General features: G+C 39.6%; 1 protein-coding gene and 1 long non-coding RNA gene across 4 annotated transcripts; both read left to right on the top strand.

The window, feature by feature from the left end:
- The first annotated feature begins 15,097 nt into the window (after positions 1-15,097).
- LOC117293177 lies at positions 15,098-59,574 on the top strand. Of its 3 annotated transcripts, none has more exons than XM_033775393.1 (19): positions 15,098-15,344; positions 22,305-22,443; positions 26,960-27,030; positions 30,770-30,953; positions 33,236-33,310; positions 34,724-34,812; positions 35,632-35,705; positions 36,900-36,955; positions 39,115-39,198; positions 41,547-41,611; positions 42,308-42,388; positions 43,934-43,994; positions 44,975-45,185; positions 49,057-49,187; positions 50,151-50,162; positions 53,249-53,362; positions 54,111-54,158; positions 56,284-56,373; positions 59,220-59,574. In XM_033775393.1, the coding sequence occupies exons 1-19, from the start codon at positions 15,298-15,300 to the stop codon at positions 59,340-59,342; spliced, it is 1,755 nt and encodes a 584-aa protein (XP_033631284.1). In that variant the 5' UTR covers positions 15,098-15,297; the 3' UTR covers positions 59,343-59,574. The 3 variants fall into 3 exon arrangements, with proteins under 3 accessions (XP_033631284.1, XP_033631285.1, XP_033631287.1); XM_033775396.1 differs by lacking the exon at positions 15,098-15,344 and adding an exon at positions 21,591-21,779; XM_033775394.1 differs by lacking the exon at positions 50,151-50,162.
- A 2,680-nt stretch (positions 59,575-62,254) lies between these two features.
- On the top strand, positions 62,255-67,892 carry LOC117293207. The gene is made up of 3 exons (XR_004519380.1): positions 62,255-62,567; positions 66,156-66,421; positions 67,774-67,892. It is a non-coding gene; the product is annotated as an uncharacterized LOC117293207 (long non-coding RNA).
- Positions 67,893-72,089: the final 4,197 nt, after the last annotated feature.

The following is a 72,089-nucleotide window of genomic DNA, read 5'->3' as shown; positions in this document are numbered from 1 at the left end:
GTCATGGGGTTTTTTTCTGCCTCGAAATAAATGTATCTAAACCTATATTATTAAAGGGCTATTGCCTGGCCATTTTTTTTTTTTTAGTATTTGACACTTTCATTTTGCTGCGAGGGACCGTGTTCACATATAGGGACCGTAACAAACTTTTGTGGATATGTTTAAAGGTTGCCCGAACTTAGCATTGTACTGGTCTGGTCTGTTATATAATGTTACAATGGTGTGGTTGCCAGTTCCTTCTAGCTAGTCTTTGCTTCCCATAGATATGTAGATCACTGTCAGTGGTACGAAAAGGCACTTTGGCAGGATTGCATATAATAAAACAAAAAGAAAGAAACCAGTCTCCATTGATAATATCTTTGAAAATTAATTGATTACAAAAATATTGAATTGTACAGTTAAGTTTGCCCGTAAGTTTTAAATTTCATGAAAAGAATAATACATTTTAATTTATTGTTTTTTTTTTTTGTTTTTTTTTTTGAAAGCTTGAATTACGTTTTAATATATTTTGTTGTCATGTTTTTTCTGTTGTTAAATACATGTATCCAAACCTATATGAAAGGGATATTGCCGGGCCCTTTTTTGATCAGTATTTGACACTTTCATTTGCTGCGAGGGACCGTGTTCACATATAGGGACCGTACAACAATTTTTGTTGGATAGGTTGCCCGAACTTAGCATTGTACTGGTCTGGTCTGTTATATAATGTTACAATGGTGTGGTTGCCAGTTCCTTCTAGCTAGTATTTGCTTCCAATAAATATGTAGATCACTGCCAGTAGTACGAAAAAACACTTTAGCAAGCTTGGATGTAATAACAAAATAGGAAGAAACCAGTGTCCATTGATAAAATCTTTGAAAATTAATTGCATGAAAAAATTTTGAATTGTCAAGTTAAGCTTGCCTCTTATATTTAAATTTCCTAACAAAAATAATAAATTTTAATTTATAGTTTTTTTTTAACATTTTCAAAAGTTTGAACTACGTTTAATATTGTTGTTGTCATCTTTTTTTCTTTCTGTTGTTAAAAAATGTATCCAAACCTATATGAAAGGGATATTGCCTGGCCCTTTTCGATCAGTATTTGAAACTTTCATTTTCTGCCAGGGACCGTGTTCACATATAGGGACCGTACACCAAACTTTTTTGGATATGATTAAAGGTTGCCCGAACTTAGCATTTTACTGGTCTGGTCTGATATATAATGTTACAATGGTGTGGTTGCCAGTTCCTTCTAGCTAGTCTTTGCTTCCCATAGATATGTAGATCACTGCCAGTAGTACGAAAAGGCACTTTGGCAGGATTGCATATAATAAAACAAAAAGGAAGAAACCAGTGTCCATTGATAAAATCTTTGAAAATTAATTGCTTACAAAAATATTGAATTGTACAGTTAAGCTTGCCCGTACATTGTTAATTTCATAAACAAAAACATATTGTTTTGTTTTGTTTTATTCTTAAAAGATTGAACTACGTTTTAATATATTTTGTTGTCATGTTTTTTTTTCTGCTGTTAAATTAATGTATCCAAACCAATATGAAAGGGATATTGCCTGGCCTTTTTTTGATCAGTATTTGACACTTTCATTTGCTGCGTCCAGTGTCCATTGATAACATCTTTAAAAATTAACTGCATACAAAAATATTGAATTGTACAGATCGCTTGCCCGTAAATTTTAAATTTCATAAATAAAATCATAAATTTTTATTTTTATTTTTTATATTTTCAAAAGCTTGAACTACGTTTAATATTGTTGTTGTCATCTTTTTTTCTTTCTGTTGTTAAAAAAATGTATCCAAACCTATATGAAAGGGATATTGCCTGGCCCTTTTTTGATCAGTATTTGACACTTTCATTTGGTGTGAGGGACCGTGTTCACATATAGGGACCGTACAACAAACTTTTTTGGATATGATTAAAGGTTGCCCGAACTTAGCATTGTACTGGTCTGGTCTGTTATATAATGTTACAATGGTGTGGTTGCCAGTTCCTTCTAGCTAGTCTTTGCTTCCCATAGATATGTAGATCACTGCCACTGGTACGAAAAGGCACTTTGGCAGGCTTGGATATATTAACGCAAAAAAAGAAGAAACCCGTGTCCATTGATAACATCTTTGAAAGTTAATTGCATTAAAAAATATTGAATTGTCAAGTTAAGCTTGCCTTTTAATTTTAAAATTCATGAAAAAACAACAAACTTTTTTGGATATGATAAGGTTGCCCGTACTTAGCATTGTACTGGCCTGGTCTGTTATATAATTCTACAAAGCATGGTTTTAGTTGGCATGGTTATACAGTACTCAATCTATAGAATTCCGAAATCAACATGTAACCCTATGGGTTAGCCTTCATGATAAGCTATGCATTGGTTCATTGTGAACGCAATCTAGTGACGAAGTATTGTTTTTAAACAATGGTGTACAACAATGAGACTTATGTAATACTACAATGAATGCTTCTAGTTGTCATTCATGCAGTCTTAATTGACCTCTGACATCTCCGACAAGTACCTATGGGTTGCACTCTGAAAGATCCAGGCATACGTTATCTACCGCCCCCTCTCGGCGCAGTAAGACCACGGTTGGACAGGGGACCAGTCACCAGTCAGGTGTGGTACCCTGCCCACTGATCTCTATTATATCAGTGACCCCTCCCCTCTAGCTTGTTTACATTACACCACTCCTAATTGAACTGTACATGTGCGCAAACAGAAACACATGGATCAAAACTTCACCACTAATTCGCAACACCTTTTTTGATGAGTTTTGACGCTGAGTTGAGAGACTGACATTGATCAAAGTGACAGTGACACCGACTAGACACTACAAGAAAATGGTATTGTACATGTACGTTTATTTGTACGTAATTTTCTGTTCCTTAGTTGCATATCCTTCTTGTGTTTAGTTGGATTTTGGGTTAAACCTCTTCCCGTTTACTTTTTACAATACAACGCGAGTCCATGGAAACTTCCCTATGGGTGCGTTCGTTTAGCTTCCCTGGGTCATCCCCGGTCTCACCGGTTCGTTCGAATAGCTGTTGACGTCATTACAGGGGCTCACCCGGGTCAGCCCCCAGTGCCCTGCTTGTAGAGTGGGTCACTTGGGGTGACCTGGGGTGCATGCCGTCACCACGAGAGGGCGAGTGTGACCGTTCGATTAGCTCTTGTCAGGGGCTCACCCGAGTGAGCACTGCGGGCAGACCCAGGGAAGCTAAACGAACGCACCCTATATAACCCCGGCTGGAGTTGTGGTATCGTAGGCTAGTGTGGTAGTATAATAGGAGTGTGACGTCTCTGTCTGGTTATTATGAAGCGTGTCTACACAATTTCATGAACACAATTATGAACACAATTTTGACGCACTGTTTGTTTTAATTTGTAACTTATCCAAATACTTTGCCAGCAAATGAAAACCCTATTAGAACTTACGTATGTTTTTTAATTTACTCGTTTATATTCACAAAAGTCGGGTTTCAAATGGGGGGGGGGTCTACACGGGGGAACGAACGTCAAATTGAACGTTCAGGGCTTAAAGGCATGAACAGTTAATGCTAAGTGAACTGGATTTGTTTTATGTGCCTTCCACAACACACAGGACCTATAGCTGTATGTCCCAAGGACAAATGAATAATGGTTTAAAGGTTTTGCTTAGAGACACTGGACACCTTTGGTAATTGTCTAAGACCAGTCTTCTCACTTCTCACAATATGAACAAAATAACAAACCTGTGACAACTTCAATTCAGTTGGTCGTTGAAGTTGCGAGATAATGGAAGAAAAACACCCTTGTCACACAAAGTTGTGTGCTTTCAGATGCTTGAATTCGGGACCTCAAAATCAAATTATGAAGTTTCGAAATCAAACTCAAATATTTTAGTGAGAAATAACTTCTTCCTCGAAAACGACGGTACTTCAGAGAGAGCCGTTTCTCACATTGTTTTATACTAAAAACAACATATCTCCATTGTTTGCTAACAAGTAATTTTTTATGCTAACAATTATTTTGAGCAATTACCAAGATGGTGCAGTGCCTTTAAGTGCAGGGTCTGACAAGTATAATTAAAGTTGTATAATACCTTATGATACCTCTGGATACTCGCAGTAAAATTGTAAGCAGTCTGGCAGCTCGATGAAACCTCTTTAAAGGCTGAAGGAAAAAAAATAATTTATCTTTACATTTCTCTCCGTATACTTGTTGGTAATTGTTTTTAGTATAAAGCAACAGGGCATAATATGACCCCCCCCCCCCGTTTTCCTTTTCCATTTAAAGCTCTGGACACCTTTGGTAATTGTCGAAGACCAGAATTCTAACTTAAGTTGGTGTATACCAACAAATGTTTAAAGTAACTAATCTATGAAATGTTTTGCTCAATGTGTCATCGAAGTTGCAAGTGTATAATGAACGCAAAAACAGCCTTGTTTCACAAATGTATGTGCTTTTATAGATGAATACAAAAAACTTCATGTATGAAGTAATTTTTGTTTGAGTGAGATAATATAGCCTCTTTCTCAAAAACTATGTTACTTCAGAGGGAGCCGTTTCTCACAATGTTTCATACTGTCAACGGCCCTCAAGTTTGTTTGTTAACAAAAATGTGAGTAAATACAGTGTCCACAGTGCCTTTTAAATATGAAAACATGGTGCTGTGTGTCAACGTCAAACATACTCGAGGGGAACTTAATTGTCACCGTGGTAACACTACATTGTACGCAAAGTTTGAATACGGTCTATCCAACTGTGTGGCAGGAATTATAGTTGTGAGTCAAACTAGATTCACAGCACGATACCTTCACAATTCAATTTATTTCTGGAACTTTGCCCGTATGTAGAAATACTACTCTCTGTTTGTCTTTCTTTGGTTTTAGGTGTTATGTACAAGATTGGCTGACAAAGTAGTCACAGACAGCGTTCATGTTTTATTGATTTTTTTTTGTCAATTATAAATGAAAGCATAATGAAAATAACAAACTCTGTGAAAATTTAGGCTTAATCTGTTCCGTGAGTCGGAGGAAAATGGTGAACCACACTGCACAGTTTCCAGCATGTTACTTAGCAGATCATATTGCTCTTCAAATTTCCTTTGTAAACTGTTATGGAATTTTGGATGGTTTTCGTCTGGCAAGATTTGAGTGTGCTTAGCAGGTTGTTATGCTTACAGGCTTTAGTGAGGCACCAGTAACAACAATGTAAACTTAATTTTGGCTGGTATTCTGTTTCTGTTAAGGAATACTTTTTTGTGCTAAGCAAGTTTGTGTGCTTAAAGGCTTTATGAATATGGGTCCGGAGTTTGTAACGATCCGATCCAGCCTGGATTTTTTTAGAGTGTATTTTTACACAGTCCTCAATTTCTCTTTTCGAAATTGCATATTGCGAAATGGCATATGAATTATTAGTTAGGTTTTGCTGTCAAACGTCTTTGTCATTGTTTTTACCGTGTCAATGATGTTGATGGTGCTTGGTTTACGGATGGGTGGTGTCCGCCTGTCGAGTGTGGTAGAGGCCCGGGGTAGCGTGAGGATGTTGGACGGCGATGAACCCCCTGTTGCGGTGGGTGGCGTCGCCGTCTGGGTGCAGTCTCGCTTCATCTTGCTCACTCTGTAAAGAAGAACGTTTTGGTTCCTCCTAAAATATTAATGATGTGTCGATCCCAGTCCGGATTATTTGAAAGAGAGGGCTCAGATCAAATTCAGTAACAATATCACTGTCATACTAAATGATGACATTAATACGACATAACGAACAAATTAAATTCATTTTTAAAAGAAGGTCATACTCCACCCGCCTTTGTATAGACTGATGGCGGGAAACTTGTACGTAAGAAGAAACTAATAACTAGTAAACTAGCGGGTACAAACGTGAATCTCCTCTGTGGGAGTGTTTGCTTTGAATGTGGTCTCGACGTTTCGAACAGTATAGTCTGCTCGTCTTCAGAAGAAACTTTGTTGCACGCCCCTCCGTAGCATTCCAAACGATTTTTCATAACTAAATGGAAAAACACCCCATTCAACCACAGTTTTTTTTTTCTCATCTTACTTGATGTTGAGTAGAGTCCGCATTCGATGCCATCTCTTGATGGCTCGGGCCCGCCGTGGACTCGGCTGAATACTCGGTTGACAATTCTCGACGATCGATGGTGCGTCTTCCGGCGTATGCGGCATATCCCCATCAAAGATAGAGCTACTTAAGAAACTATACCTGGTCGCCAAAGTTGGTCACTCCAGATGTCAATATGGTTTTACAAGCTCCAAGTTCACATCAGGAGTATGCATACACCCAAAGTTGGGGGTTTCTTTTATGTGTTTCGGTGAAAAACTCCAAATATCTAACCAACATACTTAGGCACATCGAGTTGATATCCATGGCAACCGTTTGTTGACATTGTTAACTGTGTAAGTTTGGGAGCTAGTTCTCTCTGCTCTACGTACCAGCCAGGCTTCTGACGGGATGATATCCAAACCTTCATCCGCGGTAAAGGGGGTAACCCGGTTTCAGCCCCGGATTAGGTGGCAACGGCCCCGGGAGTAGGTGGCAATGGCCCCGGGAGTAGGTGGCAACGGCCCCGGGAGTAGGTGGCAACGGCCCCGGGAGTAGGTGGCAACGGCCCCAGGAGTAGGTGGCAACGGCCCCGGGAGTAGGTGGCAACGGCCCCGGGAGTAGGTGGCAACGGCCCCGGGAGTAGGTGGCAACGGCCCCAGGAGTAGGTGGCAACGGCCCCGGGAGTAGGTGGCAACGGCCCCGGGAGTAGGTGGCAACGGCCCCGGGATTAGGTGGCAACGGCCCCAGGAGTAGGTGGCAATGGCCCCGGGAGTAGGTGGCAACGGCCCCGGGAGTAGGTGGCAATGACCCCAGGAAAAATAGCTGATTGTAGCCCACACCTTGAAGTGCCTTCAGGCCTTGTGTGTCTTGGCGACTTGCGTTAAGAAATGAAGGTGCAGGAGAACGGATGAAAAACCAAAGTCACCCCTCCTTTCAAAAACCAAAGCATTCCGGCACAACGAAATGGATGATGTACACCAACTGCAAAGCAAGTTCAAACTCACTGCAAAGGTCACCGACTTTGAACTTGAAAGCACTAATACACAAGATCTGTGACTTGAGAATCATCACAACCTAAGGGTTCTATTTTTGGTCTCACGCGTTGTTTTTTGAGGTCACAGGTTCACGTACACAGCTTAGCCATCCGACGGGTTTGAAAGAAAAAACCATGATCCAGTTGTCACTTTCTGATTTACTGCTAGGAATAACCGGTTCCCTGGCTCAGGAAGTTTTGAGCAACTTTTTCCTCATAACCTAACACTTGTTTAGATAATGTTGTGTGTCGGTACAACATTTGTATTTAAACTCTAAACACAGTTTTTACAGTGTGGTACTATCGAGAAGGACATGAGTAACAAGGACATGACTTGAGTTTGCAAAATAATTGCAAACAACTGTCAGGGTAATTTGGACTTATTGTGAATTCATACTGCTGGGCCAACTGTGGAAAAAGTAGCCTAAAACTAATAGCATTCTTAATGTTCCATCACTAGAATGTTTTCAGGAAAACTCTTTAATTTATTTTATACTAATTTATTTGACTCCTCACTTTGTTTCCCTTATTGTTGCTGTTATTTTATACAGCTTGTTAAAGACACTAGACACTATTGGTAATTGTCAAAGACCGGTCTTCTCACTTGGTGTATCTCAACATATGCGTAAAATAACAAACCTGTGAAAATTTGAGCTCAATTGGTCGTCCAAGTTGCGAGATACTAATGAAAAAATAAAAACTCTTGTCACACAAACTTGTGTGCTGTCAGATGCTTAATTTCGAGACCTCAAAATCTAATTCTTAGGTCTCGAAATAAAATTCGTGAAAAATTACTTCTTTCTCGAAAACGACGTTACTTCAGAGGGAGCTGTTTCTCACAATGTTTTAATTCATTAGCAGCTCTCAATTGCTTGTTGCCAAGTAAGGTTTCATGCAAATAAATATTTTGAGTAATTACCATTAGTGTCCACTGCCTTTAATGCAGCTTTGTTTTCTATGTCTCTGCACGAGGAAGGCCTCCTTCATCACCTTCATCACCATTCCACCTATTCCTTGATCTTTCTTACGCGCTTGTCCCATCATCCATGTAAACGCCGCTCCAGTTTCCCTGATGTCGTCAATCAAGCGCCTTCTTGCTCCGCCCTGTTCCCGCTCATTGTGTTCTTTGGGTCCATTCTGTTTAATCGATGTGTTCACATGTTGTCATGACACCTTGCAAGGTGGCCTGCCCATCTCTATTTCTTTGTTTTTATTTCATGTATGATGTCCCTGGCATTTGTTTTCTTTCGTAAGACCTCATTTCTCTGACCCCGCCTAACTTCTACCATGACCCTCTCCGTTACTTTTTCTGTGACTCAAGTTTCTTTTCCAAACAGTGCTATATTATATGCTTTCTGTATGATCACGGCTGGCGTATGGAATTGGTATACCTTCAAGTTGTGTTTTGTCATCGTTATCAACTTTGTGGATACTGAAAGGTGTAAATTTTGCTTTGGACTAAAATTAGGATATTACACCACCCATAGTTAGTTAGTTGTTGTTCTAAAATCACAAAACATGTAATTAGCTCAGACGACAGTTCAAGTTTTTAAAAATTCGTTATTGCATTAGAAGTGCGGTTTTCCCGACCAACCCTGTTGGTGAGACCAATCTAATGTTTTAATCATAATTTGTTCCTATTGTGTTGATTTTACAAGCGTTCCATTACTAAATGAAATATTCATTTATTGATTGTAGGCCGATCTAAGATTAGAGTGCGCGGGAAAAACATAGCCCAAGGGAATTGTAAATAGGGCCCATTGATCTGTTTTCTATTTTGTGTTTGGCAAGCTAACAATGTCAAGATAATAGATCATAATATTTGGAACATACAATCCCGGAAGGCCCGGTACGTGACAAACACAAAACCCTAGTGCCACAAGACCCCACAACCTCCCTTCCTCCGCTGCTATGCAAAGCTGAGTGCGTGACACAGGCGCAGCATGACCCCCCTCCTCCTCCGCTCTGTCTCTCTGTAAATTATAGATCTTGCGTGTTTTGCCGACATGCTAAATCCCTTTTCAAACAGGTATTTCAAACTGGGTGCTACTTTTGACTGTCTCTGCAGCATGCGTTATTATAGCGGGGGATGGGGGGGGGGGTCGAGGGTGAGACTTCAGATCGTATGCACGGTTGTCATTAATGATTCAAGTCCCGTCATTGTGTGAGAGGTCCCTAAGCATATCGTGCCAACTAGCAAACAAGCCGCATGGCAGTGCGCCCTCATCGTCGAAATGTAGTTATAATAGTCCCGCTACACTGACTTCAGGCGGAGCTCTTTCCAAAAATGGCCGCCATTTTAAAATCTTGTGATCAGTATCCCCATTCTGTTGAGATAAAGTTATAAAGTATATATAATATACAGTCATCCATTATCGTCTCGTAGGTTTTAGGGCCAGAGTCTTGGATGATCCCCAACCTCGGTTTGGTTACACATATTAATAAGAGCATGCCAAGATGGCTGCTGGACCATACAGTATAAAGATTTGCACCGACTGTTGTACTGTTTCGATGTTTGTTTGCAGATTTTAAAATGGATCTTTATTCTTGTTTTGTGATGGTGACTTAAGAGCCTTTTCTATCCTCCTATGAGGGGATTTTGCTCCCCTAATCCATGCTTAATCCAAGGCTTGATCTGTTACTTTAGAAGTAAGGGTAGATAAATATTAAATCCATTCGTTGTAAGCTTCTTTGGAGATAAAACTGTCTTCTTTATATATTTTTCATTATACATCTTCCATTGTTGTGTACGTCTTATATGGCGTCGTATTGTATGGTAAAACATGATTGAATTCTACCTCGATGCTTTCATCATCCGATAGAGGGGAAAACAAGACTTTGTTTGTCATCCCCTAGAAAGACACTGCTTTGAAACGTGAAGCTACGAACACTGGCTCGAAAGCTCTTAAGACTGTTATAAATAACTTTTAAGAATTATCGTTCATAGCCTTTGCATGGAGAAATGTTGCGAAAGATGAAACAAGAGTGTTATTTTAATGCGCGACAATACACAGAATGCGTAGTTAATTTTCGTCGAGCAAAACTAATATTTTTGCTTTTTCGCAGAACAAAAATAGAACTGCAAATTTATAGTTTAAAGGCAGTGGACACTATTGGTAATTGTCAAGGACTAGCCTTCATAGTTGGTGTATCTCAACATATGCATAAAATAACAAACCTGTGAAAATTTGAGCTCATTCGGTCATCGAACTGGCGATATAATAATGAAAGAAAAAATACCCTTGTCACACGAAGTTGTGTGCGTTTAGATGGTTGATTTCGAGACCTCAAGTTCTAAAATTGAGGTCTCGAAATCAAATTCGTGGAAAGTTACTTCTTTCTCGAAAACTATGCCACTTCAGAGGGAGCCGTTTCTCACAATGTTTTATACCATCAACCTCTCCCCATTACTCGTCACCAAGTAAGGTTTTATGCTTATAATTATTTTAAGTAATTACCAATAGTATCCACTGCCTTTAAAATATGAAAATTAGTAGCTGATTATTCAGAACAATACCGATTACATGCATGCATTGTTGGCTGTTTATGGCAAAGCAACAGTTGTATTTCGCCAAGTGAGTTTTGCTCTATAAGTATAGCTCTATGTATAATTATACATTATGCATAAACATTGACTTATAAAGTTTGCTAATTAGGATAAATATCACCGGTACTGAATGCCTTGTGTTCTTTTGCAAATTAATAAAGTCAAACTCTCAACCTGTGTCCAATTTCATAGAGCTGTTAGCGGAAACTACTGCAGCTTGACAGATTTCTTTGCTAAGCAAGAGTTGAGTGGGTCACAACAGTGTAAACTGAATGTAATGTTGGCATGTCACCTGTTTCTGTTAAGCAATACTTGTGTGATGTGCTTACAAGCTTTTATGTGCTTCTCATGGCTCTGCTTACCGTAACTGTTAGCAAAGAATTGGCGCTTGCGGAAGCAGTGAATTTGGTGCTAACGTTAAGCGTAATATTTCACGGGTTAGCGGGAAATTTTGGCTGGTACGCGTGGGTTCGCTTGCTGGGCTAGCGGAGAATGGTGATCGTAAGCGCAGAATTCGGAGGTAAGCAGAGCCATACAATTGGGCCGTTATCTGGTTGCATAACAACAGCTTCATGAATCCGGGGTCAGGTAGTACCCATTCATTTGGGGATGAGCACACCGGGGTTGACCCGGGGAAGCTAATCGAATGCACCCACAGTGTTCCAAAACGTCACTGGTCAAAACATGGACAATTGAAAGCGCCTCAGGAAACGGGAGGCGGGACTGTAATCCCATAACAATCAATATAAACACACCTTTTGGGTGACGATCTCAAAAGCTTAACTTGCTCCTCTATTCAGACTCCTTAATTGCCCGTTATTGAGTCTGACTGCTGACAGCACAATGCTGTACTATTTGCACACACATCTATAATTCAGCACGGCAGCAATGTAAATAGATACATATAAGCGGTGTTTTAGAGTTCGTGTGAAACTACCGTAAACAAGTTCTTGATATCAAGATAGTGTTTAATTATACATGTTGGATTGGTGGTCTGCACGAAGTGGACTCAAGATAGGATTTTGTTTCTGGAGGTGCTTCATGTGTGGAAACTTATGATATAACTCTGTAAGACACCGTGAATGATTCCACCAGGAGCATGCTTATCATCCAGTGGGAAAGAATGGTGTAATTCACGGCCACCCCGCAGTCCCGCACCCCGGCCCCTCGGCCCACCAGCCCGGGCAATTGAGCATGGACACAAGGAAATATTTCACGGAAAATTGATTGCTTTCTTCTTCGGTCTTTGGATGACACCACGCTGTGATCGAGTTACGATGCCTGAGGTGACTTTGTTCCGCTCAAGAAAAGGGATTTCGGATTAATGTGCTTTTTATAGCTCCTGCTCTATATTGGGAATAGCTTCACTGGAACTATTTGTCTCAGTTTTTCTTGCATTATACCCACTTCTTCCGTCAATCAACTTCATCTACAGACAAATTGCCATCGACATTTGTTGAAGGATCATAATAAAACATCTCCGCCCTTAAAACTTTCCAAGGAACTTGAGGAAAATATTTCTGGATGTTGATAATATTTGGAAATGGTCTACCGGGTAATTAAAATCAGGTTGTGCTAATCAGACTTCTGCGAACAGAATTGCGATCGACATTTCCGCCGTCCAACTTTCCGAAGAACTTGTGGACAGAAATATTTCTGAAAGTTACTGGTTTACCGGATAAACAAAATCAGGTTGAGTTCATCAGACTTAGGAAGTCAGGCACAGTCTTCAGTCAGCCTTCATCTACATATAAAATTGCATTCGACGTTTTTGAAGGATCGTACATCATCTCTGCCGAAAAACCTGTGGAAAAATATTTCTGAAAGTTGATCAAGCCGTCCAACCTTCCGAAAAAAAAATTGTGGAAAACATATTTGTGAAAGTTTATACTTGGAACTGGTTTACCGGAAACCAGGCTTTATTGTTTTGATGATGTCAGGCATTGTCTCCAGTCAACCTCCATCGACATCGTAAACACGGATGTAGCCAACTGGTAATTGTTGCTGATAAATGTATTTTATGAACAACTTCTGGAGAACTTTTTAAAATAATGGAGTCGCCAGTCAAGAACGCGCATCAGATGTTCACGAGGCAGCGATCACACTCTATTGCCTCGGTCTCTTTGAGGAGCCCAGCCAAGGGGCAGGACACCGAGGGAGAGACCGGCCAGCTCGCGGTGCAACCACCCCTGCACCGTACGCCGACAAGACCGCTGCTTCGACGGTCTGACACGCTGATGTCAATCAAGGAGAAATCGTTGGCTGGTGGGAGACGCCACAGTACTATACCGAGGTAAAGTTTGTTTTAATTTTCACTACTATTTTAGATTTCTGTGTTGTGTATAGTTTATGAATGTTTACTCTGACCAAGGTCTGGTAGGGCACATCTTTTTTGATGACAGTTTATATTTTTGCCTTTCCCTGGACCTGCCTCTGCTTGTTACAACACTCATAGCTCTGGCGGCTTTACACGTTCGTAATACTACAGTATGTACATAGGGAGAGTCATATAATAGAGCTACAATAATCATTGTTTCGTCCGAAGAATACAATTAATTACATTTCCTTGTAACAGGGAACCGTAAACCTGATTCAAACTCTGGTGTTTCTGATCAGCAGAGTGTGGGTTCGAATCCCCAGCCATGACTTTGTGTCCTTAAGCAAGACACTTAACCATTGCTTCGTCCTTCGGATGGGACTTAAAGCCGTTGGTCCCATGTGATGTGAAACGCATGTAAAAGAACCCAATACACTTATCAAAAAGAGAAGGGGTTCGCCCCGGTGTTCCTGGTTGTGGCTGCTGTATGCGCCGTAGCACTTTGTAAACCCTTAGAAGGTGCTAAATAATTGGGTCTCAAAATTCATCACTGCGCAATGACCTATCTTTCTGAAAGTTTGTATATGCTCAGCGCCTTGAGTACCTTGTTTGGTAGATACGTGCGCTATATAAGACTTCAATATTATATTAAACCTTCCTCTTGTCCATGCATACTGGTGCGTACAAATTTCAAAATTTTAAGTAGACGATCATAGCACACTGATCGAAACGTCGAGTTGAAACCAACGGTTCTTTTTAGAACCACCCCAACTCATTTAGAGATTATCATTACAAGTGTTACCGCAAACCTTACTATAATCGTATTTCCACCATGCGAAGTTTCAAATCCTACACTTAAAATAATAAAATCAGCTGTGGCAAACTGCTTACCAACCCAAAGGACCAATATTGTACAATTTGTTAAGTGGCTTGACCTTTCGACCCTAGCAGAGTACAAACAATTCAGTTTTAAATTCTGATAGTAAAAGTATAAGCGAAGAAAAATGGTGAAAACATACACAAACCAGAAAATTATTAAATTGAGAATCATAACACGCAAACGGTCTCGATATGGCGTTTTGATTGTGCCTTTTTTTGTTCGCCCTAGTTACACTGTCCAATACAATAACAAATTAAAATGTTGATAGTAAAATTATAAGCGAAGAAATAACAAAATAAATTGTGAAACATGCAAAACGTTAAAGTTATTCCCTCTAAGGAAACTATTTTAACCTTTCATTGATATTCATTTACACGCAAAAGGTCTTGATATGTCGTTTTGACTACACCTTTTTATCAGCCCAAATTGTGTTGTTCTTTCTTTACAAGTAGTTGACACTGTCGTTAAGAAAAACCTCAGTATGCAAACTGTTTCGGATCGCGGTCTGCTTATGGCGCCATCTTTAAGTTCCTTAACATCAACAGAGGGCGCTATTTTAGAAACTTGAGAACCTGACGCAAATTCAGAGACACGACGGTCGAATCTCTCGCAACGCTTTTGAAATGTTTCTGCTACAGTAAGCACGAAAATGTGGTTACCGCTAAGCACCGCTGTAAAATAAGGCTCTGATTGCGGTTGTAGCAACCGAAATTAAAACAATGTGTTTACATTATGAACATTATGTAATGGTTTCGTTCTCTCCTGACACACACATTTTTGGTTATTTCATGGTTGATCACACAAATGGAGAATTTCTGCGACTAATTGTCATTTTGTACAAATCCTGTTTACATCTATAACAGTTGTCTATAGTTTGATTACAATCAGTTTTTGTCTTTCTTCTGTTTTTTCCAGTTGAGAAAATCGTTGCAAGTTTAAACAATTAATATTGATAAAAAATACCCTTGGTAGATAAGTTACACATCAAGCAATAAATCATGAGTAAATATACTGTAAAAGCATAACCACTGGACTTTTATTGTTTGGGAATTAAGTCACCTCACAACAAGTGACCGTAAACCAAAGTCAAGTCCTTGAGATTTTGTTAGTGGTTGCGAAGCGGGTACAGGGGCAACGTCCTGCCGTCATTGTGTTAAATTTCACGGCACATGACCCACCAAACGAACCCAACAAAAGCCAATTATACATGAACATTGTGACGTATGTACGACGCTGGTGGGATTTCGTTTTCAACGATCACAACTTGGTTTTATTGAGATGTAATAGTCACTCGCGATAGTGTTAACTCAAGATGAAAATGTTACTAGCTGTTGCAAAAGGATGGTATACATTTATGAACTGACGTTTCGACCCTTGTAGAGCCTTTCTCGAAGGATAAAAGAAAGTATTTAAATCAGTAGCTCAGAAGCAGTGAAGTGGAAAGAAATATTTTAAGAGATATAAAAAGAATTCTCGTCGGTGTGTAATGTCTGCAACTAACCGTATAACGCTCCAGCTACCAGCTACTAACAGGTATTGTGCAAAGTTTCATTTAAATTATCTTGTTTTTCACTCTGACATGAAACCATAATGTTGAAACATACTCAAATGATGAAACCGATTACATTGTCCATTGCCCTTATTATACTGAGGGGAACGTTGTTAATTTTACAACTTTCGGGCATCAGTTCCTAAAATGTCAAATGGAAATATTTCACTTCGGTGAAGGGTATTTATTGAGTTTGAGTCTAGTAGTGCAAGGCAGCTAGTTTTCAAAGCTCAAACATCTCACACGAAAAGGCAATTTTGATAAACAACCCAATGTTAAAGAAATGATATTGTCTTCGCGGTTAACCCACCTTCTTTTAGTGTTCCTCCAAAGTTGACAGAATTTGCCTCGCGGTTTTTGCGAATTGTTTTCTTCATGAGTAGGCCAGCGATACTTGGATAAGAAATTTCCGAGGACCAACTCGTCCAGCCTCGGCGCGGCTGTGGCGGGCGGTCTATCCGCGCGATGTCCCCGCTCTCCGTGCCAAGATATGCACGGTGAAACCGTCGTGCTTCGGATCATGTTTGCTACCTTTTGTATCTTAAAGGTAGTTGACACTATTGGTAATTACTCAAAATAATTATAAGCATAAAACCTTACTTGGTAACGAGTAATGAGGAGAGGTTGATAGTATAAAACATTGTGAGAAACGGCTCCCTCTGAAGTAATGTAGTTTTCGCGAAAGAAGTTATTTTCCACGAATTTTGATTTTGAGTCCCCAGATTTAGGATTTGAGTTCACAAAATCAACCATAACAAACAACTTCGTGTGACAAGGGTGTTTTTTCTTTTATTATTATCTCGCAACTTCGACGACCAATTGAGCTCAAATTTTCACAGGTTTGTTATTTTATGCATGTTGAGATGCACCAAGTGAGAAGACTAGTCTTTGACAATTACCAATAGTGTCCAGGTCTTTAAATTCACCTTATTAAAACTTTTTGTCTGTCTGATTATACATGATAGTTAACATTTGACGTCCCTCCGGTTTGTTTTTAAGATAATGACACCACAAATCAGATTTTGTTGCATTTTCTTTTCTTATCGTGGAAAAAAAAAAATATTGCTCCATGTTAATAATAATAAACAATAATAAACCGTATTTATATAGCGCATATCATTAAAACAAAGTCCCTATGCGCTTTAAGGAAAACTGCCGTGCCCAATGACCATGTTTTTAAAACCAGTCAACCCGGTTCCAAGCAACACAGTTCTGTACAAAAAATGGCTTAAACTCTACCGATTCACTGAAATGTGACCGACTTTTAAATAAAAAACAGCACAAAGATCGAGTTCAAAACTTTGCTTTGGCAACGGGATGGCGTTGCGCTGCTCAGGGTTGCATGAAACAGATGCCCTTTGACATCCACTAACATAAATTGTGTGTTTCGCCCACATATATTAAAAAGAACATTGGGGTATGTTCGTGACCTTTACAATACATCTAACCAAAACCTTTAAACAAGAATTTGCAAATTATCAAACAAGAAGAAAAAAATGAAGGTGATATTGTATGTCTAGCTTTTAGACCATTGATCGTGTCAGTATGTTCAAACATATTTAAACAAAATTGTTTTCGAATGTCAAGCAATACGTTAGAACTGAGTTATGAAGCTTGTTTTCTAAATTCCCTTTTCAGGCGAAACGGAAAATTCAAGGGGTCGCATTTATATGTCAGTGTTTTGATGGAGTACCACAACAGTGCTGACATTATATCAGACAAGAGTTATAACTAAAGCAAGCTTTCGCATTGAAAGTTAATTTTTAAAAAAAGTGTACCAAATCAAGTTGGTGTATAGCCTTTTCAACGCTGAAATATTAGTTTAAAAGTGAAGTTGTTCAGCCATTTAGAAAAGTGACACTGTACTGAGAATGTTTGATAAATAGCTGGGAAATCTTGCCCTGTCAATGCGATCTGGGTATATGTTGATATGGTTGCTTCGTTAGTCCTTGCTAACTTATCTTCTTCTTTAAGCCAACATTGTATACCGTTACGGAACCGTTATGGAACCGTTATAAGTGGTCATTGAGAGAACCCCCCCTTCCATATTTAGAGAGGCCTATCCTATCTCACGTATCACTTTGACTCCATAAAGTTGTTTGCTCAACGAATTTGCGAACCATGTCAGTTCACGAAGTAAAAACAAAACAACTTTGAGGGTTGTTTGTGTGAACATGATTCGCAGATATTATAGTTAAAAAACAAACGTTTTTATTTTGTAGCCTATATAAAAGTGCCCACGAATCACGGTGACTTTAAAATGCTTGATTTATAATAAGTCATAAATGACAAATGACAATTAAATGAGATATTAAAGTGGCCCTATCATAGTTATGACTTGTGTTATTCAAGTAATTGGCTGTTATGAGATATGGAAGTCATATTAATTATGACTTTGTTTTTCTGTCACTATCCCTTCCATAGTAATCATGACTATCAAAAACACAATGTTTTTAAATGTCTATTGTTAAACGTTGTGCCGAACGGAATGCTGCTAAGGCAGGTGGACACTATTGGTAATTACTCAAAATAATTATTATTCTAAAACCTTACTTGATTAGGAGTAATGGGGAGAGGTTGATAGTATAAAACATTGTGAGAAACGGCTCCCTCTGAAGTAGTGTAGTTTTCGCGAAAGAAGTAATTTTCCGCGAAATTGATTTCGAGACCTCAAGTATAGAATTTGAGGTCTCGAAATCAAGCATCAGAAAGCACACAACTTCGTGTGACAAGGGTGTTTTTTCTTTCATTATTATCTCGCAACTTCGACGACCGATTGAGCTGAAATTTTCACAGGTTTGTTATTTTATGCATATGTTGAGATACACCAACTGTGAAGACTAATCTTTGACAATTACCAATAGTGTCCAATAGTGTCCAACCAATAAGTTTGACTTGATCATCGGCAAGGATGCCCCAAGGCTCTATTATTTGCCCTCAGCCCATAACCATAGCAACTATAGCAGTAATGCTGATCGGCATTTGAACGGAACAACATAAACAATATTAAAAAATAAACAACATAAATAAACAAATAAACATGTTTTAGAACACATTTAAAGAAGAATATATAAGTGAAACTAAAACAAACACATACAAATACCCAAAACCACAATATAAAACAAAATCGAATTGTTGCATATCCTTCCTGGTGTTTCCTGACAATTCTTACAAAACTCCCACATCGATTCTAACGAATTAAATAAAACATGAATGTTGACCCTTTATCCAAACATTAGCATATTGAGTAAAGAAGGGGCACGTGAAAAGAAAAGCAACATTGGGGGTAGATACAACAAAGTATGAAAATCAATATTGTTAGCAACAAACTCATCGCTTACGGCAAGCTTGTTAACAGTTAAATGCAATCAAGTCACCCACTTGTATACTGGAGACACGGCAGACGTAAAAAAAGTAGTGTGTATACTTAGCGTATGGGAGCTGTTGCGATTGAAAACTTAAATTTGAAGGAGATTTGTGCAGTTGGGATATGCAAGCTTAAGGAGTCATAGTTATGATGGATGAAAAGCCAGTCCCAGCCGACCGTCTTAAAAACAGGTAAAATGTGTGCATGCAAATAATATACGTTCATTTAGGGCTAACAATCCACGCCTTCTTTCGAAACCGTCGAACACGGTTAACATTGGTCCGTTTTATCGGCTCCGTAACTTAGAAACGTGCACCTTTTAAAGAGGTGAACAAAACCCAAGCCGTTATTTCGCAAAGGGTCACATCACTGACACAATCGAAAGGCACGCTGTAAACTATACAAGCATATCAGCATTAAAATTTACTTGGCAACAATTTTACGCAGATTTGAATGTAGCTTGGGTATTCCTGTAGTCTTAAACCTTGCTAGTCTCGATTCAAAAATCAGTCTGACGAAACTTTACAGTTGGTAGTTTTCGATGCAACCTGTTTGTTTGTTTGTTAATGTTAATTGATTATCAAATATCGTACGATGTATTCATATTTTACACACCTTTGTAATAAAACCTTGGCTGGTTGACGACACACACAACATAGAACAATGACATGCCTGAAGGAGTTTGTTAAAGGAACACGTTGCATTGGATCGGTCGAGTTGGTCTTTGGAAAGCGTTTGTAACCGTTTGTTATATTATGGTTAGAAAGATGTTTTAAAAGTAAAATACAATGATCCACACAAATTTGCCTCGAAATTGCGTGGTTTTCCTTTTACTTTGCTAACTAACACTGTCGGCCATTAATTTTATGGGAGTCAAAAAATTGACTCCCATAAATGGCCGACCGCGTTAGTTGACGAGGTAAAAGGAAAACCACGCATTTTCGATCTATTCTTGTGTGGATCATTGTATTCTACTTTTAAAATATCTCTCTAATCATATGCATTTTAAAACAAACGGTTTAAAACGCTTTTCAAAGACCAACTCGACCGATCCAAGGCAACGAGTTCCTTTAATGAATCAATGAAATAATATTTAGACTCGACTCACTGCAGACACACGATTCTTGGAAGCCTTTTCAATGACTTGGATTTGTTCACATTAATCTGGATGATCCGATTGGGTATTAAAGGTTTTGTTATTTTCTGCTCTACTAAGTCTTATTTTCAGTAGCTGCACAGTGGTTCTGTAACCTTTGAAAGGTGTTTAATTTACCATCAAAGGTGTTTACTAGACACTCTATCGCAATGTACGTCGGTGGTTTTATTAATAATTAAAGGCAGTGGACACTTTTGGTAATGATACTCAACCTTACCTGGCTCAAAATTATTGTTTATAGCATAAAAACTTCCTTGTTAGCAAACAATGGAGGTATGTTACGTGATATAAAAACATTGTGAGAAACGGCTCCCTCCGAAGTAACGTATCGTATTCGAGAAAGAAGTAATTTTCCACGAAAATATTTGAATTTGATTTCGACCTCAGATTTAGATTTTGCGGTCCCGTTGAAATCAAGCATCAGCTGAAAGCAAACTTCCGTGTGACGAGGGTGTTTTTCTTCCTATCTCGCAAATCCGACGACCTTATTGAGTTCAAATTTGCACAGGTTTGTTATTTTTTTTTGGTGCAGAGGCTATAAGACTGCAGTCTTTGACAATTACCAAAGGTGTCCAGGGTCTTTAAAGTACACTACGCATTAAGATAGTTTGGGTTCTTCTGTGTGTATCTTCATTAAAATGGTATCCATTAGTGTTCACGGTGTTGTTGGACTGGGCCAACTTTCATAAATCATGCACAGAAACATGCTTATCCAGCAAAATTTACTGTAATTTTGTTTACATTGTTGTGTGTGATGCCCCGCCTAAATGTTTGATTGGCAAAGGAAATGGGGTCCATCAACATAAAGCATGTAAGCACTAAAACTATTCATAAGCATTGAAAATGTTACTGCGAAAAATAACATGTAGTATACTGTTGTAACTGATGCCCCACTAACATCTTGCCTAGCAAAGAAATTTCAAGCAGTAGGCAATTTTGTGCTCATCCTAACAGCTTTATGAAAAATGGGCCCAGTTTTACCGCAGAATATTCAGCGCTATGATGGCTCCTTGTAAAGTACACAAGTATATACGGGCTGTAATCAAAGAATTCTATGGAAAGCAGAGTCATGAAATTAGGCCTGTCCTGACAACGAATCCTTATAAGAATCACTGACAGTTGATGTCCCCCAACCATGAAATGATTCTATCACAAACAAGCAACGGGATAAACCGAAGGCGATTAAAAGCGTGAAGTCATCAGCAGTCCCCCTTTTGGGGCAAACAGAGCAAAGGGGGGCACTGTTCGGGTTTCTTTGAGGAGATTGTTCGGATTATCGTCAACAAATATCCTCCCAACAGGGGAGACATAAACAACAATTTCCCCTGTGACAATTAAGAGCAAATTGTAGCTTTACTTATTGTGGAGAGGGGTTTGTATCTGCTCACGCGGAAAAAATACTGAAAACATGTCCTCTTCAGAAGCCATAGGTGCGAAACCACAGTTAAGTAGACACTGAATAGAGTAACAGTGTGGGCCCTGGAGCTATATAACCCATTTTGTCTGTCATTTTGATGTCTGACACACAACTGGCATTTATGGCACAACTACTATATAGGGATTCCAGTCAACGATGGGTGCCCCTGCATGGTCGGTGTGTTGGAATTTTGGAGGTCATAGGCCGAGGACGAAGCAATGTATCACCCAAGGATCTTGAAACAAAAGCCCAGTAGGAATTAAACTCAGTCGGTGCATATGAATGAGAAAGGAGTCAGTCAGTCGTGGAGTCGTGGAGTGACTTTGCCGTACGTCGCACTGTTCTGTGAATTTTAGTCAGCGATTGAAGTAGCCTCACGTCATATTATGTAGGGTTTTCAAACCGATTTTGCGATGCAGAGAAAATCATAACATCGTATACAGTTAAAACAACGAGACATGAAAAGGTGCTGAAATGAAGTAAGTGTTTTGTTTGTTTGACCGTTGACTTACAGTACACGGCCGTTACCATGGAAATACATTCCAGTAATGCCACTTTTGAGTAATGGGCCAAATTTCTTCCTGCTCTGTTGAGTGCAAGCAAACACTCGAGTTTGTTTTAACATGGTTCAGGGTTCTCATTTCTCATTTTAATAATCGCAACCAATTTCTTCTTTGGTTGCAGTATGGTGTAAATATGTGTTTGGTTATGGTGTCTAAATATCAGTTTTATTATCGCAACTAATTCCTTCTCTTTTTCGTAGACAGGCTGCAGCATGGTGTACAAATTTAAGTTTAAAAATCGCAACTATTTTCTTCTCCTCTTTATATTTTGTAGAAGGGTTGCAGTTCTTCATGGAATCATGGAGAAATAAACTCGACTTCTAGAAATTAGGCTCCCGTGAGCTTACGAGGGAGCCTATGTTCTAGAAGTATAGGTTGCAATGCACTCAATGTTATCATTTTCATAATCGCATTTTTTCCTCTTTATTATTTTCCGTATAGACGGGTTGCAGTGGTTTCTCAATATGACCGGAAGAACGGAGGCTCGGCGGGTAGTCGACCAGGGTTGAACCGACGGAGGACCACTACTTCACTGACTGAAGATGAGGTGGTCAAACCAGAGAGGCCTCCGGGACCCACGGTGAGTGTTACCATAGGAGGAAGGAAATACATGTAACCAGATTTTGTGGTGTCTTAAAGGCAATGGACACTATAATCACTCAAAATAATTGTTAGCGTAACAACTTTGTTCTTGTTAATGATCAAGAGTTGGTGATAGTATAAAACATTGTGAGAAACGGCCCGTCCCTCTCAAAGCAAGTAACGTAGTTTTTGAGAAAGAAGTAACTTCTCGCAAAAATACTTTGAATTTGATTTCGAGACCTTATAAATTGATTTTGATGTCTCGAATTCAAGGCATCTCAAAACTCACAACTTGTGCGACAAGGGTGTTTTTTCTTCCATAAGCCCAACTTCGACGACCAGTAAGCTCAAATTTTCACTGGTTTGTTATTTTATGGAGATACACCTAGTGAGAAGACTGGTCTTTGACAATTACCAAAGGTGTTTAGCGCCTTTAAGAAATGTTCATTGTCGTTGTTGAACACTCGTTGAGGATAGTGCAAAAGCCTGATCGAGGATATTATTTTTGTCAAGGAATCCTGTATCATTGGTTTCCAGAAAAAGTTCTAACATAACATCAAAGTAAAAATTTGCACCGAAATATGAGAAATTGAGGGGGCAAATTATACAATTTGAATATGTTTTGCTTTTCCCCTTGTCTTGGACCTCAAAACTATAAAAAAAAAAGTTAAAATTTGCTATAGGCGGCAATGTTTTTAATGCCGAACAAAAATTACACAATTTTGAGGATGTTTTGCTCAAGGGGCCTATTATAGACCCAGGCAGTAACTGGGGCTGTACTAATTTTTAACAATTAACTTTTACAATTTGCATCTTCGAAGACGCAAATGTCAAAAAACTTTTTTTAAAAATTAGTACAGAGCCCAAGTTAGTGGGTCTAGAGTGTATTATAGCACGCACACACAACTCCCACCAACTTGTTGCTGGTAATTGTTTTAGTGGGGTTAATTATAAACGTGTATTTGGTGATTCTTTTCACTATTCACCAATCTCTCGCCGCGGCTGTCAAAATCGACTCTAAAGTTTCAACGGAATTTACCTTCAAATGTAAGTAACATGTGAACTAAGAGTGCGTGTAGGGGACCCTTTTATGTTTTGCGACCTGAATATAATATTTATGAGACAAAGTAAGTTCTAAAGAAAGTAGTTTTTGTTGACCAAACAATCGGACATGTTGCATGCAGATGAAGTTCGTGTGGGGTGCTGTACTGTATGAATTATGTATGTGTGTACATGTAATGTACAATATAGGCTTACATGTCACTGCAGCCTGCTGGCTCTTGTTTTGTTGTGTGAGAAAGTATCACAATCCGGTACCATGGCAAGGCATTAAAGGCAGTGGACACTATTGGTAATTATGTCAAAGACTAGCCTTCACAGTTGCTGTATCTCAACATATGCATAAAATAACAAACCTGTGAAAATGTGAGCTCAATCAGTCATCGATAATATAATGAAAGAAAAAAAAACACCCTTGTTACACCATCCATGGTTACACCATGGTTACACGAAGTTGTGTGCGTTGAGATGGTTGATTTCGAGACCTCAAGTTCTATGGGGAGGTTTTGAAATCAAATTCCTGGAAAATTACTTGAACTTCTTTCTCAAAAACTATGGCACTTCAGAGGGTGCCGTTTCTCACAATGTTTAATACAATCAACCTCTCCCCATTACTCGTCACCAAGAAAGGTTTTACGCTAATAATTATTTTAAAATCACCTGGAAGTGGTATTTTGTCAAAATAAAGCTTTTGTCACTAAAATATGTGTTTTGATGAGTGGAATATTAATAAACAACTAACTAAGGTTTACATTAATTAGTTTCAATGTTATTTACAAATTGGAACAAAAGCCCGACCCGAGAGGGCGCTGTTCGTGACGTCAATCGAGGCGCGATGAATCGCATGCAGTGCCAACACAGCATAGTGACGCTTGGCGCAAGCTAAAAACATGCCCTCAAAGTTGAAAGTATACCTGATTTTTTTCACGTTAGGCAAATGCTCCTTTAGGTTCGTTACGTCTTTCAGGTACCTTCTTCGACTTCCCCACTAGCTGGTTAAATTATTGGGATGGCGTCATGTTTTAGAAAAGAACTTTTCTCTTCATGTCAAAATGTGTAATGTATTCCGGATTCTCGAAGCACGACGGCTCGAAGTGTTTGCCGCACAGCGCTGGAAAAGACGTCGGACCGGACAACTTGGCAAACTGACACCATCTTTAGTTGTTTTGCTGCATCCAGCAGCAATACACCTGGTTGACATTGCCGGAAAAAAGCAAGAAAAACTTTTTCAAACGTACAAACTCACGTCCAGGACTCGAATGTACTTGCACGTACGTGTGTTCGGATGTTCGATCGAGGCAAAGTCTTCCTCGATTGACATCACAAAAGGGGTAGGCGGAGTCACCCCCACACAACTTTATTTAATTGGTTAAACATATAAATCGTCAAAAACAATTACTCAAAAAATTATTTTATTGTTCAGGGAAATATACTCTGATGTTTGAAGGAAAAAAAAAAATCTATTTCCAGGTGCCTTTAAGTAATAACCAATAGTGTCCAAGAGATAGGCCTAGACAATGGAAGATTTTCGTATCTCGCCACCACCTTTTCACTAATTGTAAAAGGCAGTGGTAATTACTCAAAGCAATTGTTTGCATAAAACTGACTTGGCAAAACTAAGAACAAGCAATGGAGTCTCCATTTTTGAGAGCTGTTGATAAAGTATAATGTGAGCACTGAGAAGTGGCTCCCATCATGATCATGTCTGAAGTAACAAAGTTTTTGAGAAAGAAGTAATAATCAACCAATTTGATTTTGAGACCTCTTGATTTTGAGGTCCCAAAATCGAGCATCTGAAAGCACACAACACCACGTGACAAGGGTGTTTTTTCTTCCATATTATCTCGCCACTTCGGCAACTTCGACGACATCGACCAGTTAATTGACTTCAAATTTTCACAGTTTATTTGTTATTTGACTGGTCTTTGACAATTACCAAAGGTGTCCGGTGTCTTTAGTCAAAATGAATATTCTCATTTGAGTTAAAACTACACTAATTTATTTTAAAACAAACATGTAATAGGAGGATACTGAAATTTGTCTATTATTTTTTGTGAAGATTTATAAGCTATCAAAAAAACAAGGTGCCAAACATTAAAAAAAATAGTTATATTTTGGGCATGGCAATTTTTCTGAAGTTTTGTCTGCAAAATTGGGGAAAAAAGTAATGGTTAAAAAAATGTTAAAACTTCTTACCCTTTTAATTTTAACGCCAGGGCGAATAAATGCAAGACTAGAGTGCACGTAAAATTGCAACCAAATCATGTTTCGAAGTTAATATTAAATACTGTTAGCAGTTGTCTTGTTCCTCATGAATTCTAGACCAGGTGACCTTTGTTTACAATAAGTGTGACCTTGTGCATTCTTTTGATTTTTTTGGCAGGCAAGCCTGCACTGCGTACCACTGGTCAATGGAAAAGTTGACATTTTGTGTCATAATATCCACATCAAGCCAAGAGTTATGAAAGTAAAAGCTTGACAAGTTTTGAGATACATGTGTGCCCCCTTTCATCAAAGTTGATAAGAATTAAACAGTGCAATCTCCAGTCTGAAGTCCTTGAGGGCAAGTGTGAAGTCCTTGAGGGCAAGTCTGAATTTAGTGAGCGTTAGTCTGCACTCATTGATGGCAAGTCTGAAGTCATGTGGGGCAATTGTGAAGTCCTTTAGGGCAAGTCTGAAGTCATTGAGTGCAAGTCTGAAGTCACTAGGACAAGTCTGAATTCATTGAGCATTAGTCTGACGTCATTTAGGGCAGTCTAAAGTCATTGAGGGCAAGTCTGAAGTAATGTGGGGCAAGTCTGAATTCAGTGAGCATTAGTCTGAAGTCGTTTAGGGAAAGTCTGAAGTCATTGAGTGCAAGTCTGAACTCAGTGAGCACTAGTCTGAAGTCATTTAGGGCAGTCTAAAGTCATTGAGGGCAAGTCTGAAGTAATGTGGGGCAAGTCTGAATTCAGTGAGCATTAGTCTGAAGTCGTTTAGGGAAAGTCTGTAAAGTCATTGCAGACAAGTCTAAAGTAACTGAGGGCAAGTCTGAAGTCATTGAGGGGATGTTCCAACAGCAAACTCTTTTATAGCTAAATCTTAAGTCATCAAAGGGCAAGTCCCAAGACAATGATAATTCCCTAGTCAATGAATGCAAGTCTGAAATCATTAAGTTTAAGGGCAAGTCTGGGGTTCACTCTAGTAAATTTTTGCTTGACATTATTTTATTATCTGAAATAAAATTGCATCCCGTGGCTGCCGCTTCCCAGGTTGTATCGACTTGCAATTTTGATGTGATCCCCGTACACGGCAGTTAACGGTTATATCCATGGGCATGTCTTCTGACTAGCACCGTCAAACAACAATATTGACACTCTAGTAAATTTAAAATGTACCAAGACAGTTTCTCTTGTGGTTTTTAATAATTTATGAACATACCATGACGTAAGTGTTTTCTCATTTCTTGTTTACAGCCCTATGACAGATTCAAATTAAAAGCCAATGCTGTAAGATGGTTGTGTATGGCATGCATCAGCTACATGAGGTAAGTCAACGACATCCAATAAAAATGGGAGATGTTTCGTCGGTCCCTTTTTCACAGTTCTTGCCAGTAGTGCCCATGCTCAGACCTACGCAATACTGAGCATGTGCGTGCAGGCGCAGAGCCTCAACGAAATCCATAAAGTCCTGTTAAGGCTGCAACTCAAAAGTCTCCCATTGAATGTCAGAGGAGGGCCGCTGTCAGCACTTGCTGACAATACATGTATCAGTTACAACTCAAGCGCGGGCGAATTACGGGAAAAAAATATACAAGTTTTGCATTGTATAGAGTTTGATATTGGTTACAGGCATGTGAGACTTCATCTTTTCAGCTGATTTTCCTCTTTTTGGGGTTTTGATTTTCCTCTTTTTTTCCCTTCACTTTCTGTGTACAAAAGTATGAATGTTATCTGAAAATTCCTCTTGTTTTTGCCCGGTTTTCCTCTTTTCCTCCTTTTCATGGATAGTTACTCTAGGATGCTTCGGAAAATGCTTGGAAGTGTGGACCGACAATGTAGCGCAGTTGCATAGGAACCAAAGAGGGTTTTAAGTGCTTTGGGGTTTTTTCCAGTCAAAAGATTAGAAGCCAAAGGCCCATTCACACGAGCACTGCAAATGAGGGTCCCGTGCGATTTCATTACACCGATTATTAAGGACTGGCTTAAATCTACCTCAGTGTATTTCCCCGGATACTAGTTTGAGTGCTAGCCTCCGATGTGGCACTTTATAGATGCCGGGCTCTAGTCCAACAGCAACGTTTGATTGGCTGCACCTGTTTAAACATTCTGACCAATCATGAATAGTGCCTGGTCCTCCAGCTTTGTTGCAATTAAGTTGTTGTAACTGCTTGAGAACACCTTCTTTCCTGATTTCAAGATCTTCAATGATGGGATACTTGGAATTTCCTTTGGTTGGTAAGGTGAAAAGGTCCTCGTCAGTAAACACAGAAGAGTTTCACATAGGGCTTCTTCGCCTCATTCCATGATTGCTTGTCGTTCAGGGCGATATAAGAACTTGACCAAGATGTGCCGAGGCTTGTCAGTGGGTGTATTCGGGATGCGTCCAGATCGATGAGCTCTTTCTAACTGTGGTTGAAAATCTTATTTATTAGCTTTAATTTCCTTTATTTTGTCATAAGGATATAATGGGTGTCATGTTGAACCTCGGGAATGACTCTGAATCTTAAGTTGAATCTTAAGTTGAAGCTTCTTGAGTATCTCTCCATTTGTAGAGTTGACTCCTCTAGTTGAAGGATTTTACTTCTCATTGACTCTAGTTCAGAAATTGTTTCTTTGAGGTTAGTTGATAATGCTGTGTTCTCATTCTGCATAGTCATCAACAGCTTGGGAGGTGAAAACGACTGATTTCTCAAGCTCTGGGTGTTTGTCTTCAATTGTTGCCATTCTTGAAAGAAGAGATTGCTGATTGCTAATTACTGTGTCAAGTTTGTTATGAATACCAGATTTCTTAAAGCTCTTGTCGGAGTATCAAAAATAGACCATCTCTGGTTGGAGATCACATTTATCGTAAGAATTTCCTTTATTATGTATGTCGTAAGGGTAGAATGGGGTTTCGTGTTCAAGCTCGGGAATGCCTCCAAATCTTAAGTTGAAGTTTCTTGAGTTTCTCTCCAGATGTAGAGTTGACTCCTCTAGTTGAAGGATTTTACTTCTCATTGACTCCAGTTCAGAAGGTGTTTCCTTGGGTTTTTTTCATGTTCAAGCTCGGGAATGCCTCCAAATCTTAAGTTGAGGCTTCTTGAGTATCTCTCCTGATGTAGATTTGACTCCTCTAGTTGAAGGATTTTACTTCTCAATGACTCCAGTTCAGAATTTGTTTCGTTGAATTTGGTTAAAACAACAGATTTCTCAAGAGCCTACACAATAGGTATTTGTCTTCAATTGTTGCCATTCTTGAAAGAAGAGATTGCTGATTGCTAATTACTGTGTCAAGTTTATTTTGATTACCATATCTCGTTTTTTTAAGCTCTTGTTGCAGTATCGAAAACAGACTGTCAAAATTAGAATCGGACATGGCACTATCACAGTTGAGTTGGTCATCATGGTCAGTAGTCAAGACAAACTTTCTGTTGTCTTTTTTGGTGGCGTATTGAGGTTTAGTGATGATTACCTTGACTTCAGCACAACTGGAGAGTGGACTGTTTTGATGATTTAAGTGCACATTAAAGTAGATTGAGTGGTGGAATTGTGTTTTAAAGGCAGTTGACACTATTGGTAATTGTCAAAGACTCTGGAGCCTTCACAGCTGGTGTATCTCAACATATGCATAAAATAACAAACCTGTGAAAATTTGAGCTCATTCGGTCATCGAAATTGCAAGATAATAATGAAAGAAAAAACACCCCTGTCACACTAAGTTGTGAGCGTTTAGATGGTTGATTTCGAGACCTCAAGTTCTAAATCTGAGGTTTCAAAATCAAATTCGTGGAAAATTACTTCTTTCTCGAAAACTATGGCACTTCACAGGGAGCCGTTTCTCACTATGTTTTATACCATCAACCTCTCACCATTACTCGTCACGAAGAAAGGTTTTATACTATAATTATTTTGAGTAATTACCAATAGTGTCCACTGCCTTTAAACAATGTGTCAATCCATAATTGCAGCCTCTAAATAGTTTCCCATCCGCTCCATAATTTCACATTGGAGTCCAATATTGATACTTATTGAACGCTTTGCGGGGTCTTTTCCACAGTAATAGTTCCCCGTCCGTTTCTCAAGGCCTTGTTGAGGCAGACAAGATTTATGTATCCATGGAGCCATCCCTATCTTTGGAAGTTTTTTTATTACAGTGTGAGGTGTACAAGTTTTGGAATAAATTTGTGTTTATTGTCAATTATTTTTAAGAGACAGGACGAAATGGAGTAGTCCAGATAATAATATCGAAGTCTTATAGTGCACGTATCTACCAAACAAGGTACTCAAGGCGCTGGGTAACATACAAACTTTCAAAAAGTGCAGTGATGAATTCAGAGACCCAATTATGTAGCACCTTATCTAGGGGTTTACGAGGTGCTTTGACGCATCAGCCACAGCCAGGAACACTGGGGCGAACCCCTTCTCTTTTTGAGATAAGTGCACTGGGTTCCAACGGCTTTACGTCCCATTCAAAGGATGAAGCAATGGTTTAAGGCAGTGGACACTGTTGGTAATTACTCAAAATAATTATTATCATAAAACCTTACTTGATTACGAGAAATGGGGAGAGGTTGGTAGTGTAAAACATTGTGGGAAACGGCTCCCTCTGAAGTAATGTAGTTTTTGAGAAAGAAGTAATTTTTCATGAATTTGATTTTGAGACCTCAGATTTAGAATTTGAGGTCTTGAAATCGAGCATCTGAAAGCACACAATTTCGTGTGACAAGAGGGTTTTTTGCTTTCATTATTATCTCGCAACTTCGACGACCAATTGAGCTCAAATTTTCACAGGTTTGTTATTTTATGCATATGTTGAGATACATCAACTGTGAAGAGTAGTCTTTGACAATTACCAGTGTCCACTGTCTTTAAGTGTCTTGCTTAAGGACACAAGTGTCACGGCTGGGGATTCGAACCCACACTCTGCTGATCAGAACACCAGAGTTTGAATTCGGTGCACATTCATTACAATGTACTATTAATTTACAGTTTTCACCTTGTTAATTATTTTCTACGATAATGCATGCACAAAATGCATTCATTATGTACTATTAACTCACTTTATCTTGTTTCTCCAACCTAAAGGTCAGCTTCAGAGAACGCTCTGAAAGGCAGCCTCTTGGAAGTAGTCCAGACGATAATGGCAGAGGCAGAGAACGAAGCGAAACGGACCGGCAATGATGGGACGTTACCCCGCGGGATCATCAGCTCAGCCTACCCTGATATGACGTTTGATGCCTCCGAATATCAGCGCTTTTCAAAGAGAGGGGTAAGTGAATTCATTCCAATTTAATTTAAAATGACGTTTTGAAGATTTGGAAGTATGGCTCTGATAATCATAGTAAAAATAATACTGTATAATGATGTTGAAGACAGGGGTCAATTTTCATTGAGCTGCTAATTGTTAGCATGAAAACTGACTTGGTAATAAGCAATGGAAAGCTGTTGATAGTATAAAACATTGTGAAAAATAGCTCCCTCTGAAGTAACAAAGTTTAAAGAAAAAAGTAAATTTCCACAAATTTTCTTTTGAGACCTCAGATTTAGATTTTGAGGTCTCGAAATCAAGCATATGAAAGCACACAGCTACTAGTGACAAGGGTGTTTTTTTCTTTCATTATTATCTCGCAACATCGACGACCAATTGAGCTCAAATTTTCTCAGGTTTGTTATTTTATGTATGTTGCGATACACGAACTGAGAAGACAGGTCTTTGACAACTACCAAAAGTCCAGTGTCTTTTTAAAAGCACTTGTAAGCAAAATGTGCTAATCACAGCAAAATTATGCTTACCAGAATAACTTTGCAGCCAAACTGCCATGTCAAAACTGCTAATGCTTGCTTGGCAGAAACTGTTTTTGGCAATTATGTTCTGCTTTTAAAGCAGCTTTATGAAACTGAGCCTTGGGTCAAATTTCATGGAGCTGCTTAAAAGCAGAAAATTATTATTAAAAAAATGAGCATGATACCGGCGACATATTGTACAAGAGACATGGTAGTTTGGCTGGTAACTTTATTCTGATGCAAAATTCTTTTGCGCTTAGCCACTTTTTGTGCTGAAGCAGCTCTATGAAGCAGTTAAGAGCACCAAATTAAAAACTGTGGTGTTTCTGATCAGCTGAGTGTGGGTTCGAATCCCCAGCCATGGCACTTGTGTCCTTTAAAACCGAGACACTTAACCATTGCTTCGTCCTTCGGATGGGACGTAAAGCCGTTGGTCCCATGTGTTGTGTAACGCATGTAAAAGAACCAAGTGCCCTTTTTGAAAAGAGAAGGGGTTCGCCCCGTTGTTCCTGGCTGTGGCTTCTGTATGCGCCGTAGCACCTTGTCAACCCTTATTACACGTAGGTGCTAAATAATTGGCTTTCAAAAGTCATCACTGCAATTAACCTACATGTATCATTCTGAAAGTTTGTATTCTACTCAGCGCCTTGAGTACCTTGTTTGGTAGATACGTGCGCTATATTATAAGACTTTGATATTATTATTTATTAATTACTATTAAACTGAGAGTAGTCACTGTAGTGGTTGAAGCTTCTGGGACCATCTGAAAACACTGAACAAAAATCTTGATGAATAAGGGACAAATGTGAGGGTAGATCTGATTGCAGAAGGTGGTGCTTTTGGGAACAGCAAGGATCCTGAAACAGACCCTTGAGATCTAAGGCTAGGGGACCTAGCCTGGCTAGGGGACCTAGCCCGACTCGAGGAGTTACCGGCACAAAGGAAAATGTGATCATTCTCTTGCACGCTGTGATAACATAAAATATTGATAATAAAAATAATAATGATACATGTATTGTAAGTTCTTATGAAGCTAACATCACACCTTTGGGTGTCTCAAGGCTAGGTTTGAAATACTATTGCACCATGTGACGGTTGCAGAGGAGCAATCCAACAAGTCACACCAGAAAAAAACTTCTCTTAATGATAAATGACTGGGTTCTTTGCTTATGTGCAGGACCTGTAGCTTAATGTCCCATCTAAAGGCAAATGTTTTGCTAAGGACGTGCCAATAATGGAACTCGAACCCACACTCTGCTGATCAGGAATGTTGCTGATCAGGGTTCGAGTCCCAAAGCTTGAGTCTAGTCGACAAGCCACAGAACTGAATTCTTATATACGAATAAAGGCACTGGATATCTTTGGTATTTGTCAAAGACCAGTATTCTCACTTGGTGTTAAGTTAATCCCAACATATTTATGCATAAAATAACAAACCTGTGGAAATTTTGGCACAAATGGTCATCGAAGTTGAAGACAAATAATTAAAGAAAAAACACCCTTGTTGCACAATTTTATGTGCTAACAGATGCCTAATAATAAAAGGTTTCAGGTGAGTGAGAAATTCCCTCTTTCTCCAAAACTATGATACTTCAGAGGGAGCCGTTTCTCACAATGTTTTATACTATAAACAGCTCTCAATTGCTTGTTACCAACGAAGTGTTTATGCTAACAATTATTTTGAGTAATTATTGCCAATAGTGTCCAGTGCCTTTAAGATAACAGTTATTTACATAAATGACATATTGATGTGTTGACACTTGACAGGAAGGAATTCCCAAGAAAATCAAGGAACTTCTAATGCTACCAGAAGAGGAAAGGACCAAGGAACAAATAGAAAATGTAAGTAAACAAAAAACTAAAATCCAGTTTGCATGGTGAGGTATCAATAATATATTTGGTTTGCGTCAATGGAGACTGCCGATGACTAGAGCAAGATAGTCGAAATGTTAAGACCAATCCAAGAAGTGACTCAGCGGTAGTGCAGTTAATTACGATCCTATAAGCTAAAGTAGTAGTAGTCCTAGCCAATTTTCTATACCTTCCGCCCGGGTAATAGCTAAAAGGCAGTAAAGTTCTTTGCACAAGTGAGAAGTCTCCCAAACATCCGATAAATCTACTTCGCAGTAGAATAAAGAAAGACAGTTCTCTAAGAACAAACTCTACCTGGCAAGTAGATACACATATGGTGTAACCGCAAACCAAATATATACAGGACAAGATAATGTAGTTGTGATTACTGCCCTAAAAGTATTGTGTTGAATCTAAAGGAAAGGGAACATATTACATAATACAGAGTCAAAATTAAATAAAATTGCTAAAAAATACAATCTCCCTCTACACATCAAACAAGCTACCACTATCTCAAGTTTTAAGAACCTTCTCAAAACATTTCAGTTCAATTCACTGACACATAATTATTCCTTTGTTCCTTTGAGCGCTTAGAGACTTGCTTTTTTGGAGGTGTTAGGCGCTATAGAAATGCAGTTGTTATTATTAGCTGACAGGAACAGTACAACATGTAGCACCCCTAGCTGATACCTCACGGAGGCAACAAAGGCAACTGCCTCCATGCCCCCTTGAAATGATCCAGTAGAGATTTACAATTTCCTCATCCAAAGGGTGCCCTTTTTACTTAGTAGAAAATGCCTCAGAGGTGCCCTTGCCCATTTCGAAAATGAAGCCTATAGGCCTGTGCAGAAAATGAACATTGCTGGCCCTCCAGACAAATTTGTTGCCCAAATATCATTTTGTAATTTAGTAATTTAGAACTAATTTATTAATTTTGGTAAGTTAAAAGTCTGTGGTCTGTTTGCCATCTGGCTTCAATTTTTTTTAAACTGTTCACACTTACAGACCATTCACAATTTTCAACATTTTCACGAGCAAACAACAGACTTTTTTTTTTAATAATCCCTCCCTCCCCCTAAAAGTGTACAAAGAAAAATGTTGTTTTTTGTTCACACGATTGAATGTGAATTACATGCAAACCCCTGATTATGGTGAGCTCGCCATTACTTCCTGCTACAAGACTTATCTGACTTTTGGGGGGGACAAAATGGTACTACTGGAATTCATCCTCCAATCTCCCTTTGTTCTTTTCGTTGTACTGTATAGATTGAGAAAAGCTTTTACTTACAGTTCTATTGATGTAATCTTGTTTTATTACTCTCTCTAGTTTTTGTTTTAAGTCTGCAAGATAGATGGCCCTTTATAAGTTTTAATTATTCATATTATTATGATTTCTAATGACAGATTGTGAGAAGTATGCAACATGTTGAGGAATTTGCCAAATACCCTCCTGAGGTTCAGAAGAAAATGTGTGAATACGCCTGGTATGATGAGTAAGTAACCCTTTAGACAGAAGTTCAGATCTAGCAGAACCCTACTTTGAACTTTTAACCTCTGGACATAACTTCTCTTCAAACTGCATAATTTCACAACAAGTGTGAGAATCAGTTTGTGGATGAACGACAAAGATCGGGCAGTGTTCAAAGTTTGCTCCCGAGGTATCCTGCGCAAATTTTAAAATAATACCAGGTAAAAAGGTTTGATACATAAAAAATGTCACACCTCGTAAAGTTCAAAATGGCCATGCACAGTGCAATGATTGGTCGCCTATTATTAAAAATGTGACTGACGTTTTTATGGAGAACTTTCGGAATTGTTATCTCCAGCATTTACTTTGTTAAATGGTAGGTATAAGTTTGGTAATTACTCAAAACAAATATTAACTTAAAAACTGACTTGGTAACGAGCATTGGAGAGCTGTTGATAGTAAAAAGCATTGTGAGAAACGGCTCCCTCTGAAGTAGCATAAATTTTGAGTAAGAGGTAATTTCTCACTAAAATAATAAAAGACTTCTAGCTAGAAGTCTTTTATTCCTATCTGAAAGCACACAAATTCGTCCAACAAGGGTGTTGTTTCTCCCAATATTTTCTCGCACCTTCGATTTGACCAATTGAGCTCAAATTTTCACAGGCTTGTTATTTTATGCTTATGTTGGGATACACCTAATGAGAAGACTGGTCTTTGACAATTACCCAACGTGTACCTTTCCTTTAACAGCACGCAGAGTTCTCTGAGACTCATCGGGTTCGGAGTTTACAGTTTAATTCTGAGTGACCCTAAATTAATTTGTCTTTATTTTTTGACATTGTAGATATGGCCCTAATCGTGTCGTCATCAAGGAGGGCCAGGAGGCTGAAGGAGTGTACATCGTTCTCTCTGGAAGTTGTAAGTTTGGATTGACTCTCACAGGGTGTTATGGACGAGTGGAGAAAGAACAACAAATTCTAGCTCTGATGGTTTAGTCATCACAGTGTGGGTTCACTGTCATGACACTTGTGTCCTTGAGCAAGATACTTTACTATAATTGCTTCTCTCCACCCAGGGGTATAAATAGGTACTCCGTGGGTAGAGGTTGATACTGTGTATATGAAAAAGCCTTCAGAGCGCTACAGTGCACAGGTTGTGTACTCCCCAGGGAGCTGAGAAAGATTAAAGGAATGTAATTGGCCCAATGACCAGGGGGCTGATTTCACAAAGCAATACAATTCATAGCAAGACAAATAATTAGGAAAAAGTTACCATAGTGATTTGTGTTGTGACAACACACTTAACTTAGCAACTGTGCTTGATTGGCAGTTAAAGGCAGTGGACACTATTGGTAATTGTCAAAGAAAAGTCTTCTCACTCTCTGTATATCAACATTATGCATAAAATAACAAACCTGTGAAAATTTGAGCTTGATTGGTCATCGGAGTTGTGAGATAACTATGAAAGAAAAAACACCCTTGTCACACAAAGTGTGCTTTCAGATGCTTGATTTCTAAATTCTAAATTTGAGGTCTCGAAATCAAATTTGTGGAAAATTTTTTCTTTCTTGAAAAGTGCAGCACTTCAGAGGGAGCCGTTTCTCACAATGTTTTATACTATCAACCTCTCCCCATTACTCATTACCAAGGAAGGTTTTATGCCGATAATTATTTTGAGTAATAACCAATAGTGTCCACTGCCTTTAAGATCAATCTTAACTCTTTGGGAAATCGACACCAGGGCACTTATATAAAGGGAAGGGCATTTAGACAGTTTTTGTGAAATGCGCTATTTTAGAACTAATTATTATTGTTATTATTTATTTATTTCAGGCAAATTAACAAATATAGTATGCCCCCTCTGGTTTGGCCAGGAGAGGTCATTTTTGCAGGGCAATGTGGGGGAAAGGTTGATATGTTTCGAAATCATAATAAAATACATGCTTAGAATTGTATCAAAGCCCATCAAAGTATTTAGTCCTGCAAGGTATGTGGAGCTACGTTTTAACTTAAGTATGACCTCGGGCGGACGTCCTCCAGTGTATGTATGTGGTTTGCAGAAAGTTGCAAGGTCTACGCATAACAACATTTCTTACTCTTCTTTTTTCAACAGTAACGGAAACTCTTGCAGGACAATCATACTTGCTGAATAAGGGAGATAAATTTGGGGTAAGTTGTACAATCACAATTAAGATTTCCAATTAGTACTGCCACTTCTTGTACACTGTGTTCTTAAAAAAAGCTTACTAAGGGAATCAATGTGTGGTGAAGAGGTTTTCAACTAGTGGTTTAATCCCAACGAGGCCCAGTTCTTGATAATTTTATTGAGGCGAAGTCGAGGTAAATTATCAAGAACCAGGCCTCGGCGGGTGTAAACCACTAGTTGAAAACCAATTCAACACACTTTGATTCCCATTCATAAATACCTATTCGGTCAAAAAACATCAACACTTTTGGTCAAAAAGTAAAATTATAATTGTTCAATGATTTCTTCAACACAACACCCCTCAGTAAGGCCCTCGGCCTGATCGGGTAACAACTCCTTATAAGGGAATGCTGTGCGCGTATCGCGTGATGTTGCACAACTGTCCCGGCCGTTGCTCTCGACCAATAGAAATGAAGAAACTGTCTTATAAGCACAGGTGCAAGTCCGCGTGTCACGCCCATGCTTTAACACTTTTTACTGGTCATAAACAAAGGTTTATACACACCCACGTGACGCGCTCTCCACGAAACTGTCTAAGGTATTTATGAATTATTATTTTTGAAGCGTGGCATGGTGGAATGACCACGTATTTGGGTTTGCGGTAACACCATATGATAATCTACTTTTTATGAGTAAGAACTTTCCTCTAAACACAGGAATGTGATGAAGCCAAGTTAAAGGCACAGGACATCGACACTATTGGTAATTACTCAAAATAATTGTTAGCATAAAAACTTACTTCGTAACAAGCAATGGAGAGCTGTTGATGAGAAACAGCTCCCTCTGAAGTTTTTTTGAAAGAGGTAATTTTTCATTGAAATATTAAAAGACTTCATTCCTGAAGCCTTTCACTATGAATCGGAAAGCAAACAAAATTGTGAAAAAAAGGGTGTTTTTCTTTCATTGTTCTCTTGCAACCGTGATGACCAATTGAGTACAAATTTCACAGATTAAGTTATTCCACTGTACGAACAATCTTGCCAGCTTACAAAGTTGCCCACCCTCCCCCCTTCCCTCCACACACTCGCCCACCAATAAAGTTGCCAACTGCTGATCTGCATTCGCAAGAATAAAGATAAGCAAGAAAGTTACTCACTCAGAAATGAAAGTTGATAAATATTTGCAAACCAATAATCATTTAAAACGATATTTGGTCAACAAATTTGTTGATGACTTGGGAAATTTTGAAAGTCTCGCCTGCACCATTAATTTTTCTTCTTCCTTGAAGACCATGACATAGGTGGACACAAAACTTTACGGTTGCTTTCCATTCAGGTCATTCAGACACAGTACTAAAGTTGGTTTATCTCATGGTTCAACCCAACCGAGTTCAACTCTGTGTGTCTGAACAAGGTCCAATTTCATAGAACTGCTAAGCATACAAATTTGCTTAGCATGAAATTTCTTCCTTGATAAAACCAGGATTACCAACCAAATTTTAACAGGATTTTCAGGATGAGCAAACAACAGTTGAATACCAGTAACAAGGAATAGGCAACAAATTGAAATTTGGTTGGTAATCCTGTTTTTATCAAGGAAGAAATTTCATGCTTAGCAAATTTTTGTGCTTAGCAGCTCTATGAAATTGGGCCCAGTTCTAAAGTTTAGTCTGAATCGGGTTCAACCCGCAAAAGTAAGACCGCCGAGCCAGGGGGTTTATTTTTGGACCGCTTCCAGTTTATCTTTTAACGCTGTGTGTGGACAGAATAAAAAAGACCACATCAGGTTTAACTCACAACAGATGACCCATTGACCTCAGTGATAACTATGTAAACACGCGGTAACCAATGAACACAACAATAAACGGGATGTTGTCGCGTCTGCTTTGACCTCTTAAAACTGGTTGAACTTGGTGCTGTCTGAAGGCAAGAGGAGTAACTTTTTAGGACCACCTCGAAAGTTGAAACCGGTACGGGTATAACTTAGTACGCTGTCTGAACATCCATGTATCCATATTATCTTTGCATTAATCAAAGAAAAACTGCCTCGAGCTGGACTCAAACCTGTGACCTCAGGGTTAACACACTGGTGCTCTACCAACTGAACTATCTAGCCCTGATGTGGCCGTGGCTACAACACTGATTATCATTGTTATTATTATTGTGTTTTTTTGCAAACATAGGAGGTGGATTTAATACGAGGAAGTAAAAGAACGAGTACAGTGATGACCAAGAACAAGGTGGAGATGTTTTGCCTTCATTCGGAGGTAAGTCAGAATTCCTGTCCTAGTCTAACAAAGAGCCAGGGTAAACGGCACAAAAATAGTCCCTTAAAGGATTCAGGTACTTTTTCAAAATGTCCACAGATTTACATTAAACTTATAGGGTTTGAAGAAAATGAAAGTGGAAAGCCTCCCTTCAAATATTACTTACTAAAGGTGCTGTACTTTTTGAGAAATGAGTATAATAATGTCATGAAAATACATTTGTAAATGCTTATAATTTTCGTCTCATGAGACGGAAATTATTTTCATGACATTGTTTTACTCATTTCCCAAAAACTACAGCACCTCAGCACTTAATATTTTTAGGGAAGCTTTCCACTATCATTATCTTCAAACTGTGTAAGTTTAGTAAAAATCTGCGGACATTGTGTTTTTTGTCCTACAAAAGGTACATAGGTACCTTTACCCTTTAAAGGTATTGTACACTATCGGTTATTACTCAAAATAAAAGTTAGCATAAAAACTTACTTGTTGACGATCAATGGAGAGTTGTTGATAGTACAAAACATTGTGGGAAAAGGCTCCCTCTGAAGTAACGTAGTTTTTGAGAAAGAAGTAACTTCTCACTAAAATATTTGAATTTGGTTTTGAGACCTCAGAATTAGATTTTGAGGTCTCGAACTTAAGCATTTTAAAGCGCATAAGTTTTGCGAAAAGGGCGTTTTTTTCTTCTTTCATTATTCTCTCGGTTTGTTATTTTATACAAATGTTGAGATACATGTATACCAAGTGAGAAGACTGGTCTTTGACAATTACCAATAGTGTCCACTGTCTTTAAAGGGTTTGGGTACTTTTTGTTCGACACAAAACACAAAAGTCCTCAGATTTAAATTAACCTTACATGGTTTGAAGATAATCTGATTAATTGAGAATAATTTAATGAAAGTTGGCCGTATATGACAAGATCGGTTGACTATTAAAACTAATACAAGTTTAATTTTCATGAATTTTCTGTTTTGGAAACTTGTTCATCTCGTCGGCATTGAGTCAATCTTATTACTTTCACAGCGTTTTACATCCAGCTCCACACACCCTATATAGTTGTCTATGCAGGGGTCAAAGTTAGCAATAGTCCAGTAGCCCGAGGCTAGTGCTTTCAGCAGAAGGACTAGCGGTATGGCCGTGTCTTTATTCCCACTGGCTTGGGGAAGAATTATCTTTAAATAGTAAAAGAAATTGATTGCAGCTCGGTTGGACTAACACTGCCTCCATGGACTATAACCATGTCTACCTCCGTGGACTAAGGTTTGCTTAATAAAAAATAATGGTGGCCGACACTCACCTTGGTAGAAATACATGCAGTACAGACAATATTAATGCCTTCACCGCGCAATGCCGTATGGCAAGCAACGCAAGTGCAAGGCACTGATCAGTGAATGCAAGTTACATGTGGCAACTAGTGTGATTCCTATAATGTTCACGCAATCTGTACAACAACGTATTTGAGGCCTAAACCTGAGGCTAAGCTGTGAACTCGTAGCCATGTACACACACCGTGGTTCAGCTGGAACGGCTACCGAGAATGAGATGACGCGTTGCTCGGTAAGAAAATAAGTCATTGGTGGTATTCATTTTCGTTTAGTTTCATTGTTTTCAAAGGATTCAAAAAATAAGATAATATATACTCTGCGATTGAATATTGATGGGGTATAAATTTCCGCGCATTGCCACCATTTTCTCAACGATTTATTAATTTTATTTATTTTAACCTGAGGATGTGTTCAATAGATTGCCCAATCGATTGGGCATATATAAAAAGTGTGAAATAAGTGGTTTTCATAGGGGATTTGTTTTAAAAGAAATTATTTTTCTAAAAACTACAATAACATGATCGACTCAGTTGCATGGTTTGTTTTGTTTGTGGGGTTCTGTTTTTAAACATTTTTTGGGACTACCAAAAAATGGGAAGGACTAGTAAAAAAAAAAGGATAACCTTCCGTATGGCGCCACCACCTTTTCACTCATTTTTACAAAAAGGGATATCTCATTGAGGTAAATTAGATACTATAGTATTTCATATCGAATGAAAAAGTGGTGGCGCCATACGGAATCGTTTCTAAAAAAAGACATCACTAGTCCTGTGGGCTACCATAACGTTTAAATGTTAATTTTGACCCCTGCTACGATAACTATACAAGCAGAAAACCAGCTGCGATGAGTTGCTAGTCTGATGAAGCCACTAGTGTAGTGGTGAAACGTCCCGCAACAATTTGTTCTGAATTTTTCACCCAAATATTGGAATTGGTGAAATGAATGTCTTTACTGACAAGATGACTAAATATTCACGTAGGTGCTGATTATTAAAACTTTATTTAACTCTTTTATTTCAGGACTATGCTGAAGTATTTGACACCAAGCTGAATATCAAACCAGAGGCGTGTATAGAATACTTAGGGTAAGTAGGTCTAAAGGCCCGGTCACACAGGCCCCCGTAAACGAGAACGAAAACGATAACGATAAAAATGCACGCCCTCGATTGGCTGAATGAACGTGGGCGTATTCTGCGTGGAGCAATTCAACCAATCGCGAGCGTGCATTTTGATCGTTCTCGTTTTCGTTCTCGTTATCGGGGCCTGTGTGACGGGGCCTTTAGGGTGAGGCTGAAAACCAATCAGGGACTTCTGATGACCGGGCCCCAATTTCATGGCTTTGCTTACCGTAGGCAAATAATCAGCGCTTGCGGAAGCAGGGAATTCTGCTCATATTATGTCAAGTGTATTTCACAAGTTAACAGAGAACTTTGGCTTGTGTGCGTGTACTAGGCATTTTTTCGCTTACACAGCTAGCACAGAAATTCGGTGCTTGCCTTGTAAGCGGATAATGATGGTAAGCAGAGCGTCAAATTGGGCCCTGTTAGTCTACAAATATAGCTCGTCTTTCTCTTATGTGAACAAGTCTGGGTATATTTCTGGAAATGTTTTTATTGTTGTTTAAGAAAATAAATGACTTAACGAGAAATACAAGTTTGTTTATATGTTATGTTATCAGCATTGCTACTGATGCTACGATCTGATTCGTGAAAATTCTTCCTTGTCATTCATATGAAACACTGAAGCCTTTTTAATGTTTTTTTTTCCTGAATTCTCTTTAGCACAATACCAGTGTTCCAGATGTGGGGCGGTCTGGATAAACTCCTAGACTCACCAGTCAACTGGGGCATTCAGAACTACAGGTGAGTTTTCTCCTGAACAATCATTGTACCTTAAGCCATGTTCCCAGTACATGTACCGCAGCTTTTCGGTAAAATGACAAGGTTAAATCCAATCTGAACGCTTGGCAAACTGACCTCCCTGTCAACTTTCCGCGACCGTGATGTAACGCGACCGCGACCGCGACCGTGATTTAACTGAAAGAGGTTATGGAAGACTTCCTCATCCACTGTAACTTAAAGCCATTGGACCCTTTCGGTAAACAGTGTTGTCCACGGCCCACACTTCGTGTATCATAACTTCTATATCAAATAACAAACCTGTGAAAATTTAGGCTCAATCGGTCATCGGAGTCGGGAGAAAACAACGGAAAAACCCACTCTTGTTTCCGCGCGTTTCGCCATGTCATGACATGTGTTTAAAATAAATCCGTAATTCTCGTTAACGAGAATTTATATTGTTTTGCTGTTTTCTCAAAAAGTAAAGCATTTCATGGAATAATATTTCAAGAGAAGTCTTTCACCATTGCCTTCTGTAAACCCTGTAAGTAATTTGTAAATCTGTGAACTTTTATTTTTTTTTCTGAACCGAAAGGGTCCAATGGCTTTAACAGGGTTGCTAGAAAGTCCAATTGGAACAGCTACGCACTGTAAACATACCGCGACCATGCTGTATAACGCTATGCAAACATCCCGGGAATATAATTCCAGGTGGGAGCGCGCAGTAGAATTTCATTAAAGCCAGTCACAGTAAGTTTCTGCGTGGCCGAGGAAGAACAATTCCAGTGGGAACATAGCTTTAGAGCGGACGGAAAAAAAACCTGGCTAAGTGACGGCTAAATAATTTAAGCCTCTTTTCACTGGCTTGATAATTTTCCTACTTTAATCTAATTTATGACTATTTTTTGCACAAATCAGCAAATTTGTTATGAAACGGCCTTGAAAGTCTAAATGATCATCATGAATGTACAAGTTGGTCAATTCTTGTACTCAATACCATTTACATCAAGTATTAAACCAAATTGGAAACTGACTGGATACATTTGTATATAATTTTGAGTTGAACAAGGAAAAATTTACTGGATCTGAACTTGAACCTGCAACCTCTTAATTAACAGGGAGTTAGGGAATTCCGTCCGCTAGCGGATTCTGTCCCCAATGGGAAATTAACATGGGCTGGAGGAGGAGGATTCAAAAGAGGGCGCTATCATAGTTCGCCATTTTGGAGGACAGTATCTATAAGGTTTATCGCGATTCAGAGGCGCAATGCATTGTGGGGAGGAATATGGGGCGGTTTCTATGCAGTTTCTACGATTCGAGCACGCAACGCCTATACCTTTGTGTGGGTTCAACAGTGCCCTCTCTTGATATTTTGCTATTCGCGATAAACCTTATAGGGGGGGGGGCAGAATCTCCTGCCACACCGACGCTCTAACAATTGAGTCGTCTAGCACTTAGTTTGCAGGTCCCTCTTTAGGGTAGAAGCTAAACATGTCACTTGGGTTCATCATAGTTCAATTATAGTTACTTACGTGTGGATTAACTTGACATTTTCACCCTTCTTTTCAGACCTGGTCAGGTAATTGTTCCGGACAGTAACAGCAATGATTGGATTTATGTGGTCAAATCAGTAAGTAGAAGTTGAATCTGAAGATGTAATTGAAGACTAATAAAAAAAATTAAATATGAAAAATTATTTTGGATATCTAAAACTTTTGGCCTTTTCGAAACCAAGGCTTGGGCTGATCGAGCTCCTAACTCTGACCACAAACATACACATTCTGTCAAATATTTCTGGTCATAAGTACATGTATTATGCACATTTTTTCAAACTTTTACTAGTAGTCCAAGATGTTAACCTAGGATGTCTTGGCCGAGTGGTTTAGAGCATCGAATTCTAGTTCTGGTGGTTAAGTCATCAGAGTTTGGGTTAGTGTCCCAGTCGTGACACTTATGTCCCTGAGCAAGATACTTTACTATAATTGCTTCTCTTCACTCAGGAGGTATAAATGGGTACCTGCGAGGGTAGAGGTTGATATTGTGTTGCCCATGTTGTATACTCCCCTGGGAGCTGAGAAAGATTAAAAGAATGTTATTGGCCTAATGACCAGGGCACTAATGTTAAACGCTTATAAGAACTCTTTATTATTACTATTATTCGGAGGCACTCGTCGGAGAGGAGAGCGCGTGGGGGCCAGCGGCGCTCCATCTCCCACGAGCGTTACACTCGTCAGAGAGGTGGCTCGTGGGGGCCAGCGGCGCTCCGTCTCCCACGAGTGTTACACTCGTCGGAGAGGTGGCTCGTGGGGGCCAGCGGCGCTCCGTCTCCCACGAGCGTTACACTCGTCGGAGAGGTGGCTCGTGGGGGCCGGCGGCGCTCCGTCTCCCACGAGCGTTACACTCGTCGGAGAGGTGGCTCGTGGGGGCCAGCGGCGCTCCGTCTCCCACGAGCGTTACACTCGTCGGAGAGGTGGCTCGTGGGGGCCAGCGGCGCTCCGTCCCCCACGAGAGTTACGTGTGGCCCAATGACCAGGGCACTAATATTAAACGCTTATAAGAACTCTTTATTATTACTATTATTCTTAATCTATAAGAATGTTTTTTTTGCAGGGAACGTGTGACGTTCTAAAGCGACTGGTACCCGGCGTGTGCGCCCTTGATCCAACCAAGCGGTATAACAAGGAGTATAAGAAAGCTATGGGGGCCATAGAGATGAGTCGGGTACATGACAACAAGAGACCAGGAGCTAATCAGAAGGTTATACCACAGATAAGAACACCTCAAGGCTCTGCGGGATCATTATCGGCACCGGCAGGACGAGGTAGGTTTGGACAAAATCATTCTCTCCAGAAGACGTTCAGAGCATACTGATCAAAATGTCGAGTTGAAACCAACGATTCTTTTCAGAACCACCCCACTTCATTTAGAGATAGCCATTACATGGTGGTGCCGCAAACCTTTCCATATTGTATTTCCACCATGCAAAGTTTCAAATCCTACAAAATGATTTCTTTGACCTTCCACATGTCTGTGTGACTTAAAGGGATGCTGCAATGAATTCAAATAAAACAGTTAATTTTGCTGTCATTTATTTCTGATGTATGTATTGAACATCAATAAAATGTGTTTTGTTTATTCCCGACATATCTGACTTGCGTAATGAGCGAATAAGTCAATAAGCCCCCCCCCCTTTTGTGGATTGTTACCGCCCCTACCATCGACGTCACGTCGGGAATTCAAACACATCGTCGGCAAAAAGAGTCTGGTCCCTAACTACACGCGCCTAGGTACCAGGCCAAACAGTGCACACGTGTCTATATGCACACAGCCAGGGGGCCCGACGTCACGTTTATGCAATCGTTTAATCTCTTGAAAACCATTTTTAAAATACTTGCGCATTTAATAAAAAAAAATTAAAAATATTTCAGGTTTAAAAAGTCATGTTTAATCGTTTAAATGAATAAAAAAAACACTGCAGCCACCCTTTAAATGATTTTTTTATTTTTTTAATAGTTTATGGTTTTACCAGACAAAAATTGACTTGAGTGTGTGACTTCCCTTACAAAAAAAACCTTCAAGAATCTTTATAGAAATTTTATAGGAATTCCCTGAAAAACTATTGGAATCTAATAGGATTTCCCTGTAAAAACTATAAGATCCTATAGGAATCTTATAGGAAGTCCCTGAAAAACTATAAGAATCCTACAGGAATGTTATAGGAAGCCCCTAAAAAACTATAAGAATCAGGACATTAGGAATCTTATAGGATCCCCTAAAAAACTATAATAAACCTATAGGAATTTTATAGGAATTCCCCCACAAAACCTATAAGAATCCTGTAGGAATCTTATAGGAAGTCCCTTAAAAACTATAGGAATCTTATAGGAAGTGCCAAAAAAACTATAAGAATCCTATAGGAATCCTATTTAAATTCTATAGGATTCTACAGGCATCTGGCTATAGATGTCGTCTGAACCAACTACCTCCAGACCTCCTGCACCGTTTGTTCACTTCCTTGAAAATCATGGAGGTGATCCAAGAAACAAACAACGGTGGACAAAAAACTTTATGGCAGCTTTCATTTTCTCTTTGGATTAAATAAAGAAAAAACTGCCTAGCGCTGGACTTGGAACCTGTAACCTCAGGGTTAACATAATTGTGCTCTGCCAACTGAGCTATCCAGCCCTTTGGTGCTGGTATACCTATTGGTCCATATCTTTGTTCAGGGGTGGCAGTCAGAAGCCATATCCATAAGCTGCCCAGTAGCCAGGGATCACACCCCAGTTTTATGGAATAACGTGAGACAGAGAAAGTCTTCAAGGGTCACACCCGTTTCAGACAGGCGCTCCAGAGTCGCGCTGAACCAAAATCTAACTTAAAGTACATGAACATTTTGACGTTTGAGCGACTGGACGTGCTAGAAGTCGAAAGATCAACTTTTGCAGTCGTTTGGAACGACTCTGGAACGCTTTGGTTTCAGGCGACAAACTTTTTATTAGCCGAGCCAATCTAAATGTTATTTTAAGTTCGCCTGTCTGAAACCAACATTTATTTGGGTCGACCTACGGTCGCTCTTAATTTATTTGGCTCTGCGCGACTCTGGCGTGCCTGTCTGAAACGGGTGTAACAGAGTTTTATTCAAAACACAGGAGAAAGTCTGTGTGACAACACAGCTATTTCTTAGTGACATATAATCTGCATCTCCCCAAACACAGGAGAAAGTCTGTGTGACAGCACAGATATTTCTTAGTGACATATAATCTGCATCTCCCCAAACACAGGAGAAAGTCTGTGTGACGGCACAGCTATTTCTTAGTGACATATAATCTGCATCTCCCCAAACACAGGAGAAAGTCTGTGTGACAGCACAGCTATTTCTTAGTGACATATAATCTGCATCTCCCCAAACACAGGAGAAAGTCTGTGTGACAGCACAGCTATTTCTTAGTGACATATAATCTGCATCTCCCCAAACACAGGAGAAAGTCTGTGTGACAGCACAGATTGTTCTTAGTGACATATAATCTGCATCTCCCCAAACACAGGAGAAAGTCTGTGTGACGGCACAGATTGTTCTTAGTGACATATAATCTGCATCTCCCCAAACACAGGAGAAAGTCTGTGTGACGGCACAGATATTTCTTAGTGACATATAATCTGCATCTCCCCAAACACAGGAGAAAGTCTGTGTGACGGCACAGATATTTCTTAGTGACATATAATCTGCATCTCCCCAAACACAGGAGAAAGTCTGTGTGACGGCACAGATTGTTCTTAGTGACATATAATCTGCATCTCCCCAAACACAGGAGAAAGTCTGTGTGACGGCACAGATATTTCTTAGTGACATATAATCTGCATCTCCCCAAACACAGGAGAAAGTCTGTGTGACGGCACAGATTGTTCTTAGTGACATATAATCTGCATCTCCCCAAACACAGGAGAAAGTCTGTGTGACGGCACAGATATTTCTTAGTGACATATAATCTGCATCTCCCCAAACACAGGAGAAAGTCTGTGTAACAGCACAGATATTTCTTAGTGACATATAATCTGCATCTCCCCAAACACAGGAGAAAGTCTGTGTAACAGCACAGATATTTCTTAGTGACATATAATCTGCATCTCCCCAAACACAGGAGAAAGTCTGTGTGACGGCACAGATTGTTCTTAGTGACATATAATCTGCATCTCCCCAAACACAGGAGAAAGTCTATGTAACGGCACAGATATTTCTTAGTGACATATAATCTGCATCTCCCCAAACATGGAAGAAAGTCTGTGTGACGGCAGAGTTTTTTATAATTGATGTGGACTTTGCTTCACTTTAATCGCTGGAATAATTCTTTCAGAGATTTTTGTGATTGCTGTTGAGTCTGTTTCACTAGATATGTGAAGAAAGTATTCTGAAGGCACTGGATATTCTCTTGCACCTTCGATGACCAATTGAGTCAAAACTGTGACAGGTTTGTTATTTTATGCATTTGTTGGGATACACCAAGTGAGAGTACTGGGGCGGATTGCACCAAGCGGTCTAAACCAGTCTATGCGCTATAGCCGGCTAACTTGAGACGCGCTTAGACAGTCTTTAATTATAGACCGATTGCAACAGCGCGGTCTATAATTATAGCCAGTCTTAAATCTTAAGCCTGCTCTGAGCTGGCTGTAATCGGTCTTTGTTTTTTGTTTTTAAAGATTGCGCTGCATTTGTTAGTTGTAGATGATTTGATACAAAGAGCTCTAGGATTAGATTTTATTTTAGAAATAGATTACACCCATGGGAGGCATTATGATGATGATCAAGGTGATTGTATCGTAAATGTATGTTCCCAAAAGTAAAAATGATACAACTCACACATTTGATATTCGATGATTTAAACCAAAGCAATAAGAACAAAGCCGTACCACCAGTGCCTGCAGAGTGCTAAGTATTATGGGACATTTGTTCGACTTCATTACTTTTCACCGACTGATCTAAGACCGGCTTGTTGCAACAGGCTTAATGACTGACTAAGCTAAGACCGTCTAAGGCAGATAGTCGGCTATAACTGACTGGTCTTAGACTGCTGACTAAGACCGTTTTATTGCAATCCGCCCCTGGTCTTTGACACTTGGCAACAAATCTATTATAATGAAATATCAAACTTATATAATCAGAATTGATAGATTAGTTTTATGTTTGTTTTTGACAGCCACCTTTTTGACGACGCCGACTGTGCAGAGTGCTGGGAGCAGTCCGTCCAAGCAGAGGACTCCAATATCTGGTATTCCAGACAGCATCGTTGATAGACGACAGAATCTTAAACCAGGAATGTGGACCGAGGTATGTCAATGCCAAAAGATCTTAAAGTATTTTTCAAGTGAACTTTTTGTTTCTTTTAAAGGCAGTGGACACTATTGGTAAATACTCAAAATAATAATTAACATAAAGCCCTACTTGGTAACGAGTACAGGGGAGAGGTTGATGGTATAAAACATTGTGAGAAACGGCTCCCCCTGAAGGAACTTAGTTTTCGAGAAAGAGGTAATTTTCGAGAAAGAGGGAATTTTCTGCGAATTTGATTTCAAGACCTCAGATTTAGAATTTGAGGTCTCGAATATAAGTATCTGAAAGCACACAACTTCATGTGACAAGGGTTTTTTTCTTTCATTATTATCTCGCAACTTCGACGACCAATTGAGCTCAAATGTTCACAGGTTTGCTATTTTGTGCATTTGTTGTGATACACCAAGTAAGAAGACTGGTCTTTGACTAATACCAAGAGTGTCCAGTGTCTTTAAAAGTGACAAGTTATGTTGCTCCTCAACTCGCCTTGTTTGTTTTAAAATAAACTTGCTGTTTCTTGAATAGATTCATTAGAAATAATAGTATTCTGTATAATAGTAATGTTTTTCAATGACTTTTTTGTAAACTGTGCATTTCGGCTTTTTAGCCGCTGTATTGCAGTGTTTTAATAAATAAACCATGAATAAAATGTCCATTCAGTAAAGATGTTCATTTTACCAATTCCAATATATAGCTGAACAAAATGGAGAACAGACTCACAAATTTGGTAAAGTTGCTGTTGTTCAACTGTAATTGTTGCAATTGCTTGTTTTACAAAGCTGCACAAACTTAGCGTTTCTTTAAAAAAGTTGTTTTTCTTACTGTAGACGATCTTGTAGCTGTTTTAGCTAGTTCTATTCCAACTGTCATTTTCATTGTTTTTGATTTCAATTGTGAACTCTCAATAACATGTTAGTGTTTATTTGATTTCCTTCTCCCGACACTCTTCAATTCTTGTAGTCACTGAGCAAGGTACTTAGATTTTCTTTTTATTTTTGCTTGCATTGCTAGTGCACGTTGAGCTCCACATAGTTTGCGTTTGTTTAAACTCATTCTGATCAAAACTCACTCCTTAGGTGAAAAGCTTCCTGTCACTTAAGAGTGAAAGTTGTGTGTTTTTTTTTAAAAACTAATGTCTGATGGAGACCAGGAGCTGCTGTAGTTTTGAGAAACGCTTAAACTGATGTTCACCATCAATCCATCTGCGTGGCATCTTTGTGATCAATGATTCATCTTTAACCAAGCCTGGTTCATACTTTCTGCAATCGCAAATGCTATACAAATTTTGACGACCCAAATTCGCAACAGATAACTTGCATCAGGTGCTAAACTCCTGCGAAACAGCCATGTGATGTCCACATTCACTTCGCATTAGCATTCGCAGGAAGTTTGAACCAGGTTTTACCCCCTCACCCAACCAACCCTCCTTTGGTCTTATGCGTGAGAGGCAGTTATTCAACAACCCCAAATTCAGTATTGACTCTTGTAAAAGATGGGGGTTTTTTTTGCATTGGAGTAAAGAATTTAACTTGTTTTAACCCTTACACAGATGTGTATTAAAGCAGCGTATACTCGGTACTTTCCTGAATTCAGTGGGAACAAAAATGCTCAAAAGTAATCTATTAAATCGTTGAGGTACAACGTAGCTCGCTGCTAACTCATAGGATTCCAACTGCCTCTAGCCACCAGCCTACAATCCCGGTCATATCTCGTTGAGCCCAATTGCCGATTGTGTTTTGAGTTACAGTCAGCATTGAGCGGAAGGCGGGGGACACATTTTTTAATGTGAATGGGAAGTGCGCAGGAGATTGTTTTGTGTAACGTTAGGAATGGGTGGCCCAAGCATTTTGGCCAGGATTGTAGCTCTGTGGTCTAGTGGTAAGACACATTCTCTAGAAATGCAAAGCTTGTGGGTTCGAATCGTACTCGAATGATTTGCCTGTGGATTTTTTTTTATTGAACGCATGTGTTTTGTTTTTATATTGCGGCTGCCAACCTCAACCATCCGTTCCTAACAATAGCATCTCACCCCGTCCCCCTGTCATCCAAGCCAATCATTAATTCACATCATGTGCAACAAGAACTAGTTGGCGTTTGCAATAGCACCAGGTGTAGATCTGTTTTGAGTATTGTTGGTTCTGAAAAGAACCTGTGGTGTTGGTTCTTTTCATGGCGTGTCGTGGTCGAGTGTTTAAGCGCATCAAATTCAAACTCTGATGCTTCTGATCAGAAGAGTATAGGTTTGAGTCCCAGTTGTGACACCTGTGTCCTTAAGCAAAAACACTTAACCATGATGCTTCATCCTTCGAATGGTACGTAAAGCCAATGGTCCTGTGTGTTGTGTAAAGCACGTAAAAGAACCCAGTGCACTTATCGAACAGAGAAGGGGTTTGCCCCGGTGTTCCTAGTTTGATTGGCAGCATACTGCGCCACAGCACCTTGTAAACCATTGCATGGTGCTATGTAAAAGGAGTAGGTCTCATAATACAAATGTAGTCCCACATACCTTGCAGGAAAAATACTGAATGCTGCTGCGCCTTGAGCGTCACTGAATGACGGATATGCGCGCTATATAACTCAAAGCCACTTATTTTTTATAACCAACACTAATCAAATGAGATTTACATGCAGTGCTACCACAAACCTCACCTTGTTATACTCCCGCCATGCAATCCCACCATGTAATCCTACAGATTAATTATGTTCTAATGAGTTTTGAATTGATTCAATGTAAATTTAGACACAAATCAATCTTCTGATTGTGATGTCTATTTTGTAATTTTTAAATAATAAACCGTTTACCACCACGTTCACACTGCCCTTGACTGCATGTATTGATTTGAAATGCACCCATGACATCATCCAACTATAAAGTCACACCAATGAAATCATGTAACCACATTTGGAACCAGGCTTGAGGTCTGAATATTTTAATCATAAATGTGTAGATCAGTTGCCAAACATTTGAATAAGGGAATCAATGTGTGGTGAAGAGGTTTTCAACTAGTGGTTTAATCCCAACAAGGCCTGGTTCTTGATAATTTTACAGAGACGAAAACACTTTTTACCGGTCATAAACAAAGGTTTATACACACCCACATGACGCTCTCTCCACCAATAGGAATAGCAAAACTGTCTGAGGTATTTATGAGTGCCGAGTTAACAAACAAGTGAAGGGTTATCTAGATTTATAAGGGATGCTCATTCGTCTTCCAGAAGAGCTAGGCTGCTATAGATAAATCGCATAAGGTCATTTGTGTCAACTTCATTTACGTAGCAATCCAAAGGTCTTTAAAGGAACATTACAGAATTGGTTTTTGCTAACAAAACAGTTGCTGGCAGTGTAAGCACTTTATGTAATCCACCATAATACATAAACTGACAAACCTGTAGAAATTTGAGATCGATCGGCCATCTGGGTCTCTAGAGAATAGCGAAGAACCGATTACAAATTTTGCATTGCATCGATGCCAGAATAAAAATGAATAAAACGCTCACTGGGCAATAAACTCCAAACGCGAAGTTAGATTATATATTTCTCATGAATTATACATCATCCTTTAACCGATTAGTTTTTGCGCTGCCAAAAGTCGTTATTGGGAACCTGTGCCCAATTTCATATAGCTGTTAAGTAGAAAATGCTGCTTGAAAAACTTCTTCGCTAAGCAAAAGTTGAGCGGGGAACAAATTACAACAATTAAATGTAAACTTTTGGCTGGTAACCTGTTTCTGTTAAGCTGTTTTTGTGCTTAGCACGTTTTTGTGCTTACAGGCTCTGTGTAAACTTTCCCTCGAAGAAATGCAGATGAAAAGCTGTTGTACTTGTTGTTTGGGTGCTTAAATTTAGCCTAGCACTTGTATTGAAGGGTTTCAAAGACGGAAGACTGCAAGTTTTTTGTGGCTCATGGAGAAAAACATTTATTACTCGTTGGATTGGTTCGATGTAGTGGTAACAAAAACATGATGGATTGTCCCTTATGTTGGGCATCAGGTTGAATCATCAACTTTGTTTCAGAGTGTTTCAAACTTTGACGTGCGTATTTTTGTTCTTTTGGCAGAAACCTAGAAAGATGAAGGAAAGTGGAGGGATGAATGGCTGCATCAAGCGAGGGAGTGAACCAGATATTCCCTACTGTGTACGTGTAGCTGAACTCGAGGCAGGAGATGTATTTGTAAGTAGCTATTATTATTATTTATTATTAATCATTTCACAAAATGGGTACAGTTGAGATTGGGTCATGTGATCTGTTGACTCCTGAAACCACTACTAGGATTTTAGAATTTGTTCATTCACTAAAACTAGTCTCTCAACAAGGAACTTAAGTGTTTAAAATTGCCATCCTCTGTAGCTGCACTATGTCGAATGCTTGTCACAAACCATCTTGGGGGGTCTACTGACCAACCTCACCTGTGACTGTAGTTCTTGTTCTTCAGTTATTTGTGTTGCTCATTTGCTTTATCTCCTGATGTGTTATTTATTGCATATACTTTTGTCTTGTCTGCCCTGCACTGTATCATGGCCAACTTTATTGACCATGATAAAATGACCTGGGTTTAAGTGTGCAATCTTCATCTTTTGATATATGTACATGTATGTGTTGATTTGCTCAATAAAGATTGATTGAACAACCTCAACAAATAAAAAGCAAAGTAAAAGTGAAACAATAACACAATGAACAAATACAAACAAACAATGAATACAACAATTATACAAGGGAAAAGCACACAATAATTATATACAAACAACTAACAGAACATGATCAGGAGGGCAACTAGATGGGCAAAAATAATGAGTGAATGGAAAAGGAAATTGGACAATAATGTAAAACGGATTGATACGGTTATTGTAAAATGCACTACATAAGAACTTGTTATTATTATTAATTGATGATAGTAATTGAAACTGTTGTTTATTTACAGGGAATGCTGACAATACTGCCGTCTTTCAAAGAGACAAGCGTCAGTTTGGTGAGTTTTATGTAGATGTTTATAAAATTTAATAAAAAGCCGAACAATTTGTTTTACCGTCGATGGTGATCATGAATGGGAACAGTTTGTTAAGTTACAAAATGGTTTGGGTTTAAAATATTTAAAATCTGAAACTTAACCAGTCAGTTTCCTTTTTGGTTTATAATATTTGATATCTGAAGTAAAACGTAGCATCCCCATAAGGTGATCCACTGGCTGCCGCTTCCAAGGTAATTTGGTTGTAATCCCTGGCTACATGGCAGCTAATGGGTGTATGGCTTCTGAGTGGCACCCTCGAACAAAGATATTGACAAAATAGGGACACCGCCAATACAGGGCTAGATAGCTCAGTTTGTCAAGCATTGGCATGTTAATACGGAGGTCCTTGGTTGGATTCCCACTCAAGTAAATTTTGTTTGTTCAACCCGTTTAAAGTTTACCCAGTCATTTTCCCTTTTGGTTTAAAATATTTGGAGTTAGATCATGGTGAGGTATCAGTGTATATTTGAAGGTACATTTATCAGCGTATGTTCGGTCTGATGATGACTAGAACAAACTAGTCAAATCAGTGAGACTCAATTAAGAAATCGCTCTACGAAAGAAGTAGTCCCTGCCAATTTTCTACCTTCTGTCTAGGTTGCAGTAACAAGCAAGACAGTTCTTTTTAGAACTCAGAAGTCTCCCGAATTCTGAGAAATCTACTCCGCGATAGTAGTTCTATAAAGCAAGACAAGTTCTCAAAAGAACAAAATATACCCAGCAATTAGATACACACTTGGCTATGACCCAAATCAAGGTGTTGCCCCAAACCAAATATGCCTATGCATTGCAGCCCTGTATGCTTTGTTTTTGAAAAGGAAAGGGCACCAAGGCATTACCTCCTTCGTAAAGGGCACCCCTATGAGAAAACTGAAAATTTCAACGGCGCGAAGGCATTAACAAGGGGGCATGGAGGCAAACACCTTCGTTGCCTCCGTGAAATATCAGGCCTGGCACTGAATGCTGTTACCGAGATGTAATCCCAGTCAAATAGTAACTTTACTGAATTATTATTATTATTATTATTATTATTATTATTATTATTATTATTATTATTATTATTATTATTATTATTTCATTTTATCACAGCATGCAAAAGAAAGATCTCATTTTCCTTTGTGCCGGTAACTCCTCGAGCCGGGCTACGTCCCGTAGCCTTAGATCTCAAGGGTCTTTCTCAGGATCCTCGCTGTTCCCAAAAGCGCTGCCTTCTGTAATAGATCTACCCTCACATTTGTCCCTATTTCATCTAGATGTTTCCCCAGTGCTTTGGGAATGGTGCCAAGTGCTCCAACCACCACGGGGACTACTTTTACCTTTACCTGCCAAATCTTACGAAGTTCCCTGGCCAGGTCCTGGTACTTCTCGATCTTTTCCATCTCCTTCGAAGCTACCCTTATATCACCTGGCACCGCTATGTCAATGAGATGACACATCTTCTTCGTCTTATCTAATAGCACAACATCCGGACGCCTATGTTGTATAACATGATCGGTCTGAATGTCAAAGTCCCATAGGATCTTGACCTGGTCGTTCTCTACAACTTTCTCCGGAACATGGTCGTACCATTTCGCAAGTACTCTGACACCATACTTCTTACACAGATCCCAGTGAATCACCTTGGCCAGCTTGTCATGTCTTCCTGGTACGCTATCCATGGTAAAACCATATCACAGCGTTTACAATAGAAAGAGCAATATATTAAACATTATACAAACAAAACAACAATAGAAAATCAATTAGGAAAGAGGTATGTTTTGAGAACCTTTTTAAACACATCCACTGATTGAGCAGATTTAATATAGGAGGGAAGTTCATTCCACTCTTTAGCTGCTGTAACAGTGAATGTACGATCTCTCGCCTTACTGTGAGTCATGGGAAAAGTAAGGCGAAATGGATCTGCATTGGAGCGAAGATTTGTACGCAAAGGTCGATACAACTCAAGACATTCAATAAAATACACTGATGCCTGATTGTGAAAGAAATGATTGAAAACAGATAAATGTACTGGATTTGCGTGAAGTTTACTTGTTTGTTCTGACGGGAGCCTGCTAACAATTTAAACACGTTTGATTTGAATTTGTAGGTGAGTCAAGGGGCAGAGGCAATCAGGATCAACAAAGCATTCTTCGTAAAGTATACGGATGAAAGAGTCTTCACACAGATTGAAATGAGGGTGAGTTTAACAAGAACACTTTGAAGTATTTCCTCAGTTGGAACTTATAATAAGAGAATAAAAAGAGTGGTGACTCAGTCTTGAATAAAGGAATAAAAGGGTAGCGACGAGTTCTTAAACGGCCGTTTAAAACCGGCAGGGTCGTGGCCGTGCTATACAGGCCTTTATCGCACGGCCATGACCCTGCAAGGTTTTAAACGGCAGTTTAAGAATGAGTCACTACTCTTTTATTCCCATTCATGAATACCTTTTTGTTTAAAAGGCGTAATAAAGTGAGAAACTTTGTAAAACTTATCCATTTTCCAACGTCCTTGAGCTCTGTACGTGTGTTGCATTTTTATGATTGAGACAGTTTTCGGATATGCGCTTGGGCGCGTAGTTAGTCCTGGTGCAAGACATGTCTTAATTACACCCACATGACATGCTCTCAGGGAAAAAAAACGTGTGGGTATTTATGAATGTATTCACTAAAAAAAAACTGTTATGAAACTGGTGATCTCTCCTGGTTCGTTGGGTAAAGGTCTCTGGTCAATGTAAAAGGGTGTCCCATTTCTTGCAAAATTGAGCTCCAGGGTGATTGTCTCTACAAGACAGTTTTACTTGTGTTAATAATACTAATAATAGTGGCTTTTTTTATAGCACTCGTGACGCTCAAGGCGCTTCAACATTAAAGTCACCTGGAAGTGGTATTTTTTTTAAATAAAGCTTTTGTCACTAAAATATGTGTTTTTATGAGAGGAATGTGAATAAAAAGTTAACTAAGGTTTAAAAATATTAGTTATGATTGTATTTACAAATTTACGAGTAGGCCCCGACTCGAGAGGGGGCTGTTCGTGACGTAATTCAAGGCGCGATATTTGAGGAGAAAATTTGTAGTCAGGCCCCGTACATTACGTCTGGGAACATGGCACATCAAAACAAATTTAGACACGATTTTACACACATACGTACATTGAAACTTGAACATGTTGAACGCCTAGTGGTTTTTACAAAAGCTATTGCTGCTATTTTTATTTAACTATGCGACTTTTTAGTGACCAAATGGGTTGTAAGATGTGGGCCTGCCTACGTATTATCATAGAAATACGGCCACGGAGCAGACTGCACGCACGCACTATGGCTGCTGTATAATGTGCGGACGGTCACATAAGACCTGCACGCACGGTGAATCGCATGCGGTACCAACAAAAAATCGTGTCACTTGGCAAAAGCTAAAAAAATACCCTCAAAGTTCAAACTTACCCAAATTTTTTCACGTTTAGCAAATGCTCCTCTGGGTTCGTCACGTCTTTCAGATACCTTCTTCGACTTCCCACTAGCTGGAAAAATTGTTGGGACGGCGTCGTGTTTAAGAATGGCTCTTCTCGTCATGTCAAATGAGTGGTGTATCCCGGATTCGAAGCACGACGGCTCGAAGTGTTCGCTGCATAGCGCTGAAAAAGACATCGGACCGGATCACTTTGCTCTAGTTAATCTGACTTTCGCAGCCCACAACCGCCTATACTTGGGATCTGCAGGAAACAGATGAAGACTGACCCCATCTTTAGTTGTTTTGCTGCATCCAGCAGCAACACACCTGGTCGGCATTGCCGGGAAAAATGGCAGAAAAAAAAACCTTTTTCGCAGCGTACAAACTCACGTCTTAGAATTACATGTACTTTTGCACGTGTGTTTATCTACGCATCGAGGGGGGGGTCTATGTTTGATCGAGGCAAAGTCTTCATTTTCCTACGTCACAAAAGGGGTAGGCGGAGTTAACCCCCCAAGCACTTAATTAATTTTTTTAACATATAAATCGTGACAAACAATTACTCAAAAAATTGTTTTATTGTTAAAAAACATATCCTCTTATGTTTAAAAGGAAAAAAAATCCTATTTCCAGGTGCCTTTAAGTATTTTCTAGCATTGGACGCTTTACATGATTATCTTTATACCATGTACATTGTGTGCAAATCTGGAACAATTATACTTGTACTTTCACCAATAAGCCTTTTTGAGATACCGTGGAAACAATGCTACAACACTATAAGGTTTGGGTAAATTTGTGTGTATTATACACCCAAACCAAACAGTACCCTCCTCCTATCATCGCCATACCTCAAAAAAGCTTATGTTATGCATACCTTTTAAAAGTATTAGCTAGTTGAAGAAATACAAAGATGGGATCCTTTGAAATTAAGACAATGATAATTGTTGTAGAGGTGCATGAAACAATCCGATCAACATGATAGGCCGTGTCGTGGCCGAGAGGTTAAGAGCAACGGACTCTGGCTCTGGTGTTTCTGGTCAGCAGAGTGTGGCTTCAAGTCCCAGTCATGACACCTGTGTCCTTTTAAGCAAGACGCTTCGAATGGGAAGTTAAAGACACTGGACACTATTGGTAATTGTCAAAGACCAGTCTTCTCACCTGGTGAATCTCAACATGTGCACAAAGTAAACCCTCGTCACATGAAGTTGTGTGCTTTTAGATGCATGGTTTAGGGACCTTAAAATCTAGTTCTGAGGTCTTGAAATCAAATTTGTGGAAAATTACTTCTTTCTCGAAAACTACGTTACATCAGAGGGAGCTGTTTCGCACAATGTTTTTGTACTACATTGTATCAATAGCTCTCCATTGCTTGTTACCAAGTAAGTTTTTATGCTAATCATTATTTTGAGTAGTTGCCAATAGTGTCCAGTGCCTTTAACCCAAACAGTAAATGTTGCATTACCATGAGCGTCACCTGAGAACGATGAATATGACCGCAAAAATTACATAAAATATTGTTTTTATTACTATGATGTCAAAAATATTAGAAAATTGCAATGACCAAAATATTTATATTAATTTCTTCATTTCTTTTCAGTATGAGCCGTACCCGACCCAGGATGAGTGCCTGGATGACCTTGATTTGACCTCACAATGGCAGAGATTCAAAATGATAGAAGTCGAGCGGACCCTCCACCGAATAGCCTCTGCTCCAAGATGACATCTGAAGGATAGAATGATGTTATCAAAATTATATGTTCAACATTTATTGGGTTTGAATCCCACCCGAGAAATTTGTATTGCTAACAGACATCCGAGTCGGTGTATATGGGTAAAACCAAAATGAATATTTATAGAGCTAAAATGCAGACATATATCACCGGGCCTGTATGCTTCGATTTTAAAAGGGCAAGGGCACCAAGGCATTTTCTCCTTGATAAAGGGCACCCTGAAGAGGAAATTGTAAATTTCTGCTGGGAGCATTTTCAAGAGCACCGAGGCAATGACCAGGGGGGCATGGAGGCCGAGGCAATGACCAGGGGGGCATGGAGGCCGAGGCAATGACCAGGGGGGCATGGAGGCCGAGGCAATGACCAGGGGGGCATGGAGGCCGAGGCAATGACCAGGGGGGCATGGAGGCCGAGGCAATGACCAGGGGGGCATGGAGGCCTAGGCAATGACCAGGGGGGCATGGAGGCCGAGGCAATGACCAGGGGGGCATGGAGGCCTAGGCAATGACCAGGGGGGCATGGAGGCCTAGGCAATGACCAGGGGGGCATGGAGGCCGAGGCAATGACCAGGGGGGCATGGAGGCCTAGGCAATGACCAGGGGGGCATGGAGGCCGAGGCAATGACCAGGGGGGCATGGAGGCCGAGGCAATGACCAGGGGGGCATGGAGGCCGAGGCAATGACCAGGGGGGCATGGAGGCCGAGGCAATGACCAGGGGGGCATGGAGGCCGAGGCAATGACCAGGGGGGCATGGAGGCCTAGGCAATGACCAGGGGGGCATGGAGGCCGAGGCAATGACCAGGGGGGCATGGAGGCCTAGGCAATGACCAGGGGGGCATGGAGGCCTAGGCAATGACCAGGGGGGCATGGAGGCCGAGGCAATGACCAGGGGGGCATGGAGGCCTAGGCAATGACCAGGGGGGCATGGAGGCCGAGGCAATGACCAGGGGGGCATGGAGGCCGAGGCAATGACCAGGGGGGCATGGAGGCCGAGGCAATGACCAGGGGGGCATGGAGGCCGAGGCAATGACCAGGGGGGCATGGAGGCCGAGGCAATGACCAGGGGGGCATGGAGGCCGAGGCAATGACCAGGGGGGCATGGAGGCCGAGGCAATGACCAGGGGGGCATGGAGGCCGAGGCAATGACCAGGGGGGCATGGAGGCCGAGGCAATGACCAGGGGAGCATGGAGGCCGAGGCAATGACCAGGGGGGCATGGAGGCCGAGGCAATGACCAGAGGGGCATGGAGGTAATCGCCTTTGTTGCCTCCGTGAAGTTTTGTGCCTGTGTCTCATAGCTGTTTTACAAAATTTACAGCTGTGTAGCAAAATGTATAGGATAGAAGATGGAATACGTTTCTAAGCGCAATAATCAGACTATTCAGATTGGCGTAAAGATTTATATACTCAATGAAGGTGCCGCTTGAATGTGGGTGGGTTGATTGTTCCAAAGTGTTGGAGCAAGGAGAGAGAAAGCTTGACCGCCCAGCTGGAAAAGAGCGATAAGAGAAGAGCGACGGCGCGGATAGCTGAAGATAGTGAATATAAACAAAGGGGCTAAGAGATCTTACATATAATACTGGGACACAAAGAAACAAAAGAACTACTCTAGTCTGTGTTGTAATTTTTTGTTTGCATTTCGAAAATGTATGATTAAATAGCTTAAATGTTGTCTTCAAGACTTTGTTATGCTCTTGTTATGCTCCACTTGTAGTGCACTTGTCGGGAGCTCGAAATATTTGGTCAAAAAGCATGTATTTTTAAGCAATACACTTCAACTTGTTTTTACATGGTCACCCTAAACTGCACACAGTTAGACATCAAGATCACAAAAGAATGAGAGGGTACCAGTTGCTCTATGACCTGATGCGTCTTTTTATTGCGCGCTCTGCCTAGTGTCAATCACAGGAATGATTAAAATATCTAATATATTTGAATATTGTTTTTACATGGTCACCCTAAACTGCACACAGTTAGACATCAAGATCACAAAAGAATGAGAGGGTACCAGTTGCTCTATGACCTGATGCGTCTTTTTATTGCGCGCTCTGCCTAGTGTCAATCACAGGAATGATTAAAATATCTAATATATTTGAATATTTCAAAGTCACACTTCCATGGGTGGCGATCGAAGCAGGCGGCCTGGGAAAGCAAACAAAAATGGTGTGACGAGGTCGTACACAAAACTGGGAACGAGATTGGGTGTTCAGTAATGGCTATCATGAGTCTAGAAAGTTGTCTAAAGTTGTGGGGTGCAGTCACTGGCCTTCATGGGAACAGAAGGCTGTGTAGAAATGTAGCCCTCATTAGTGTACAGAGACTTTCTTAAATGGTGCAATATGTAATGTTTATCAAAAGTCTAGCACGATATTTTCAAATCTGGTGCTGAGAAATGGCTTGAGCTTTGTACGCTTTCTAAATATTGTAGAGTATTAGTATACAAGTATTAACTGCTCCTAGTTTTATGGTTAAAGGCACTAGACACTATTGGTAATTGTCAAAGACTAGCCTTCACAGTTTGTGTATAATGATAATAATGATAGTTTGAAACCTCAAATTCTAAATCTGAAGTCTCGAAATCAAATTCGTGGAAATTACTTCTTTCTTGAAAACTACGTTACTTCAGAGGGAGCCGTTTCTCACAATGTTTTATACTATCAACCTCTCCCCATTACTCGTTACCAAGTATGATTTTGTGCTCATAGTTATTTTTAGTAATAACCAATAGTGTCCAGTGCCTTTAACGGCACTTCAAATTTGATTTTGAGGTCGGGAAATTTTCAAGCATCTGAACGCACAAAACTTAATGTGACAAGGGTGGTTTTTTTCTTCTCATTATTATCTAGCAACTTTGACGACCAATTGAGCTCAAATTTTCACAGGTTTGTGGTTTTATGTATATGTTGAGATACACCAAGTGAGAAGACTGGTCTTTGACAATTACCAATAGTGTCCAGTATCTTTATAAGTAACAGTTGCATTGTGTTGGGAATTGAATTGATGGATTCCCATATTATGAAGATTCAGTTTTATTATTCAAAGTAACAGCAGAAGTTTGTGTGTGTTTATTTTCCAGACAGGCAGGGCATGTAGTTTGACACTGACATTTCATACAGTTACTTATTTTCCAGTACTCGCTAATCCTCCAATCAGATGCTCGAGTGTGATATCAGACGATAACCTACTCCAAGTTCTTATAGTCACGCTCTGCATACGGTCAGTGCTAAGAAATTCATTCTAAACTTTGTTCATGCATGCTGTTCATCATGAAATAATGCTATGAAATTTTAAACGTAAGGTTGACCTACATTGGGGCTGGAAGATAAATTCATTATCACAATTGAATAGTGGAATACAACCAAAAATATCGCTCATCTTCGGCCTTATTGGATGTGGGACACAGAAGTGCTATGTTTTGCTGTATTCCCCTCGTGCTTGTGTAATAACTTACAGTGTACCTTTCAAATTCCTAGTACAACAAAATTGTTGAAAGATATTGTTTTTATTCAAACTTTGTCTAGAAGAGTGTCAAGAAGTAAAGAAAGCAGTATTTAGGAAAATAGCATTGTTAGTTTTGATTGTTACAACTAAAAGCTCTTTTGTGAACATCTACAAGTTTTCAGAATTATGTGCTTTGTACTAAATACTACTAGATGGAGTTTAATTTGGGTTTTGAAAAACAAGACAATTGTGCAGCCATCATGAAGCCAGTAATAGCAACTGAAGATTTTGTATTTTTAAATTAACTTCAAATGAAAACAAATAATGCTTGTTTTATACAAACTAATTTGATCATGCTTCCTTTTATCATTTAAGCTTGTAAAATCCAAATACTTTTTGAGGTTCAAGATCTTACAAGCTCCAAATTACTGCAAAGTTACTTCCTATATCATTCTATATGAAAATGTCACACATGGTGTCCTGGTAATATATTCCTCTAACCAGCATGCATTATTCTATTCCAGTTAGCTACATTAAGCCGGCCTCAGGTCGACCTTGCGTCAACAACAAAACAGTTGGGGACTGACTTTTCAGGATCATACTGCGCCTGAGCTAAGACCTTCGGGAACTTTTCTTTTATTTACAACTGAGCGTAACTGCGATGATTTTCAGACAATCTGAAACAGTCGCCGCTCGAAAAAAAATCAACAGTTTGCAAGAGTAGAACAATTTCCACTTGTCAACATGATCCCGACAGTCGGGAACCAATCGCAGGCGCAGGATTTCTCAGTTGTTTTGACTTCAGCATATTTTGTCTGCGCATTCTCGACAGTTTGTTGCGGGCGCAACAAAATCGTATATGTAGGTCGACCTGAGGCTGGCTTTAGTTGCAGTGGGGTGTCGTGTCTTAGTGATTATGAGCATCAAAGTTCTGGTGGTTAAATCATTGGAGTGTGGGTCGAATCCCGGTCGTGACACTTGTGTCCTTGAGCAAGATACTTTACTATAATTGCTTCTCTTCACCAAGGGGTATAAATGGGTATCTGCGAGGGTAGCGGTTGATATTGTGTATGAAAAAGCCTTTGGAGCGCTACAGTTGCCCAGGTTGGTTTCTCCCCAGGGAGCTGAGAAAGATGGAAGGAATGTTATGACCAGGGGTCGATTTCACAAAGAGTTAGGACTAGTCCTAACTTACATTTAGGACTATCCCTTGGAGATATTAAAAAACTTGAGGCTAGTCCTAAGTTGGGACAAGTAGCTCGTCCTAACTCGAGATAGGACTTGTCTGAACTCTTTGTGAAATCAGCCCCAGGGCACTAATGTAAAGCGCATTAATACGGTTATTGTGAAATGCGCTTTATAAGAACTCGTTCATATTATTATTATGTCTAATAACAATGTCACTTGAAATAGACAGTAGTAATTGTTTGAAGTTTGTGCTGTTAATGCAGTTATGTTAAGATGGGTCAGCTTCGGCCGTGTCCGAAACAGCGACTTCGGCTACAGCTCTGGCTAGATCACTGCGGTTCTGCCAGTGTTGAAGGCAAATGTGCTGATCTACCTGAAGCTGTAGCCGAAGTCGCCGGTATGGACATTTCGTTACTTTCTCATTTTGTATTTTGTATCGGATTTCTTTTATAAAAAGACTTCATTAAAAATGTTTGGTTGAATTGACAACATATTTGGAACTGATTATTTTTTAAAGACACTGGACACTATTGGTAATTGTCAAAGACCACTCTTTTCATTTGGTGTAGCTCAACATTATGCATAAAATAACAAACTGTGAAAATTTGAGTTCAATTGGTCAACGAAGTTACGAGATATAGTGAAAGAAAAAACACCCTTGTTACACGAAGTTGAGTGCTGTCAGACGCTTGATTTCGAGACCTCAAATTCTAAATCTGAGGTCTCGAAATCAAATTCGTGAAAAATTACTTCTTTCTCGAAAACTACGTCACTTCAGAGGTAGCCGTTTCTCACAAAGTTTTATACTATCAACTTCTCCCCATTACTTGTTAACGAGTAAGGTTTTATGCTAATAATTATTTTGGTTATTTACCAATAGTGTCCACTGCCTTTAAGGCCTGCATACCTATCAGGTGAAATCAAGAGGACTGTAAATGGTTTCATTTTTTTTTTTTTTTAATCAACAATAAATGGTCCAAACTGGAGGTGAATAATGGGTGTCAATTTGCTTAGTAGGCCAAGCACTCAGCAGCTATGACTCTAGCTACTACTGGATTTCTGCATCATCATCATGTGTTAAAGGAACACGTTGCCTTGGATCGGACAAGTTGGTCTATTAAAAGCGCTTGTAACCATTTTTTAATAAAATGCATATGGTTGGAAAGATGTTTTAAAAGTAGAACACAATGATCCACACAAATTTGCCTCGAAATTGCGTGGTTTTCCTTTCGCACAGTAAAAGGAAAAACACCAAATTTTGAGGCAAATTTGTGTAGATCATTGTATTCTACTTTTAAGACATCTTTCAAACCATATGCATTTTTAGCAAACGGTTACAAACGCTTTTCAAAGACCAACTCTACCGATCCAAGGCAACGTGTTCCTTTAAAGGCAGTGGACACTATTGGTAATTGCATTAGCATAAAAACTTACTTGGTAACGGGTAATGAGGAGAGGTTTATAGTATAAAACTCTGTGAGAAACGGCTCCCTCTGAAATAATGTAGTTTTCGAGAAAGAAGTAATTTTCCACAAATTTGATTTTGAGACCTCAGATTTAGAACTTGCGGTCTCGAAATCAAGCATCAGAAAGCACACAACTTCGTGTGACAAGGGTGTTTATTCTTCCATTATTATCTTCCAACTTCGATGACCGATTGAGCTGTAATTTTCACAGGTTTGTTATTTTTTGCATATTGAGATACAGCAAGTATGAAGACTGGTCTTTGACAAATACCAATAGTGTCCACTGTCTTTAAGTATAAAAAAGCCAATTAACAATACCCACAGCACCAGGTATCCGCAGCCAGATACAGCCTAAAGGGATATGACCTAAAGACGGCATGACCCCTTCTCCTACCACTGACAAAAACCCAGGCTCCACATAACCCCCCCCCCTTCCTTCTCTAGTGAAAATCCATGCCCCCCCCTCTGTGAAACACCTTGCCAACCATGCCCCCTCCCCTCAGTAAAAATCAATGCCCCCTGCCCCCCCTCCCCCCTCCCCCCTCAGTGAAAACGAATCAATCAATGCCAAGCGTTCCCCTGCCCTCGTTAAACCCCCTCCCCCCCAGTGAAAACCGGCCATGCCCCCCCCTCCCCCTCAGTTAAAACCTACGTCAACCCCCCTCCTTACCCCCAATGTTTAGGACACTGTGTTTTGTTTTTTCTTCAGATTATCTAATCATTGGAATAATCTCGCCCCAGCCCAGCCTGGAAGAGACCAAGTGGCCGACCTCTTAACACCTGGATGTGTCAGCTGGAAGCAGACATTGAGTCTCAGGCACGGCCGCTGTGGCAATCTGCATCAACCTGCATAGGTTGGGCGGCTCTACATCCCCCCATGACGGATTAGAGTAAGATGATGATGATGACGACTGATTGATGGGCAGTACCTATCATGGACAACTGGATAGTAGTATGTGGGATTGCTTGTCTGAGGTATGTTGAGATCCTAAACTTAGCATGTTTAAAGGCAGTGGACACCATTGGTTATTGTCAAAGACTAGCCTTCACAGTTGGTGTATCTCAACATATGCATAAAATAACCAACCTGTGAAAATTTGAGCTCAATAGGTCATCGAATTTGCGAGATAATAATGAAAGAAAAAAGACACCCTTGTCACACGAAGTTGTGTGCGTTTAGATGATTGATTTCGAGACCTCGAGTTCTAAATCTGAGGTCTCGAAATCAAATTCATGGAAAATTACTTCTTTCTCGAAAACTATGGCACTTCAGAGGGAGCCGTTTCTCACAATGTTTTATACCATCAACCTCTCCCCATTACTTGTCACCAAGAAAGGTTTTATGCTAATAATTATTTTGAGTAATTACCAATAGTGTCCACTGCCTTTAATGTCTGTACGTCAGCAACACAAAAGGCATGTAGTTGTGTTGAACTTGTTTGCACCAACAAAGATAAAAGTGCCAAACATTTACCTAAAGGGATAAGATGACCATTTTCAAGCTGTTGTATTTCACATCAGCAGTGTGCTGGTTTCAGTCAAGACACTTGTTTCCTTAAGTTGAATTAAGAGTTTGTGTTTCTCCAAATTTGGAAGAAAGTCTTTGTGACGGCACAGAATTTTCTGGTTGATTTAGAGTTTTCATCTCTTTAAACTCGGAAGAAAGTCTTTGTGAATGCTCAATTTTTTTTTATTGACGTAGAGTTTCTGTCTCTCCAAACTCAAAAGAAAGTCTGTATGACAACACAGATCATTCTTGGTGAGGTACAGTTTGCATCTCTCTCCAAACTCAGGAGAAATGTTTGCAAGTTAAAAACTTGTTTCCAACTTGTTTCCAATTGAAGGCAGTGGACACTATTGGTAATTACTCAAAATAGTTTTTAGCATAAAACCTTTCTTGGTGACAAGTAATGGGGAGAGGCTGATGGTATAAAACATTGTGAGAAACGGCTCCCTCTGAAGTGCCATAGTTTTCGAGAAAGAAGTAATTGTCCACGAATTTGATTTCGAGACCTCAAGTTTAGAACTTGATGTCTCGAAATCAACCATCTAAACGCACACAACTTCGTGTGACAAGTGTGTTTTTTTCTTTCATTATTATCTCGCAACTTCGACGACGGATTGAGCTCAAATTTTCACAGGTTTTGTTATTTTATGCATATGTTGAGATGCACCGACTGTGAAGGCTAGTCTTTGACAATTACCAATAGTGTCCACTGCCTTTAAAGCAATTCATGTTACTGAGGCTTCTTTGTATCATCCTCAAACCATAAATGTACAATGAAACAAAATCACAAAATTTGTAATAATGTTTTTATTTTTTACAGATATGACAACTTTCAATAGTTTTAGCCATCAAGCTGTAACTGCTCGATGAATGAGTGGACTCTGCAAGCATATACTTAAACAGACATTGATTGCACCTCCTGATCAATACAAGCAACTTAGCAAGGTATGTCGTCTTTATTTTTTTTAAACAAAAGTTAAGTTCTCAAACAGCCTGCTGCGACTGCCCTTAAAGTCTGACAGGTTTTATCTTAACTTGTACACACGGAAATACAAAACAAGCTCGGGCAGTCTAACTTTCTTTGAAATGCAGAAAGAGCGCCCCGCCACCATTTCCAAGCATTGAGGTGGGTTGAAAGATGCTCCTTGCCCACATCACTGCTATGTGACAGGCAAACACGGGAGCCGGTCATCGACTAAAAGAGTGACTGGGCCAGCCGGGGAAAGGAACTATTTTTTTGTGGCAATCCAACCCCCAGGGAGGCATCGGCCACAACATTCTCCCCTCTTGGGACGTAGACTTCCGACAGAGCGGTCCCCTGGTGCCCACTGGTCCTATCGGATGCCCCCTCGTGGTTGCTTGCCCTTGTCTAAGCCAATGAAGACTCGTCATAGCTTAACGCTGAATGTCAAGGTTTTACTAATCAGAAAAACTGTGGACACAGAAATTAACAATCGCACTCGTCATGTAGCTAAGAGAAAAGTGGAAGTCTCGTGGCCAATTGTGGGTAGGACGGGTAAGAGCGCTATTGTATGTTAAAGACTTAGCAATATAGCCTGGCGTCATAGGGAATATGCAAATTAGTAGTTTGACTCAATCCATGAACAATTTCAAAAAGAAGCTTACGGGTTCCATTATCACATGTCGTACAAGTTGTTCATCCTTGTTGATAGCATGTCACATCTGTCTTGATCAAACACTTCCATGAGAACTTGTCCAGATCGTGAGTCAAATAGCAGGTCACAGTTTAGTTCTTGGGTTCTTCTTCACATCCAATCTAAAAATGAAAATAAACATTAAGACACTTAATAATAATAATAATACTCATTTTTTAATTGCACTTTTCACACTCGAAGGGCTTCTCAAAGCGCTGCCAACATCATTGCCCCTGGTCACAGGGCCATTTAAACCATCTCAACTCCCTGTTGACTCTCTTTACAGCAAGTTTTGATGAAACCAAATGTTTCTGATTGCTACTTTGGTTTTTCAAAAAAACTTGGCAAGGATGCCATTGACACCTTAGCACTCGCACACAATTAAACCTAGCGTCAACCACTGCTGGTAACATTGCCATTCGGTTTCATTGCTAAAAGGTAAGTTGTGAATATTTTCAATCACTTTCTCAGCTTGTTTTATCTTTGACAGACTGAGAAGCCACAGAATTTCACAAGATTTTCTGTCGTACAAAGAAATCCTGAGATAATTTTCAGTGTGATTATTTTCTAACGTTACAAATTAAGTTAATTTTTAAGTAGATTTATAGAATACAGTTTAAAAGATTTGCACAGTTAAAATTAAAATAAATCTGTCTCGGTCATTCTAAAACATTTATCTCTTTCACTTTTGATCACAACATTAGAAATATTTATATACGTGTAATTTTCCATCGATAGTACATTCAACGTCAGCAGGTAATAGAATCCGTGACCTTGTACACACATGATCTCAACAACCAGAGTTCTGCCAAAACTGTTGCTAAATGTTTTGCTAGAAACCATTACGAGATGGATCAGTTACATGGTAGATCATATAAATAGACCCAAATCAAAAGAGTGCTGAAAATTAATGGCTCTGGACACCATTTTTACAGTAGTAAATATCAAATTTTGCTATTCGTTGAAAACCTTTGAAAGGAAATTGTAGATGTAATTTATGATTTCTTGCAGTGGTGGTTTTGGAATGGCGAGTCAAGGCAGGTTTTCCATTACGACTACTGTGGGCAACACCCTGATACACCGCATCATAGATCCCTGGGGGTTTAAAATCACATGTCCGCAATGTCTCATATTCTACATCCCAGTCAACCTGACGATGAACACCCAAGCCAGACTATGGAAGAAAACAAGCAAAAAGATCTCCTGACCTAGCACCGTCAAAGGCCACATACTCAATAATACAATAGCATAAAGATCCCTTCTGAAAGCCATGGTAGGACAAATAGTTCACGAATTGGGTCTTTTTAGAGCAGCCAAACGAATCTAGCAGACTATGTAGTGAGAAAGTAGCGGAAGCAAGGTCATGCTGTGAGAGAACGCAACTACAGGAACACAAGTTGTTCAAGCGGAGACAACTAGTCAACTTTGCTCTTCATGAAGGCAAAACAAAGATGCGAAATCAGAAATAAATTTGAAAGAACTTGGAACAACCGACAATTAGGTAAGGAACTTGCCCAAGTAATCTCTACCGGAACCCAATGCTCAGTTTAAGCAAAATGACTAGCCTTTGCAGTCACCCGTTGACCATGTAACTTGCTCAGAAAAGGCAAGGAGAGGTCTATATGACACGCTATTAAAAACAAACTAGATCCAAAACAGTACATCTTTTGAACCGATATATAATAATCCCCATTCCAACTTGACTTAGGAAGAGGTACAAGCCCAGAATGATCTCAAAGTGGACAAGGATATCAGCTGTCATGCAGACTTTCTCCTACATTTAGAGACGCACACTCAACATCTATGAGACAAATTTATGCCGTCACACAGACTTTCTCCTGCATTTAGAGACGCACACTCAACATCTATGAGACAAATTTATGCCGTCACACAGACTTTCTCCTGCATTTAGAGACGCACACTCAACATCTATGAGACAAATTTATGCCGTCACACAGACTTTCTCCTGCATTTAGAGACGCACACTCAACATCTATGAGACAAATTTATGCCGTCACACAGACTTTCTCCTGCATTTAGAGACGCACACTCAACATCTATGAGACAAATTTATGCCGTCACACAGACTTTCTCCTGCATTTAGAGACGCACACTCAACATCTATGAGACAAATTTATGCTGTCACACAGACTTTCTCCTGCATTTAGAGACGCACACTCAACATCTATGAGACAAATTTATGCCGTCACACAGACTTTCTCCTGCATTTAGAGACGCACACTCAACATCTATGAGACAAATTTATGCCGTCACACAGACTTTCTCCTGCATTTAGAGACGCACACTCAACATCTATGAGACAAATTTGTGCCGTCACACAGACTTTCTCCTGCATTAGAGACGCACACTCAACATCTATGAGACAAATTTATGCCGTCACACAGACTTTCTCCTGCATTTAGAGACGCACACTCAACATCTATGAGACAAATTTTGCCGTCACACAGACTTTCTCCTGCATTTAGAGACGCACACTCAACATCTATGAGACAAATTTGTGCCGTCACACAGACTTTCTCCTGCATTTAGAGACGCACACTCAACATCTATGAGACAAATTTGTGCCGTCACACAGACTTTCTCCTGCATTTAGAGACGCACACTCACATCTATGAGACAAAATTGTGCCGTCACACAGACTTTCTCCTGCATTTAGAGACGCACACTCAACATCTATGAGACAAATTTGTGCCGTCACACAGACTTTCTCCTGCATTTAGAGACGCACACTCAACATCTATGAGACAAATTTGTGCCGTCACACAGACTTTCTCCTGCATTTAGAGACGCACACTCAACATCTATGAGACAAAATTGTGCCGTCACACAGACTTTCTCCTGCATTTAGAGACGCACACTCAACATCTATGAGACAAATTTATGCCGTCACACAGACTTTCTCCTGCATTTACAGAACACAAACTTTACACCAATAAGACAAATCTGTGCCGTCACCAGACTTTTCCCTGTGCTTACAGAGATGCAAACTGTACATCAATGAGAACAATTTGGGCAAACCTTGTCCTGGGTTGTGAGAGATGCAAAATCAACATCTATGAGACAAATTTGTGCCGTCACACAGACTTTCTCCTGCATTTAAAGAACACAAACTTTACAACAAGAAAAATTTGTGTTGTCATAAAGACTTCATCATGAGAATGGAAAGACACATTTGAACTCTTAATGAATAAGAACAATCTTTCTCCTGAAATTGGAGAAACTAAAAATCTCAAGAAATAAGACAAATCTGTGCCGTCAGACAGACTTTCACCTGAGTATGGAAAGACGAAAACCTCTATGTTAATAAGAAAGATCTGTGATGTAACACAGATTTTCTTCTGTGCTTAGGGAGACGTAAACTCTACATCAATAAGAAATATCTGTGCCGTCAAACAGACTTTTCCTGCTTTGAGAGAGACACAAACTCTACATCCGTGAGAAAAGATTTGTGCTTTCACAG

The sequence above is a fragment of the Asterias rubens genome, chromosome 8 (genome assembly GCF_902459465.1).
Source record: "Asterias rubens chromosome 8, eAstRub1.3, whole genome shotgun sequence".
NCBI classification, from domain to species: domain Eukaryota; kingdom Metazoa; phylum Echinodermata; class Asteroidea; order Forcipulatida; family Asteriidae; genus Asterias; species Asterias rubens.
This window is presented reverse-complemented; position numbering and strand designations above follow the sequence as displayed.

What these genes read in the sequence shown, in the direction of transcription:
- LOC117293177 (XM_033775393.1), top strand. Translation starts at nt 15,298, where the DNA reads ATGTCTGCAACTAACCGTATAACGCTCCAGCTACCAGCTACTAACAG. An exon ending in AGAGGCCTCCGGGACCCACG is followed by an intron (nt 22,444 to 26,959) that starts GTGAGTGTTACC and finishes TCTTGTTTACAG; the next exon opens with CCCTATGACAGATTCAAATT. An exon ending in ATAAGGGAGATAAATTTGGG is followed by an intron (nt 36,956 to 39,114) that starts GTAAGTTGTACA and finishes TTGCAAACATAG; the next exon opens with GAGGTGGATTTAATACGAGG.